General features: G+C 44.3%; 1 pseudogene; it reads right to left on the minus strand.

Moving 5' to 3' along the window:
• Positions 1 to 30,089: 30,089 nt before the first annotated feature.
• On the minus strand, positions 30,090 to 30,206 carry LOC136646413 (5S ribosomal RNA; annotated as a pseudogene).
• Positions 30,207 to 72,089: the final 41,883 nt, after the last annotated feature.

Genomic DNA, 72,089 nt, shown 5'->3' on the forward strand with positions numbered 1-72,089 from the left:
TGGTGATGAAACGGGAAAGTGATCTTGGGGTTGTGCTGGATAGCTCGATGAAAACACCAGCTGTGCTGCAGCTGTGACAATGGGAAATTCTGTGCTGGGGTCATTTAGAAAGAGTAAAGAATAAGACTGTTGCTATTCTATGTCCCTATACAAAACCCTGGTGTGGCCACATTTGGAACACTGTACTGTTCTGGTTTCCACCCCTCATGAAGGATATAGTAGTGTTCGAAAAGGTGCCAAAGACAACAACCAAAATGATCGGAAGCCTGGAACACCTTCCTTGGGTGAAAAGGCTGCAATATTTGGGGTGTGTTAGCTTTGGCGGAATAGGAAATCAAGGGGGGGGGGAGGAAATTAATGGATGATTATGTAAAATTATGCATGATGTGGATAAGAATAAGTTTTTCTTCCTCTTTTATAATACCAGAAACATGAAACTGATTGGTGGGAGATTTAGGATGGAGAGAAGAAGTACAACTTTGCAGTGCATATGTAGTCTATGGAATTCTTTGCCACATGATGTGGTGATAGCACAAAAGGTGATTGGACAAACTCATGGAGGACAGGTCTATCAATGGCTATGAGTCACAATGGCTGTTTGCTGCCTTCAGGTTCAGAAGCAGTATGCTTCTGAATATCAGTTCTAGAGGAGTAATATTGGGAGACGTTTTCTGTATCTCCTGCTTGTGTGCTTCCTGGGGGCAGCTGGTTGGTCACTGTGGAAAAGCATTGGGTCTGTCACTGAAAAGTAACAGTTGCACTGAGGTCACTAATGCTATGAAGCATATCACATCTGATGCAGGGCATATACTAGTAATGACAGCAGCAGGAAAACTTATTGGGGACACCCTGTATGTCTTCAAGACACACACCTGGATATGCCTTACTGATTGAAGAATCATGTTAGCAGACCACCAGTATGATTATCTGTTGTGAAGAGGCTTTGGTTCCCCTTGAAGAAAAATGTGCCATGATTTGATGTGCTGTTCAAATTCAGCCAGGGTGGAATTGCTTGTTATCGTTTCATATAAGGGAGCAGGGGGAAGAGAAATCTCAGCCACAGCATGGACCGTTTTGTCCATTTCTGATAATGGGGAAAATATAGGGAGGGTGAATATTGAGGTGAGCGATCTAGTCCATATCCACTGCCTTTAATGAAGAGTTGGGGTGATAAAGACTCAGGGTTTCTTTGTCCAGTCCCTCCTCAGAACCCATCACTTTCATCAAGACTTTGACAGCATCACACAACACCCCAGAATGATGTACCTGAATAACTATAACTAAAGCAAATACATATTTTCCTCTCCAACTTCCTTCCTTTCTGCTATTGTTCCCCCAGCATCTAGTGCCATGCAAGTTGATGGAGCTATATAAATAACAGCATTAGCAAATGCATGTTTACTTGGAAGTAAGCTTCACTATTGTCAATTGATAATAGTGGCTTACCCCCTATCAAGAACTTCTAAGGATTTGCAGCCTTAAGTGATACTAAATCTAGTGCTGTTGAAATGAGTGTCTGGAAAGGAGTAGCTTCTTACCTCTTGGAAGGGAAGAGGGACACAGCGTCTTCTCATCTTAGATGAGGAACCAACTATGTGTTTGTACTGGCTTGTTAATCACTGGATCATCCTAACTTCATTGGGTTCTAAGAATACCAAGTTTTATAAGTGCCTGTGTGTGCAAGAATAAAATGTGAATTATGACTGAGTGATACTTCTTATTATTCACACTGCCTAGGACCAAGAGAGAACATTGTGAGCAGCTCACTATATGGGAAAGGTGTGGAACTGAGGTACATGGCTGATATTTGTTGAACTGAAGGATATAGTTCAATATCAAGGCAAGAAGAAAGTCTCCAGAAGCTGTTCAGTTCAGGAATGTTTTGAGGCTATTCAGCTCAGGAATGTTGGGTGGGACTCCTCCAACCAATAAGTGCAAAGTCTATTCCAGGGGCGTCCAAAGTTTTTGGCAGGAGGACCACATCATCTCTCTGATACTGTGGCCCTCCCACCAAAAACTTTACATAAATTTACATGAAGTTTACAGAAATGAATATATTAAAGAAGAACTTATATGAATGAATGAAGGTCTTACAATAGCTCAAGGCCTATAAAAGGCCTTGCACTTCATTGCCGCTGCTACACCACAGACGTGAAACAGCAAGCAGTGGAGGGAGCCTTCATCCCACAGCTCACGCGAGAGGTCAAACAGTCACCCTCACACTAAGAGCAGTTGCGTTGGGCCAGTTTGGGCTCCAACAAATCTCCAGAGGGCCAGAGGCTCATTGGAGACTGGCGGCTCCCTGAGGGCCGCATTGAGAGGCCTCAAGGGCTGCATGTGGCCCCAGGGCTGGGGTTTGGGCACCCCTGGTCTATTCCAAAGACTGATTTATTTGAAATGGGTGATGCAACTCTGGGCTATCTTGGTTCCTTTGGGGTTGGGCAATGATAAACCAGAATCCGCAGCTTGGAGACATGGTGGTATAGCCCAAAGATCAGAGTAGCATGATAAGACTCATAGCAATTCATGTTTGTTGTCAAAATTTCAGTTACCCAAATAAGACAAGACTTTGGAATATGTATGTGAGCAAAGTCTGCTCTTGCATATGTTCTGTTGGCCCTCACTGCTTTGTTGTGACTTCATGTGATCCACGGAGGAGTCTTGACATAGGACATCCTTTTCAGGGCTTAGTCTTGCTATGGCAACCTGGTTGTTTCTCTGCCCTAGTTTGAACAGAATACCCATGACTTGGTGAACGCAACTGAATATGTGAGTCTCTTCCCCTGGAGAACACTGAGGTAGCCTGAAGGCTCTGTGTTTTGTCTTGACCTGTGAGGACCATTTCAAGCACTGAGTGATGAATGCATAATGTGGAACTCAATTGCTCCTTATTAATGCGTACTGCATAAGTACTAGATAGCTGAGGAGTCTGAATCATTTTCATTACTAGGGCTTGTAAAGAATACATATCTCCCACATAAGTAAAATACAGTTCTGCTGCTACTAACATGGGTAAAGATTTTTTGTTCCCCTCCTTCACTTCACTACCAGGGATGGGCAGCTTGTGAGTAGAACAACAGTGAGTACAGACACTGATTGTTAAAATGATGCTTTTAATCCTAAGGGCAAATGTGAAGATGACAGTGGCTGTTAGTGGGCTTTGTGTACTGTCCATTTGGGAGAAAAATAACTAGCAGCACACAGATGTGAAAATTCTGGTGCATATTAAACAGAAGAAGAAAAATAGTGCTTGCATGTGCTCCACATGCACCGAAACCTGGATTAGCAAGAATAGTTGAGACATCTGTGGATGCCTAAGAGCACAGAGGTAAAGCAGGGCATTCTGTAGAAATAAAGGGACAGTTTTCACATATCTCTCCAGGTCATAAAAAATCCAAGAGGCACACTATCCAATTTCTTGTGCAGCCCCCAATAAACATGTAAGACTGACATGGGTTAAGCTGGGCCACTTTAGTAAAACAAAATGAATAAACACCTGCAGCAGGTAACTTACCCACCCTAGTGTGTGGACATCTAACTTGGGGGAGATGGTGGAGCGTCCATATATTTTCCAAGGGATGCGCTTGACCACCCTGGCTCAAAGCTGAAATCGCCACTCAAACAGATCAAGCGTCTCACCACCAACCCATAAGGATCAAGGTAGCTGGCCTGCTCAGATTCTACCTAAGCTGGACAGCATCTGAAGTTGCCCAGGGCATTCCAAGCCAGATGATTCACCAGCCAGCCTCCTTGATCTGGCAAACATCTGAGGAGCAGTACTGTTCCACCCAATTAACTCACCTCAGTATACATACCAGGAACCCTACTCCTACCTTCCCAGCCTACACAACACCTGTCTAAGTTGACCAGAAATAAAGTGAAAGCAATGCAAAAAAATGTTGACCGACCCAGCCAAAAGTTAGCGTGGGGTAGATTGGAAAAAAGGCCAGTCAATCTAGCAGTGCCAAATTCCTGTCCGACTGCAATCTCAGACTGCACACAGGGCGAGGGCAGTGCCCTGGAGCTGAACAGAGGGAAGAGATCACGGCAACTGCCAGTTGGCCTTCACTTGCTTTCAAACAAGCACCAATAGGGTGCTTGCATTCTCCTGCCCCAGCCCCATGCTATGGATGGGGCTGAACAAGACAGTTGCAAGTGCTATAGTGTTGTGACTGGGCTTCTGTACTTTCTGTTCACATTGCCCAGCAGTCAAAACTCCCTCCTGACATAGGAGGAACATAGGTGCATGTGCATATATATTTGTGTTAACATTGATCAGTGCAAGATCTCCAGCAGATGGACTCTTCGCTCACAACAGGAGAGGAAACTGAACACTTTCCACATGCACTGCCTCCGACGCATTCTCAGCATCCACCTGGCAGGACAAAGTTCCAAACAACACAGTCCTAGAACGTGCTGGAATCCCTAGCATGTATGCACTGCTGAAACAGACGCCTGCATTAGCTCGGTCATGTCGTGAGAATGGATGATGGCCGGATCCCAAAGGATCTCCTCTATGGAGAACTCGTGCAAGGAAAGCGCCCTACTGGTAGACCACAGCTGCGATACAAGGACATCTGCAAGAGGGATCTGAAGGCCTTAGGAGTGGACCTCAACGAGTGGGAAACCCTGGCCTCTGAGCAGCCCACTTGGAGGCAGGCTGTGCAGCATGGCCTTTCCCAGTCTGAAGAGAACTTGGCCAACAGTCTGAGGCAAAGAGACAAAGAAGGAAGGCCCATAGCCAGGGAGACCAGGGACAGACTGCACTTGCTCCCAGTGTGGAAGGGATTGTCACTCCTGAATCGGCCTTTTCAGCCATACTAGACACTGTTCCAGAACCACCTTTCAGAGTGCGATAGCATAGTCTTTCGAGATTGAAGGTTGCCAACAGTGATTGGTGCATGTCTGGGAGGGGAAATGAGTTGTAGCTTGCATCTAGAAGCAACGCCTAAGGAGGGAAGAAAAGATAAAAATCCATGGAAGAAAACAAATATGATAAAATAAATCTGATATATGAACATTTTGAGCTTATGTGTTCTTCCGCAGGCAACTTGAGAAGCAAAGAGCACAGTTTCGCAGCTATCCACAATCAGAAGTGCTTTAGTAGTAAACATAGACTTTAAAATCAACATTACTATTTACTTCAATTTTTACCACAAATATCCACATCTTAGAAAAGAAAATACTTGCAACCAATGTACAGCTTTGAAATAATCAGTAATATAACTGATTCCAATACTACAAAAGCCAGTAATGGCAGGAAACCTATTGCACCCCCCCATCTGTGTGTGTATAAAAATTCTAGAAAACTTCTATTCTAGCCTCTAATAATATTTTAAAATATAATTCTTAGGCAGCTCAGAATTGACTTCATTCAAAGAGACAGCAAATGGTTTTCTAACACTGATCACTTAAATGTAGCTAGATTTTTCCCCCCTGAAAAGTGTGCACATAGTGTGCATGTCCTGGAGAGGATTTGCTATGGAAATCTATGTATGTTTGCAAAATCCAATTATCTATTCATGACCTCTGTGAATGTAAATGGATTCAGATGTGCATGAAGATATACTTGCTCATGTGTGCAAATACACTGTGTTCGATTACTTTCACATGTGCCTTCGGTGCCAAAAATGCATCTGTAGAACCTGAACCGGTCGATCATCTTGCATGTGGTTGGGAATAAAAGTACCCCACTATGGAGGGAGGATGATGAATTGAAGGGAGAAGGGAGAACATGGTCACGTTGGAACACATGCGAAAATTTGGCTCCGTTTGCGAGTATGCATAGAAGACTTGCTAAGAAACCTTGTTTGTGCATGTTGTACCTAAATGTACAGAGTGTACTTGAGACATTTTGGCACTTCCAAACGAAGAACGTTCAGTGGTGCACAACATTAATGCCTGATGCACTCAGCACCATATCGGAGAGTGAAGACAAAATGAGAAGGCAAGGAAGGAACAAGGGGTGCCCAAGGGTCTAATAAGGACTAAAGCACACATTGTGCTGAAGGCATACTGTGGGCAGCTTTTTTAAAATGGCATGCAAGGGGAGCTAAAAACAGAGTGGAACCATGGCAGGGGGATTTAAGACCTTGCCTCACCATAATTCTGTTCTTGATCACATGATATTTTAAAGGGGAGAGGGAGAACTGAAAATCAATGGGAGCCTTTTTCCTATTTTAAAATAGGATAGGGGTATGATCAGGAGCAGAATGACAGCAGGAGCAAGTCCTAAAGCACGCGCCCCAGCACCACTATTCTTTTTGTGCCATCTTCCCACGTAAACTATTATTATTTTATTTTTTATTTATTTTATTTTATTCAAAACAAAGCAAACCCATTGCATCTCTTTGTGTTTTCTGTCTAGTTTGACCCTAAAAATAGCCATGGTGGTAGAAGAAAAAGGCCTCTGTTTTTCCAGGTATCCTTGCCTGCCAGATTAAATATGTGGGATGGTGCCATTGTATCTGTGTGCAAATAATGCCAAAACAAATGAATCTGAGGGCAGTTTGCACATTACCCAGCAAAAAACTTGTGGCTGCCCCCACTTAACTGGGAGCCACAGCCAAATCTGTCTCTCTGGTAAGTGTTCCGCATGATGCGTAAAGTACACTGTGGTCCACATACTGTATGTTTAGGTGTATGCTTATGGTCTGTGGGTGTTTTTAAAAGTGCATATCTAAAGAACATTCTGTGTGAAGAGACCCTGATTACATTTCGCATGCAAACTAGATGTAGCAAAGCCCAGGCCATCTTTTATTTCTCTTTACAAAATAGCCCCTCTCAAACTTCTTGAGTTCTCAAAATTGGCCATCAGGGCTTCATGCCATACCCAGATGTCACATATGCTCGAGTCTGTAAAGCTGCGGTTTTGAAACTCTCCAGGAGATTGAAACCCGCAGCAAGTCTTTGCAGGGGTGGGGGGGGGAGGCAGCAGGGGCAGGGGGAAGGCAGCAACGCAATCCCCAGGATCATGTCGCTCAGGGGGCTGCAGGGACTGGGGTGCACCCTCCAGTCCCTGCAGGGAGAGTGGAGCTATCTGCTCTGCCTCCGCAAAAGCAGAAGCAGAGCACAATCGCCCCACTCTCCCTTTCCCTGACCTGGGGTGCCTTGCAGGCGCTTGCGCAGGGCTCCCCACACACAGGGATGGCTGCTGCAGGGACTGGGGGTGCACCCCAGTCCCTGCAGCACCGTCAGAAGGGAAAGTGGAGCGATCATGCTCTGCTTCTGGTTCGACCGCTCCGCTTCCACTTTTCCTGACCTGGGGAGCCCTGCTGAAGGTTGCACAGGGCTCCCTGCACCCCCGGGAGGCTGCAGGAGGCTTGGGCAAGTGCACCCAAGGATCGCGCCGCTGCCTTTCCCTTGTCTCCTGGCTGAGGCCAGAACCGACAGGCTGAGGCATCGCGACGCCCCAGTTTGAATACCACTGCTGTAAGGCCTTAGAACTTATCTGAGGGCCCAAACCTCTCCAACTTTCCAGTGATGATGTAGCTGCAATGCATCCCCGAGGTAAGGTAACAAACATTCCTTTCCTCAGCAGTCTCTAAAGTTGAGACCGCTGTGCACCCACAGTCTTCCCCAGAGTGGATGACGCTTACTGTTCTGCAGGGGAACCTCAACAGTGCCTCCATTCCTCCCCCCCTCCCATTCCTTCTTGTGTTCAGTTGCTTCTGCCTGGAAATCTGGTTGCAAAGCCTGCTAGGGTGTGAGAAGTCAGCAGCAGCTGAACGAGAGGAGGAATGGGGGCAAATGGAGGTGCTTTGAGGCTCCCCCCCAGAATGGTAAGCGCCAATCATGCAGGGCTTTGGAAGGGTGCTGGATCTGGCCCAAGGGTCAGAGCCTGGAGAACCCTGCCTTACCTTGAGGAGGCCTCTGTGACAGCCCCCCCCCCACCACCACAGGGCATGCCCCATTGGCATGGCCACATCAGAACTGGAAAGTTTGATAGGTTTGGGTCCTGCAGCTTGTATTTAAGTTGTTGGCAGTGCGATCATCCTATGGTTTTGTGTTCTTCATGGGTTTGCTCCCTGCTTGTGACCCTGACTCAGACAGATACTTCAGCATCAATAGGACCCCTGCAATTGCTAGGAGTACAACCAAAAGGCAATGCAGTCCTTTGTCTTGCTCAGATATATAGTCATTGGGCTTTGTTGCTAGACTACATGTACCCAAAGGGGTCATGCACTTAATGGAATTTCCATTGATATCACAGTGATTCTCCTTTATATGTAACAGCAAATTTGAGAATCTTTTGCATAACTAATATCTACTAGTTGTTGTTTTTTTCCCCTTTGACTCAGTAATGGTATTGCAGAATCAGAGGCTGGAGTGTCTAATGCTAGGCCAATAGATAGCAATATGGTACCCTGGCAGCAATTGACTTTCAAGTAGAAGCCTTTTTAAACTTGTTTAACTATTTGCCTTCACTGTAGGATGCACAATGACTCTTTCAGACACTGTATTTGGTGTGCGGAGGCTGGGCACACGCAATCCTGCAGTTTCCATTGTTCGTGCATTCAGATAATGTCTGACGAGGGATAGCATAAGGGAGCTTGCTTCATATGTTTATAATGTTAAAAAAGATGTTCACAAATGGACTAAAGGAGGCTTCATTATAAATGCGCTTTGGAGCCACTATGTAAATACAGAAGCAGAAAGTACATTTTTCTTAAACACAGAAAAATAGGTTACTGCTTCTCATTTTTGAAAAATGGCTTCTTTTCCTTTTGACTGAATGTTCTTTTTGCTCTCCTAAAAATGATTCCTTATGCCAGTGGTTCTCAAACTTCTCCGGCTCATGCCTCCCCTGATCCTTGTAGCCATTGGCCACAGCTCCCCATTACAACACTTCACCTCAGTTACCCCCAAAATGGGGATGAAGGTGTTATAATTATACACTATAAACAAAAAAAAAAAAGCTGCCAGCACTCTGAGGCTGCAATCCTAACCCCACTTTCCTGGGAGTAAGTCCCATTGAACACAATAGGACTTACTTCTGAGTAGACCTGGCTAGGATTGTGCCTTTTGTCTTGCAATAGCAGCCAACAGAGTACCCTACCCCTTAAAGGAGGCAGGAGGAAAAAGGGAATGGCTAAAAAGGAATGGGGATTTTTATTTTTAATCAATTTTTGGAGACAAAGCCATCAAGTGTGTGTGTTGTTTTTTTTTTCTTTTTTGAAGGGGGGGAAGAGAAAGGTGGAGATCCTGGGTTAAGCTGACACAGAACCCAAGCCTATGTAGGTCTACTCAGAAGTAAGCCCCATTTGAGTCAATGGGGCTTACTCCCAGGAAAGTGTGGAAAGGATTGCAGCCACATACAGCAAGATTACAACTCACTCCAAAGTAGATGGGGGCTGCTCACACACACACACACACACAACCAGCATGCATATGCCACCCCTGTTCCCCCAGGTAAGACGGAGGGGTGCAGACTGGGGCATTTGCGCCCTCCCCCCACTAGGAGCAGAGGAAAATGCTGCACTGCCTCTACTTACTCTTCCCTCCCAGTTTGAAGCCAGCCAGGAGCGCCCCTGTGCTGATGAGATGCAGCACCTCCCCAATCTTCTCTCCTCCAGCCTTGACTAATCCCAGGATGCCCAGGGCGAGGGGCAGACTGGGAAATGTAGTCCTTGGGGCGAGGTTGCACATGGAGAGATCTCCATGATGAGATGCAGCACCTCTGCCTGCCCAGCCAGCCTCCTCTCCCACCTCCCCCCACCATGTTTCACATTGCCGCACCCACCTCATTCTCAGCCTCGGAAAAGCAGCAAGTCAGGAGGCTGCAGCTGAGCTGAGCAGAGCTCAGCAGCAGAGCAGCTGCCTGACATCTCTCTCCCTGAGATGCCTGAGGACGCCCCTGGAGGCCAGCCATGCCTCACTAGGGAGGAGGGATACACAGATTGAATACCTCAGCCTTATGTTAAGTGAGATTTCAAGTAGTATAAAACCTATTCAAATGGCATATCCATGGCTAGTGTATGTGCATGGAAAGTGGGATTTTGGTGCTAAGCCCCACCCAGCCTACAAAGCTGAAATTGAACATCTGCATGACTTCTACACATGGACCATTTGCTCCATGTTGTTAGAAATCCTGGAGAAGCACAATTTTTTGTTCAAAAATAGCCCTGCATATTTACTATATAGCTAGACATTAAAATAAATGCATGTAGGCCTCTCTTCTCTCATACATATTTGTCCATCACAATTATGTTGTGTGAATAGGGTTTTGTGTGAATCAGATTTGGATCAAACTGACACATTGAAGAAGGGCTAGCCCTTATTTAATTTTCAGAACCTTGGCTTTATTTCTCACATGGGCCACAGGGATGATGAATCGGTGCGAGTTTCACATTTGTGAACAGCCTGGGAAATGCTTGAGTGTATTTGTGCATTTGTGTACATGCTCTGGCACTCTGGAAGTGGGAATTACCCTCTAGCTGGAGAACAAGCTGCTGTTGTTTACGACGTTTGGTTGAGGGCATTTCAATTCCGGAAAGATGTAAACAAAATTAGAGAGAATTCAGAGAAGAGCAACAAAAGCAATTTAGGGGCATGAGGGACTAATTTATGAGGAAGGCTTAGAAACAAGCTTGGATACATACAGCTTGGGTAAGTGTCTGAAGACAAAATGTAATGATGATCTGTGTGAATTTGAATGTTGTGTTTGTACTGAGAAGAAATGTTCATTTACGGTGGCCTCTGAGAACAACCCGAAGCAATCGGGTGAATTTTTTAAAAGAAAGGAGCACACTGGCTAAATGGAATTAACTGCTGCTAAAATAGAGGCTATGCTCAGACAGAATGCTAAACCATGGTTAGCATTATCTGCATTTTGACTCAAGGGGAAGAACCTGCAGCTTCCATTTATGGTTTAAAACAAACTGCAATTGGCCATGTACCGTCCTTACTTCTGAATGGGAGGCAGAGAAGCAAGAGGGCTAAGGACTGAATGCCTTTTCATCTTGCAGGCACTAAAATGAGCTTCTGACTACTGCTTCTAGTGATAGGTGAGCCACTCCCAGCTTTCACTGGATTGTTTTGGAAATAAGTGAGATATCTATCTTGCAAAAATCAGACAGCAATGTGGTTTATTCACTCCCAGCTTTCAATGGATTGTTTTGGAAATAAGTGAGATATCTATCTTGCAAAAATCAGACAGCAATGTGGTTTATTCAATGTGGTTTATAAATTATAAGTTAAATCTGAATTCTCCCCCATAAACCTTCCCCCACCCTTTCAGCAAAACCCAGACAACTATCCTCACTTACCTGGGAGTAAGCCCCTTTGACAACAATGGGACTTACTTTGGAGTATACAGGTATAGGACTAGAAGTTATCCAGCTAGGGGCACAAGCCTAACCAACTTTCCAACACTGGCATACCTGTGCCAGTGGGGCATGTGCTGCATCCTGCAGTTGGGGAGCAGTCTTGGAGGCCTCCTCAAGGTAAGGTATGTTTGTTCCCTTAGCTCGAAGTTGCATTGCCCTTATCTCAGTGCTGGAAAGTTGGTTAGGACTGTGGCCTTAGTCAACAACAGTGTCTCTCCTACCTCCCAAAGAGGCAAGGAGAGTGTCTGAAGTCCAGAGAAGCTACTTATGCCTAGAATTGGACTCCAAGAAAGAAAAATGCATATCTCCTTGGAAGTCAGTCCCACAATGTTCAGTGGCGGTTGCAGTCAGGAGAGTGTACATAAGATTGCAGCCGAAACACTTTTGGACTTTCTCTCAGAGGGCCTGTTGAAAGATTAAAGATAGAACAATTGGAAAGCACGGCAGGTGTTCTGGGAACTACACTTTGCATTTATGTATGGGAAGAATCCTTGACTAAAGCGTGGTTTTGTGTTTAAAAGACTTGCCATGCATTCTAGGAACAATACTGAATACTAACAGATTCATTTAGTAATTGTAGCTGTTACCAGGCAGCAAACGGATCAATTACAGTGCTTCCTAATTATTGTACTACAGGATTTAACTAATCCCATTCTTAACCATTCCAATCATTCCTGCCTTGTGCTCTGATGCTACACCAGGGCAAGGAGCTGCATCTTCCTACTCATTAGTGGCATGTCACAGCATTGCAAAACCTCAAACTAATGACAGAGCTCAATATGTCCCCTTCAGGATACAATATAAGGATTAAGAGTAAGCATTTGTCCTTGGAGGTGGCATAGAAGATCTTAGAAGGACCCCAGAGGGCAGAAAATCAAATGACTAATGAGAGCAGTGTTTACAAAACACTGTTTAGGATGCAACATTGTGATTGCTACAGACCTGGTTCACAGATTTCATGCATTTTTGGGGAGCAAAAAGTCTCCTCTGGGCCAATAGGCATCAGGCAGTAGAGTTAGACTGCAGCACATTCAATAGCTTTCAGAACTCAGCAGTATATTGGACCACTTTTAACTTCCAGCAAGGCATGGCTCAGAAGTCACCCATCACACGTCTGTATTGATTGCTACCTCCTGTTTCCATCCATATACAAGATGAGCATTGTAGATTAGTCCATGATTCACTCATAATATGCATTTAAGGGTGCAATCCTGAAGTGCTATTAGGCTGACTCAAGTCCCTTGCTCCAGTCTGGGAGTGTCACAAAAATGCCATCAAGCCCTTTTGTGCCACTCCAGGGGAGATAGGCCCATGCATAGACATGTTCCGGTCTCCTCACGCCAACGCAAGCCCCAGGCCTGGTAAGTATGCGTCGGCTGAGCTCGGCTGGCACAGGGGTCTGGGGGACATGGGGAGGGTGGGAAGGAAGTGGGAGGGAGGCGTTTTGGGGGGAGGGCAAGCGGTGGGCATTCCAGGGGTGGACGGGGGGGACAGAAGGTGGGGCCAGAATCTGGCAGTTATGCCGGATCCTGATCCTGTTCCCGGACGACACAGGGCAGTCCCGGGCTGCTTGGATTTGTGCCATCTTGTTAGGTGGCACAGGTCCAAATAGACGCATTGAGGCTGCTGCAGCTCTCTCTGGGGTAAGGGGAAAAGTTTCCCCTTGCCACAGTCCAAACCTCAGACAGCCCCAAACTTGTGCTGGATGCAGCACCAGCCCGTGGCTTGCCTGTTCCACTGCAAGTTAGGATGGGCTGGAAAGGATGCAAACCAATGAACTCTTTTATTACAGCTCAGTCTCTATGACTGCAACTGCAACAGTTGCTAAGGGGTGTCAGGGTTAACAAAGCAAATGGAATAAGTCTTAAAATACCCATTTGTAGCTTGATCAATTGATCAGCCAGTTGCTTGGTACAGGGGGAGAACACATCCAACTGGTCGTCTCCAAGGAAAAAAGCAGATGTGAATCCTTCTCACTAAGAGATGAAGAACTAGGAGAAGAAAGGGAGAACAAGAGATAGCATGGAAGGAAGGGAAAGGAGGTAGGTTTAAGGAATCCTATTGTTCCTACTTGAAGTGGAAGAGGACACTCACATCTAAGACTGGGGTTGTACAATGGCTCTGAATGAGTAGGTAGAGCACAGGACAGAACTAAGATTGGCATTTCAGGCTTCCATGCCACAGTGTATGAAACAGATGGACCCTGTGGTTTCTTAGGCATGAAGCTGAACCTTGGAATTATGTACCCTTTTTCTGGGTGGTACTAAAGAGTTTCATGGCTTTCAACAACATTCAGAGAAACACTTTGGATGCATTCGTCCTTACTTATACACACACATACCACTGCAGCAAGGCGCACAGTCCTCTGGACAAAAACTGCCAATGCCACAACTGCAGGGTAGCCTTATGCTAATTTCTCAGAGAAGCTTCAGAAGCGTGGAGGAAGCCTGGTCAAGACAAGCTCTTGTTCCAAGCAGAGCAGATGTACAGTTACAGTGCGCTTCTAGACCTGCAGATGGTGGTTATGGCCTAAAGCCTGTGCGATCTGCTATACCAGCTGCATCATTTCCTGGAGAACACAGAAATTGCCTGACTGGGTCAGAACATTCTTGCCATCCACTTAGATCAGATCATTGTCCTGTGCCTAATAGTGTTGAGAGAGGTTCTCATGCAAGAATGGCTGGCAATACTGAGCCTCTGTCCTGTGACTGAGCCTAGGGCTACCTAATCCTTAGATATTCCATTTAGCCTGCAGAACGCTGGTCCTGCTGATGCATGACACGAGAGCACAGGCAGGGTCTCAGAACCTAGCTTTTCTAGATGAAAAGTAGAGAGCAGGCAGCATCTTTTAACTTGCAAATCTGAGCACATTTGGCTTGGAGATTATCTGGGGCAATAAATATGCAATGCCAGTTTTACAGCTGCTTTTCTGGTAGAACTTCACTTTAAATTAACTATGCTATATATGGCCAGACTCGGCACTTGCATTCACTGTATAAAATTTTGATCATTCACATTTTAAAAATGTATCGGAATATCTCATTTATACTCTCTCGCTGAAAATTTCATGAGTTGCACATTCCCCAGTGTCAGATGTTCAATAAACCTAAATAATGCAGCTATTTACATTTGGAGGCCTTTCTTAGCCATTGTAAGGACTAAACAAATAATATGTGTTTGTTTTTAATCAAAAGCAAAGATCTGGTGAAAAATGAGATTAACTTCAGGATAGGAAGGATGCTCCTGGAGAGGGTTAAGACACCAGTAGTGGTGCCTTATGCAATGCGAGGACCTTGTTTTGTTGGGTGTCTTCTAAGGTTATCACTGTACTGTAACCCCAAACTAGTGGGGGTCAGAATTCAACAAAACAGTGTGGACTGGGTTTCATTTGAACTACCATTAAACAGGGCCCATTTCTGGCATGGAAGAAGTAGTATTAAAGTTGTTGTTTTTTTAAGCACCTTCAGAGTGTTTTTCTTCTACCACAGAATTCTCCATGCTCTATCCCTTTAAACTTTAGATGCTGCATGAGGAAGGAGCGAGGGGAGGCATAGCAAAGGACTCCACCTTTGTGAGGCCTTTAAGTTTAAAGCAGCCATTTTCAACCACTGCCATGACACACTGGTGTGCCACAAATGGTCTGCTGGTATGCTGTGGGAGTTTGGGGGAGGGTCATTTATTAACCGGACCATTGGGGCATGGGAGCCCCCCCACCAACAGCATGGTGTTTCTTGTCAAAAAACTGATGGTGTGCCTTGACAATTTTAGTACCTTGTCGGTGTGAGATGAAAAAGGTTGAAAATCACTGGTTTAAAGCAGGGGTCTCCAAACTTTTGGGCCAGAGGGCCGCATGAAATATCTGGTGCAGTGCTGAGGGCCGGAAAAAATTTAAATATAAAATTTAAATAAATAAATTAGAGATGGGACTTAGATGAATGAATGAATGAATGGGCTCATTCACTCAGCCTCTCCGGCCCTCAGAACACCCTCCAGACGCAATCAGAGCACAGTTCTGGTCATGTTCAGTCGAGTGGGCCAGAGGCTTTCAGGGGACAAGAGGCTGGCTGTGGGCCGGATAGAGGCTTGCTACGGGCTGCATGGGTTTGGAGACCCCGGGTTTAAAGTGATACATTCCCTAAATGTTAAACACTGTGCGAAGATGGAATGTAGGTAGGTAAGTTAATGATCTGGTTCTCATTGATACTGAAATCATTATCTGATTTTTAGCAAGCTGAGAATGAATGGATCAATTCAGCTCACATCTGCAATGGGCTGGAGGAAGGTGGTGGCAGACTTGGAATGAAGGGCACCCCGAATCCTCTGCCCCCTTTGCTCCCCCTGCCATTTGCCACTGATGCATTAGGTTCTTACATAGCTGAACCAGCAATGGCCCTTGGCACTTGGAAGGGAACATCTGTTGAATGGTATGGAAGAAGCAAGCACAAGAATTGAGTCTTATAAGAAGCTTTGGCAGGAATTCATGCAAAGCGACAGGCTGCTTGGGCTGCTAAAAAGTAAATGGTTTTTTTAGCTATGCACAGCTGTGATAATAAAAATCAACTTTATTTTTTCCTTGTCATCCAGTGCCCCAGCTTAACAATTACAAAATATTGCCTTTGATTGAGTCGTCTGAAGGGAGACCTGGGCTCCCGTTCCTTGTCTTTGTTAGTTTCAGGCTCTAAGGCAACACGTCGCTGCTTTCAGTGCCAAGGCAGGACTATGGTGAAGTGTGAAGTACATTCCTGAAATCCCAGCTTGTCAATTCAAATGGCATTCGCCTCCTGGAAATGTCTGAGAGTTCTAATTGTTGGAGAGGAGGAGGAAGCTGGGCTTAGAAAGACCGCCTCTGGCTGTGAGCCCCCTTGGAGCCCAACACATCCAATCTACAAGAAATTCCCTCTCCCAGTTGTACCCAGAAGTGCCTGAGCATTAAGTTTTTATCTGTGCCTTTCTCTGTTTCTCCTTTTCAGTCCAATGCTGTCAAATACATTGACAAATTAAGATTTCAAATACCATGGCATAGAAAGGATGGGAGAAAGCAACAAAGTGCTCAGAGTACTTACCCCTGCTAATTGGGTAAGAGGCACTTTTTCAAGTGGGTGCTCCTTTTTTTAGCAGGGGGAGAGTAACTGGCCCACCTCACCCCAGCACTGTCTGTTCTAGTGGCTGTCTGCTGGTATTCCTTGGCATCTTTTTAGATTGTGAGCCCTTTTGGGACAGGGAGCCATTTAGTTATTTGATTTTTCTCTGTAAACCGCTTTGTGAACTTTTAGTTGAAAAGCGGTATATAAATACTGTTAATAATAATTAATAATAATAGTTGCTTTACCATAAAAGGAGCTTGTGTCTAATTACACAGATTCTATGAAAGATCATGATTATTAAAAGATATGTGAAAATTGAATCCTGCATTGGAAGCTATGGGTTCTAATTTTTTATTGGCTCTCGGTGTAGGCGTGGGTTAACATGGGATCAGCAGGCCACAATTACTGTAGAGTGAATGCTTTCAAGTTCAGCTTGGACAAAATGAAATTTTAACAAGCCTTACAAATAGGGCTGAGATGAAACTATGCAAAAAGTTGAAACTTGTCTTGAATCTTAATGTTGACTTTTAATGTAAGGTAATAAGTATTTCATGGCATGAAATATTCTTACACCCTTTTATCTTCATCACAATCAGTTCAACATTGTCCATAGTTTGAATGTTTTGGGGGAGAGAGAATTAAGACAGACAAATACAGAATTATTTGTAAGCAAATTCTAACTGAAAGAATTTCTTGAGATTCTCCTCCCCATTATATTTAATACATATTTTTATCTTATATTAGTTCCTTTTACTTTAGAGCAATGTTAAACTGTGGGTCAGGACCCACTAGGTGAGTTGCCAGCCAATTTCAGTTGGGTCCCCATTCATTTCAATATTTTATTTTTAATACATTAGACTTGATGCTACCATAGTACATGACTGCATTTGGGGAAATGTTACAGAGCTGTTCTTTTAACAGGCTACTATGTATATGCTTTTAACAATGGTAGTAAATGGAACTTACTCCTGGATAAGTGTGGGTAGAATTGTAGTCTAGGATTGTGAAAATGTTCCTGCCTGATGATGTCACTTCCAGTCATGACACCCCTTCCGGTGGGTCCTGACAGATTCTCATTCTAAAAAGTGGGTCCTGGTGCTAAAAGTTTGAAAACCATTGGTTTAGAGTGTAGTATCGATAAGATTGCCAACAGGTATCTTTTTGGAAGTGAGTGAGATAGGCAGCGTGTATACTTCGTTCTGCTTAGTACCACAAAGGAATCGTGCTGGAATTTCCTTCATTAGAAATTAACATTGCCAAAATTCAAATCTTGTCTTCCACATTGTCACCATTCCTTGTTCCCAATTTGGGAAGCCTCAATATTTGCTGCAAAAATCCCATTTTCCAAGCAAAATGGAACATGGTTTTTTTTTAATTGAATTTTGTGCAAGTTGAAATGTTAATTGATTGTATTTCAGCCAGCATGCCTTATAATTATCTGAGCTGCAGATCTGTGTTGACCCTTCCATTTTGTCCCTGAACTAAAAATGAATCATTTGTGACTGGTTTTCCTCATAATGGACAGATATGTCATTGTAGCACATATGTGTTCATTTTTTTCCTCTGAAAAATATGCCCCACCATGCACAAATATTTAGACCGGTGCCATCCTTGGTCCAGATACCTCTAAGCTTCAAAGCCTTTGCTGAACAGAAGAATCTGCCTTCCACTGAATCAGAACATTGGGCCATCGAGGTCAGTATTGTTTACACACAGAGTGGCAGCAGTTCCCCCCAGAGAAGGTCTTTCCCTTATTTGCAAATGTTTGGGATGAGTTCTGAGGCCTTTTGTATGCAAAGCATATGCCCTACTACTGGGTTACAGCATCTTACTTGTAACATATGACCAATGGTGGGAAGCAATATTTGCAGTAAAAATAAATGCTATTAACAGTATCACTAGTAGATACTCAGGGTATCGTGGTATTCATGCATCTGGGAGCTGGCTCCATTGACACCCAGAGAGATTGTTTCTGAATCAAAACACATAGAATTGGGCTACATGAAACCCAAAGGACGCAGGACCTTATGGTTTGAGTGGGAGAAAATGAAACCTTGGCTGCTGAGCAATTGTTCTGTTTCAGTCTGTTCAGGCACAAAGGTAGGAATGCAGGAGAGAATAGAATGGAGAAGCTGTTAATTAAAAGAAACCAATGTCCTAAACTAAATTTTAATTGAATATTCAATGTCTCCACCTTGGATATTACAATGCTGAGACATTAAACTTGTACACATTATTCTGTAAGCATACGTGCCGGGCAGTAAAAGTGTCAGCTGTTATAATGGCTTGGCATTAAAATCTCTTTTTCAGCATGTCATTAAGATTGTGGTGCTGTCGCTCAGGCAGCACTGTTAGATGGGGAAATGTTGGACCCCTTCAAATGACTGGCTACAGGAGGAGAAGGGCTTTTCATTGAGTTGGTCCATTCCTCTTAATCTTATTCTGGCAACATTTTTCTCCCAGGCCCATGATACAGCATCAGTCTTTTGCTCTCCAGTATGCTGTCCAGATATAAAGAAGGATAACACAGTGGTTGGCAACCTTCAGTCTTGAAAGACTATGGTATAAGCCTACAGCACCTGGTATTCCCAAGCGGTCTCCCATCCAAGTACTAACCAGGCCTGACCCTGCTTAGCTTCCAAGATCAGACGAGATCAGGCACCCCCTTTACCATTAACAGTTGTGTGGAACAGGAAATTTGAAGGGGAGCAAAACCATCATGATACCTTAATGCAGTGGTTCTCACACATTTAGCATCGCTGCTCTAAACCTATCTGAGAATGCAGAAGTGGTGTGGACTCTCTGTTCCAGTGGTTCTCACACATATAGCACTGGGACCCACTTTTTAGAATAAGAATCTGTCAGGACCCACCGGAAGTGATGTCATGACCGGAAGGGGCATCATCAATCAGGAAAATTTTTAACCTAGGCTGCAGTCCTACCCACACTTACCCAGGAGTAAGTCCTATTGACTATCATAGTTAAAAGAATATATATATAGTAGCTTGTTAAAACTACAGGTCTGTAACATTTCCCCAAATGCAGTCATACCATGGAAGTATCATCAAATATGTTAAAAATAAAATATTGAAATGAATGGGACCCACCTGAAATTGACTCACGACCCACCTGGTGGGTCCCAACCCAGAGTCTGAGAAACACTACCTTAATGAGTGTCCACTGCAGAGAGCTGGATGAAAAGAGCAGCCCTGTTATGTCACAGGCCATCTGTAGGACTTCAGATGCGTGGCTGCTTCTCTCACCCATGGAAACTTGGGCTATCGTAAAACTCTTGCATATATGAATGTGTGCATCTTTACTCTAGGACAATTTGGTATGTTTTAATAAGCTGCAATATTGCAGCTGTGAATCAAGCCATTAAGTTTCAAAATGCCTCTTTTCTCAAACCATTCTATTGCCATTCTCTCATAGTGCCATTGTCATTTGTGAATCGATCTATTAAGTTTCAAAAAGAGGTTTCCTGAAACCAGTCCCCTGCCACCCTCCCACATTACCATTGCGGAACTGAGATAACAGCTTTGGAAGTCTGAAGTCCAAGGAAGCGCTTATGTTTCACTTCTGATAATAGGAAGGAGCTCTTCAACCACTTGGCTCAGAGCGGCAACTTGCTGGAAATATATTTCTCCGGCCCTGAACTCACCTTTGCTCTCTCAGTGGAGGTTGTATAATTTTATGAACTGGACTTAGGCTGGTTGCATAATTGGAGGCATGAATATATCCAATGATGTGTATGGATGATGGTCTAAAGAGGTGTTCATCTTTATGTCTTTTTTTTTTTTTCTTCTCCTCCTGCATTGTATCTCCTGTAGGACATCTCTTTGCAAGTGAAATGGAACTGCTACTTGTGGATAAGAATTTATGGCATGGCACCTTGAGACAAACATGACTTTTATTGACAAGTACCTTCCCTTGTTGCATCAGCCTGGCTCAAAAACATTCTACTTACTTAGACGTGTTAACATATTCAAGCATAAGTGAATGGCAAGGCTCTTCCTGTTATAAAGTCTGTCTGAGCTGTGGCGACGTGGGGAGAGCAGATTGGAAAAACATGAGATCCCATTTTTACACAGACGGCATCTTATGAAACCTTTTAGCACGAGCAGGAGGGTCCTCGTTTTAAATTAAATAAACCTTCAGATCCCTGCCGTTTAAATAGGCTGTTGATAAATAGATTCTGTTCTTAGTCATCTCTCATTCTCACATGCTTGAGAAAGTACCCTTTTGTGAAAATGATTCTACAGCTCTGTAGTTAGTACCTTTCTTTTGTCAGTTGCCGATTCCATGCCTGAATAATCAAAGCCATGATTTAGAGGAATTTTTTTTTGCTGAAACAATAGGCAGTGAAGGATATCTTGAAGCAGCAGATCTCATCCCACTCAGACCTGATTGACATTTTTAAATGTTTTAATTTTTAATTTTTTTTTTAGAAATTGAACTCAAACTAGGGGCCAGGATCCAAAGAACTGCCCATCTAGTCCACCTGTCTAAGGGATGTGTACTTCTAAACAGCAGTGTGTGTGTTTTGGCATGGGGGACCAGCTGTCCAAAGAACAGTAAAAGCAAAACAAACTGCTGGGGTGTTTTGCCAAATTTCTGTTCTAAACTTGGCCTAGAGCAGTAGTTCTCAAACGTTGAGAGAGTTTTAATTCCTCCCTGCACATGCCTCATCTCATCTGATCTTGGAAGCTAAGCAGGGTCAGGCCTGGTTAGTATCTGGATGGGAGACCGCCTGGGAATACCGGGTGCTGTAGGCTTATACCATAGTCTTTCGAGACTGAAGGTTGCCAACCAACCAATCCCTCAGTAAGTCTTTGTGGAGGAAGGGCAAGGGCAAGTATGTGATCCCCAGGATTGGATTGCTCAAGGAGGTGAAGGGGAGGTGCTTGCACTTACATTTAAGTAGTTAGGGCTGCTGGAGGCTGCAGGAGGTGCAGGAAGCCCTATGCAACCCTCCACAGGGCTCCCCGAATCTTGGAATGTTCAAATGGGGACATTGCAAAACACTTCCTGGAAACCGGAAGTGCTTTGCAGTGTTTCCATTTGAACATTTCAAGCCTCAGGGAACCCTGCACAGGGCTCCCCGCACCTCCTGCAGCCCTAACTACTTAAATGTAAGTGCAAGCACCCCCATTCACCTCCCCCTTAGGGACACAATCCTGGGATCACTTCCCTGCTTCTCCCCCACCCCTTAAAGGGGCAGGGGAAGCTTTCCATGAACTGGTGGGTGGTGACCACTGGCCTAGAGAACTTATGTCCCCTTCAAGCTAACTAGCCCTCCTGGCCCAAGCACAGCTAGCTCTAGCAGCATAGAAACCTATTGCTGAGCACCAGCACCAGCGCAAAAGTGACTACTAGGTGGCTTGACTGTAGGGCTGCAGGGTCCCTCCTCCCAGTTCTCCAAGCAGCGGTTCTTCTAGGTACAGCAGCACCACCTCAGCTTTCCACCACTCAGCCTTCTCCATCAGTGTGCCAGTTTGTTGTCTGGCCTCCGGCCCATCAGTCAGTGTGCCAGTTCATCAGTCAGTGTACAAGTTGGTTAATCCATTAGCCGGTTCATGAGTCAGTTTGTTAGTCAGCAAGCCGGTAAATCAGTTAGCCAGAAAATCAGTCCAATAAGCTAGCAAGTCTCGTCTCCTCTCCTCTCTCCCCAATTACAACCCACAAACTCTCCCTTCTCAGGAGCTGCTTATATCCTCTAATGACCTGGCTGCCTCTAGTGGCTGCAGCTGTGTGGCACACTCACTGCTAGTTAGTGCTCTGGGGTTAACCCTAGGGGCCACTGCTAGCCCCGCGCTATCACCTCGAGAATCTTCTGCAATTCCAATACATGGGGCATGCTCTAACCCAGGGCTTTCCAGACTGGGGTGTCGTGATGCTCCAGCCTGTGAGCCTTGGTCTGTTTCCCCTTAAGGAGTGGGGGCAGCCAGGAGGCAGGGAGGAAGCAGTGGATGATCCCTAGTGGGCCCTGGCCTGTTTCCCCATAAGCGGCTGGGGCAGGGAGGAGGCAGGGGGCTGCAGGCACTTGGCTGCACTTACCAGAGCGTCCTGCAGCCTCCCGGGGTTGCAGGGAGTCCTGTGCGGTTGTCTGCAGGGCTCCCCAATGCTTCACAAATGAAAGTGGAGCAATCGCACTCCACTTCCGGTTTAGCGAGCCTCCTGCAGCCTCCTGGGGGTGTGGGAAGCTCTGCAGTTTAGTGGAAGCGGAGCACAATCGCTCCACTTTCACTTGTGAAGCATCGGGGAGCCCTGCGGACAACCACACAGGGCTCCCTGCACCCCTGGGAAGCTGCAGGAGGCTTGGTAAGTGCACCCAAGCCCCTAAAGCCTCCCCGAGCTGCCTTCCCCCTGCCCCCACTGCCTCCTCCCAACCCCCACAAGAACTTACTGCAGCTTTCAAACTCCCTGGGAATTTGAAAACTGCAGCCCTAACCCTTCAGCATACTAATAGCACTTTGGGTCTGAGCCATTGTGTACATCTTCTGAGAAATATACAGTACATCTCATTTTATGGTAGTTGTATGACCCACAAGGGTAAGGGGTTATAGTAAAAGGTCTGTACCCCTCTAAGTCCCATCTTCTTTTATTTAACCGCCCCACCTCACCTGGAGTGGTCATGTTCCACCTGCAACTCCCACTAAGCCTCAGAGTCAGCTATGGGGAGGGAAGGGGGTTGGTCATCTGGTGCCATCAGTTCTCTACCATGTTGGGGTAGTCTTGCCTCCTTAAGAATCGCTGGGCCACCTTTCTGAGTCTTCTCCAGTCAGTTGCTCCCCAGCTGAGAACAAACTCAGACATTTAGCAGGTTTTGAGAAACATAATTTTGCATTTTTGCATGAAAGTGGAATCAAACTAAGTAAAGCACACATTTTATATGGACTCTTGTGTTCTGATTATTATTATTATTATTATTATTATTATTATTATTATTATTATTCCTAAGTGTAAAAAACTCAAAGATCCATAAATAGTTTGTAGAGGGACTTCAAAATCCTCAAGATCAGGGAGAACCAAATTGAGGATTCTTCAAGCCACATCCCCATGTGATTAACAGCTACCGTTTTTGCTGTAATCAAATCAGCAATTCTAGAAGTTAAATGTTTTCTGACAGAGATTTGGGGTTGAGTAAGCTTACTTGTTGAATTTCTGCTTGCAGCTGTTGAAGGAACAAAAGTCCTGTTTGGGGGGGGGGTGCTCTTTCTCTGACTCTTCCATTGTTCCTAATTTTTTACCTTTTTCATTTTCAAATGTATCTCTGACGTATAAAATCTAGAAAGTCAGTCCATTGGTAATTCAGCAAAAGCTGTACTTTTTAGAAGTATGAGTGAAAGTTGCACGAAGGAACAACTGCTGGACCTGTATCCGTTTTGTTTATAAAAAAATCCTACTGACTACAAAGAGAGTGCTTCAGGTGGCTTTGTAGCTCACTGGTTTCCAGATATAGCGCATGCCCGCTATATAGTGCATGCCCGCTATATAGCGCAATTTCCCGCTACCGTTTCCCAGTAGGTTTGGGAGGGACCCTTGGCAGAAATCTTGGAGTGCAGTTACCAGCAGTGTAGGAAGTGGTGGGCTGGACAAACCAATGGTTTGATTCCTATATCGGAATAGCAGCTTCCTGTATTTGAATAGAGAATCCACAGCACTTCCGCATTCTCAAATAGGTTTAGAGCAGCGGGGGTCAAACATACTGTGGAAGTTCTTTACCTGGTCCACATGACAGTTGGGCTCTCCCAGCACTGCCTTGCCAAGCGATTATATGAAGAAAGCCCTCACAAGAATTGCCCACAGGAAAAAGTGCCTTAGCCCTAACCCATGTGAGGGCTTTTTTTCTGGTTTTCCTGTCAAGCAATTCAGCTACTGCTGTGGCTGTGAGAGGGAAAGACAGAAGGATGCTTCAGAAGGCAAGGAACACTATGGGGCAGGGGTCACTAAACTTTTTGGCCAAAGGGCCGCATCAAATATCTGGCACGGTGTTGCGGGCCAGAAAAAAAAATTAAATATAAAATTTAAATAAATACATTGGAGATGCGACTTAGATGAATGACTGGAATGAATGAATGGGCTCAAATGTCCAGGATTTTTCCAAGCACCAACACAGCCCTGGAAATAAAGTGCACACACTTAAATGGACCCCCATTTCCCCACCCCACAAGCACAACTCTGGTTGTGTTTGGTCAACTGGGCCAGAGGTTCTCAGGGGATCAGAGGCTGGCTGTGGACCGGATAGAGGCTCTCCACGGGCCGCATCTGGCTCTTGGGCCGGGGTTTGGAGACCCCTGCTATGGGGCAAGTGGCAGACAAAGAGGGGTGTGAGAGAGAGATGCTGCCGATGCGCTGGGAGAGCCCAATTGTCGTGCAGGTTGCATTTTCAGCAGTGCCGCTTCTGCTGAGGCATCACTTCACAGACCACTCTGCCCCCACTGGTTTTTTGGCTGTACCTTTTGATAGAACAAAGATAGAACACATTCTGTATGAAATTACGCATTGATTGATATATAACATGCTGGTATTATTCCTCCAAACTGTGATTTTAGTGATTTTGGTCCCTAGTGGTGTCACATCCCCCCAGGGTATCAACTTACTAACACCTCGCTGCAGCAGTTCTCAAACTTTTAGCACTGGGACCCACTTTTTAGAATGACAATCTGTTCAAGTCCCACCAGAAGTGACGTCGTCGTGGAAGTGACATCATCAAGCACAATAAAATAAATAAGTATAAATAAGTAAAACAAATAATTAAATAAGCAGAAGCCAGCCCTGTTCCACCAAGTGAATTTCCTCTGTAGCCTGCCTGCAATAACACCCCCCCCCTCCAAAACCAGTAAGGTTTTCAGCCCTACCTAGTGCCCAGTTCAATTTAAGAACTTCTGTTTAAACCAGATCACTGTCAGGATCCACCTGGCTTTGCAAGTTTCAAAAAAGTCCACCTCATCAGCTGAAGCCTCTGTTTTGATCCTTTTTAGTGGGCGGTGGGGGGGGAAGCTGCCTTCTGGAACATTTGTTGAGCTCCAGTTCCATCAGATCAGGACCATTCTGGTGGCTGCACATTTGCCTTTGCCTGGCCTGACCACCAGCCAATTCAGCTCATTGACAAAAAGGCCAACCTCTAAAATTTGAAGATTAATATGGCGGTATGTGTGGACGCCTGGCCTTCTGCTGAGCCAGTGGGGTATAAAGGTAGGGTTTGTCACATGTTGAGGAGATTTAGATTAAAATCCTCACTGAGCCACAAAATACAGGGTCTGGAAACGAGATGCCCCAAGAACTGTCTTGTCCCATATGAGCCTGCCCAAGCCTCAACATGAGCACCAACAGCCCTGCTCTGTGTCTCATCATCATTTATTGCACCTGTATGCTGTACATCTGACAGGCCCTCTTCTGAAGTGGTGCCTAGATTATGGAATAAGGCAAGTATGTCCAGTTCACCTTTTTCAAGGGCTATTAAGACTATTCCATCGCCTTTTGATCTCTGACTGTCCTCTTGTCTTAAAAGGCCTTCTGAGGGCCAGGAAGGCCTCCCCAGCCATCAGAATATCTCTGGGGGAGGCAGCAGGTATAGGGTGTGTGTGCAAAACCTCTAGGCTGGGGCAGTACCTTCAGACAGGCCCTTCAGTTGTGTCCCTGGGCACCATAATAATAATACAGGTATTCATATACTGCCTTTCTAGTCATTGGATTGCTCCTTTGACTTTATTCAAGGCAGTTTACATGGGCAGGCTTTCTCTAAACCCCCGACGGGTTTGTTTGTTTATTTGTTTTTACAATAAACAAGGAAGTTCTGTCTTTCAAGAACACACTACATTCCAGGTGGATCTTTTTGTGTCTGGTCATCTCTTGGCTGTGTCGCCTCCCATGCTGACAAACAGCTATAGCCAGCTTCATCTCATCTCTCACTCAAGAGCTCAGCTAAGCTTGTCAGCTTTGCACATGGAAGCTTCCAGTGATCTCGAACTGGCGACCTTCAGATGTTGTCTTGGGGCCTAACAGCCACTCTACCCTCTAGACCAGGAGTGCCCAAACCCTGGCCTGGGGGCCACTTGCGGCCCTCAAGGACTCCCAATCCGGCCCATGGGGAACCCCCAGTGAGCTTCTGGCCCTCCGGAGACTTTCTGGAATCCGCGCTGGACCGACGCAACTGCTCTCAGTGTAAGAGCGACTTTTCTACTTCTTGCATGAGCTGTGGGATGAAGGCTCCCTCCACTGCTTGCTGTTTCATGTCTGTGATGCAGCAGTGGCAGTGAAGGAAAGGCCGGCCTTGCTTTGTGCAAGGCTTTTTATAGGCCTATATAAGTTCCATCTCTAATGTATTAATTTATGTAAATTTATTTGAATTTGAATGTAAATTAATTCTTTTTTTTTCCCGTCAGAGAGATGATGTGGCCCTCCTGCCCAAAAGTTTGGACATCCTGCTCTAGACCAGACCTTCTGCCCATAATGCCCAGGACCATTGCTAGTTGAGTGATAATGTGGTGTCACATGGAGTTCATTAGCCATTGTAAATATTATGCATTTTTTAAAACGTGTGGTACAAATAGATCTGAAATAAATAATGACTATGATCCAAATATTATCTGACTGAGATATGGATTATCTCTGATTTCAGCAGTTAGTCCCTTGGACGCTTTCTGCTAGCAAACAAAAGCCTTGTGATTTGCACATTCCCATTCTCTCTTCTTAGAGGACAGCACATTGGTTTGTTTTTGTTTTGAACTCTGAGTGTTTTTTGGCCATACTGTCCCTAGAACAGCATGGTGGCCACCTTTTAACAATTCAGCCTCTACCGGCAACGGCAGTCACACTGATATACTCCATTATGTCGCTGTGCAACATTTAAAGGCAGATGAAATAGCTGAGAATCAGGCAATGCAGCATGAGATACTTTGTAGATGCTGAGAACTATTTATTAACTGTTGGACAAACATCCTGCTGGGTTTTTTTTTCAGCAACACAATCCCCAAAACCTCATCTTATACCTTTGGAATGAATTGCAGTTCCATTCTGATGGCATAGCTGCAGGTGGAAATAACTTTTTCTATCATTTCCAAACATTTTACTAAAGAGACTGGTCCCAGACATTTTGATCACAATCCAAGAGAAATTTCTATTCACTTAAAGCTCCACAGAACTCAATGCAGCTTGCTAAAATAATCTTACTAAACCGGGTTCATATGTCCATATTTTGATTCTTACAAAGGGATTTTTTAATTAAGAATAAATCCGTTCATTAAGAGTAAAGCTGGGGTGGGGGGTGTAATTATATATATTGAGATATAATCCAGTTTTCCATTTAGAAGGAAAGCCTTTAAAGAATCACCTCCCATATACGGTGTACTTGTATTCAGTTTGCCTATTTATAAATGACTTTCTAATCCACCTGAACCATTCTTTTAATTTAATGTACTGTAACAGGAATTATTTCTTTGCTAAAATTAGTGTTGGGAGAGCTAGGACAGACAAAAGAAAATATTTCTTTACTCAGCATGTGGTTAGTCTGTAGAATACCTTGCCACAGGATGTGGTGATGTCATCTGGCCTAGATGCCATTAAAAGGGAATTGCCTTTAAAATTTCTGGAGGAAAAGTCCATCATGGGTTACAAGCCATGATGTGTATGTGCAACCTCCAGATTTTAGAAGTGGATTACCTCAGAATGCTAGATGCAATGAAGGGCACCAGGATGCAGGTCTTGTGTGCTCCCTGAGGCATTTGGTGGGCCACTGTGAGATACAGGAAGCTGGACTAGATGGGCCTATGGTCTGATCCAGCAGGATTGCTCTTATGATTTAAATGGCTGTGAACTGTTTTAGATATATATGAGGAGGAGTATCATCCCAGTTGGATATAATTATATAGATACATCTTTTGCTTGTTTGAAATTCTTGTGATCATCATGTAACCAAGACCAGAAATGGGAGTCCCAGTGACATCTACAGCTCCATGAACTCTGTTCCCCATAACCATTCATCTAACATAGGGGTGTCCAAACATTTTGGCAGGAGGGCCACATCATCACTCTGACACTGTGTCAGGGGCCAGGAAAAAAAAGAATTAATTTACAATTAAAATTTGAAAAAAATTTACATCAATTTAAAATTTATTAAAAGGGATTTTTAATTCAGCACAGGCCAGTTGGTCTGCCTGTTCTAGCACAAGTTAGGATTGCATCCTAAATGAGGTACAATTCAAGTCTTTTTGTGAGATAGTAAGGAGACAATCCATAAAGCTAATCTTGTAAAGTATAGCAAAGTTGTAAAAATGGAATGGTTCCATGAATATTCATTAAAATAAAGTGCAAAATTGGGAGAGTGGAGTAAGGACTTCAGAGGACTTTAGGGGAGGGTCAGTAGCTCATTGGGAGACAATGTGCTTTTCATGCAGAAGATTTCAGGTTCAGTCCCTTGTACTCCAGGTGAAGCTGGGAAAGACCCTTGACTGAAGCCCTGGTGAGCCTTTGCCAGTCACCAGATGGACCAGTGGTCTGAAGATGGGTGTTCAGAAGACTTTGGAAACAGCCATAGTGCATATCACTTGTTTTGAGTGGCACACTTTGCGGTTGGTCCCAAAGTCTGCCTTTGCCATCTCATTTTAGAGTGTGCAGTTGTTTATGTGAAATAGTCCCCAGATGAACTCTGAAATGTTACCATGTCATTGTGCTTGATCATAAATCCTTTCCTCCACATATCTGCTGTCAATGTTCAAACTTAATGGCTGATTGTGATGATTTCACCACATTTCACTGTTGTAAATGTACAATTTCTGCTTTTCAAAAGGAAGTTCTGTTGAGCAGAGACATCAGCCTAGATGAATTGGGGTGGCTAAATAGATCCTGGGAATTTGAGGAGTATATAAATTCTTTTTTTCTGGCTCATGAAGCCATGCCTGAGGCATCTTTGCTGGAAAAAACTTGGCTATTGGGAGATTGGTTTGCTGGCTGCAGAGTATAAATGTAATTTTCTCTTTTTGTGTATAACAAGTCCTATCAAGTGTGTGTGTGTGTGTGTGTGTGTGTGCAAGTGCATGTAGACCCCCCAATCTGCATACTCCCAATTTTGAAGACAGTGGTCAGAGATTTCTTGTGTTCCCATAATTGCCTCCATAGCTTCTCATAAAAGTGGTTGAGTGATAAAACTCTGCCAAGATGCCTCTTCTGAGGGTTCACATCACTTTGCACACATATACATGTCACTTGGTTGCCCATATAGTGATCATATGCAGCAGAATGAGATGGTAGAATGCTGAAATGGTAAGCCTGGGCCATATCAGCTCACACTACTGGTGAGGAAAGCAATTTTTCAGGATTCCTCTATGTTAAAAATTCTATCACCTTGTAGCCCAGCCTTATTTCTTAGCAAAAATGCATAGAATTGCACTGTTTTTCCCTTGCCACCTTCTCCTGCATGTGTAGACTATGCTCTGACTTTCAGCTGATGCCATTAGAAACTCATTGTGCTTGAGGTGATAGCGTTATGGATGTTCTGTCTGTGGTGTTTGATCACTTGTGGCTCCTTCACACATTACTTTGACGCTGCAGTCATCTAGTGATAAACATGAATGCTTGAAGTAACTTTTGTCAGAAGTCCACATGAGTCTATTAGAAAGTGACAAATACTCAGTACAAAGGTGGTTGGCAACCTTCAGTCTTGAAAGACTATGGTATAAGCCTACAGCACCCGGTATTCCCAGGCAGTCTCCCATCCAAGTACTAACCAGGCCTGACCCTGCTTAGCTTCCAAGATCAGACGAGATCAGGCATGTGCAGGGTAACAGTTGCTGTCTAAATTGTTCTTTGATACCTGATGAAGACCGTAGACTGTATATACTACAAAAAAGGCAAACAACAAACTCCACTTTGGGACTTATTTTTTTCCTCATTAAATTGTTTTTGTACTCACTTTTTAAGCGGCTGTCATCACTTGAATAAGTGAAATCTCCCTCCTGCCTAATTTTGCATTTCACACAGATTCTGATATTTCTCTTTTCTGCTCCATAAAGCTTTGGAGTTGCTGTAGACAAGTGGATTTCTAGATACCATAGGTAGGACGGCTCCTTGTACTCCAACCTTCTCATGGTCTCTCTCTTCCCAGGTGTGTGTACAGCATCCAGTATAGGTGGAGGAAAAGGGGAGGGATGAATGTTGAAATGGATATCCATAGGTGAGCTTCTGACTGTAGACATTTTTGTACCTCTGAAGCCAAAACTCACTTTTCTCCAACTCACTTTTCATTTTGAGAAAATTACCCACAGCAGTTGGGCAGGAGACTAGAAAACAAATCCATGCAGAAGGTGTTGCTTTAAGAAAAAAATCTATTTAAGCATGTTTTTGAATTTACAGGTAAGATACTTCAATACAAGTTATAGATTGAGGTGCTTGAAAATGGTGTTATTTACTCAGAAGTAAGCCCATTGTGTTCAGTATGACTTAGGTTGCAATCCTGTCTTACTCACTGGAAACAATCACCTCTACTTATACCTCAATGCACTGTCCAGAATGGGCAGGGAAGAGGGAACACAAATCCATGTAATAGTATATGTTAAAATGTGGATGGGACAGCTATCTTTCTTTTAAAGCTCTGTTTCAACTTGACTGAGAACTTGACCATGGGCTTTGTGATGGTGCTATCACAGGAGAAGGAGCAGCAGCCTCCCACTGTGAATTTGGATTGGAGGGAGAGGACCATTAAATGACCTATGGTGGCAAGGTTGAGGATGAGGTGTACCACCTCCAGGTGGGGATTGGTTGGCAACCTTCAGTCTCGAAAGACTATGGTATAAGCCTACAGCACCCGGTATTCCCAGGCGGTCTCCCATCCAGATACTAACCAGGCCTGACCCTGCTTAGCTTCTGAGATCAGACAAGACCAGGGGATTGGGCACTGTGGGCATCTTAACCAAGGAGGCTTGATATCTAGAGCTGGCACTAGGATCCTTCAAAACCAAGGAGTAAGGGAACTTGAAGCGAGGGGATATCTTTCATAAAGTTAATCATGGCTGTATGATTGTGTGACTCAAGCAGTTACGCATGTGATCGCTATGTTTTCTGTTATGCAGGCCTGCAATATGCAAGGCTCATATTGGTTCTTCCTCCTCCAAATGTCAGCGATACTAAAGGGTCTTTGGAGATGTCTTTCCATGTCTCATGTGCCCAGTGATCCTACTTTGAGTCTGTATACAACTGATCTAAACCCCCCCCCCCGCCCCATTAGCCTCAGTTGGACCAAGGCCTTCAGTAAAAATTGCAAGACTGGGAACAATAATATTAATATTTAACATGGGAATGTAAGGTTATTAAGAAATAAAAGATCAATCCAGGTCTCCGGCAGATTGCAATCTAACTAGACAAGGAAGCATGCTGGTTTTTTTCCTCCATGGTATGGAAAAGATGCTATGTGAATTTTTTTCTGTGGCATTTTTTTTTTCTCTTCTTGGTCAGGCTCTTAATAGAAATACATACAGCAACCCCCTTCCCCCAAATGCCTCCTCCCCCCTTTTCTAGGAAGAAAAACCATCCATTCTGCTTCCAAACATCTCTGTTTAATTAGATTTGACTTGGGAAGCTTTTACAGGTAATTGCTGTTTGTGGGGAGTCGCATGGGTCAGATGCAGCTCTCGCTCCTTTTCGGGCTCGCATTTAAATAATGGTATTAATGGCTGGAAATCTATACTTGAGGCTCACTCTTTACAAGAAACTAGCCCACCCCAGTGAAGAAGAAGGCTATGTTGCTTTTCTCAACCATTCTTTCTTTATCTGATTTCATTTTCCTTTCCTTTTATAGTGGCACTTTCTCCTGATTGGTTGTTTAGAAATGGCAATTGGAGGGAATGGAAGACCAGCTAGAATCTTTGCTCTATGGAATATTGTTGCAATATGTCAGGAGTGCTTTAACCCAAGCTTTTTCCAGCCATGTAATTTTGTAAACCAGGTGCAGACATAGCATGTGTTCTTATAAATCGTAGGCTTTTTTTTTTTTTTTTTTAAGAGTCACTAGCCCTCAATGCTTTGGAAGGATGAGTGGAAATATGCAGACACACGACTGCAGAGATCTTTAATATTTGAAAGTGTCACCTTTCAGAGTGCGATACCATAGTCTTTCGAGACTGAAGGTTGCCAAACTGAACCTGGTTGTTCATGATGACTTTATCTCTCCGTTATGGTCCCCTTTCAGGGATGGCCCACTAATGAGCCCTGGTAACACTGGTAAGTAGTGATGCCAGTATGGCCATGGCAGTGGTGACCACTGGCTGTCCACTGCTGCCACTTCCAGCTCCTCTCATTTCCACTCATATCCCGGCACAGCAACCAACCATGGATTGGAAGGTGTTGAGTAGTCACTCTAAACACTCATGTCTCCACTGTCCTTCCAGTCCTCATTTTCTGCCCGTTCAAAAGGCAGAAAAGAGAGCAAGAAGGGAGGATATGCTGTACTATGGTGAGGGGTCTGCTGCCACCAATGGTGAAAAAAGGAGATTGAAGAAGGCAGTGGAGTCTACCAAGGGGTGAGGGCAGTGGGAAAAACTAAAAAAGGGAGGAGAACAAGGAGGGCCTCTTCCGCTCTGGAATCAAAGGAAAGGGGAGGCACTTCCTCTGGGTTGGGCACTGAGGGAACAAGGAAGGAAAAATTTGGGGTTGTGATTGCAGCTCGCCCCTGCACACAGGTGCCACAGGGGCTTGGGCTGTTAAGAACATAAGAACAGCCCTGCTGGATCAGGCCATAGGCCCATCTAGTCCAGCTTCCTGTATCTCACAGTAGCCCACCAAATGGCCCAAAGAGCACACCAGATAACAAGAGACCTGCATCCTGCTGCCCTCCCTTGCACCTGGCATTCTGACATAGCCCATGTTAACTCTGTTTGAGCTCCCACAACTCCTAATTTTCTATCCAGCTGATCCTATAACCTCACCATTCCTTGCATCATCATGAAATTCTGCAAACAAACTGCATATGGAGATTTTGGAATAAAGCAATGAGGTTAAAAACATTTTGTTTTCAGTGGGGCTGAAAACTCTTGAAAACAAATGAAAACTCTAATTCCTGGAGTAGCCCCACTGAACAGAGTGGTACTGCTTATGAGTAACATGTCTAGGGCTTAGCTGTAGTCTCGTTTCTCTTGTGTGTAGAAACAAAGTTGTTTGAGCTACAGAATGTGGGTTTAAATATTATCCTTGGTGCATTTTGTTCTTTTGCCTCTGGGCTATTAAACAGCATAGCATAACTATGAATCTGTGCCATCATAGCTCTTATGATAAGAATATGTGCAGAATATAATATTCACCTGATAGTCTTAATGGGCTTTTTATCCAAGTGCATGTTTTAAATATGTTTTATACATTCACTTTACTTTGCATGTTTTAAAAGAGCTATTAATAGTTCAGGAAATACGTTCAGCAAAAGGGGGGGGGGAAAGACACAGAAGTGCACCTGAGCATTTAGGTGTTATATGCCTTATTAGCATATGTGGCCTTGCACAGAATTAGGAGTTAGTTGGTGAAGATATTGGGGAATTATTTCTGTATCCCTGTCCTTGCAGTGCCTGTTCACAAACCTCTGAGTCCTGAGGAACAATCTTCACTGACACTATAGTGTGTTGCTTCTGGCACTGGGTATGTCCAACAGCTTCATGGTAATGAAGCGGTACTGGTAGACATCAGTGTTGCACTTTTTTGCCTAAATAGCATGGTTCTTTAGTGTGGTAGCACTCATATTTCCTATTCACTTCACATATTATCTCACCTTCAATATAACTACAACTGCCTGATCGGGGGGGGGGGGGGGAAAGCAAGAAGCAGTCACTATCTCCATTGTGCCCCTTTTTGTGAACCCACCAGGGGCATGTGGCCAGCCATTGTTGGACATGTGCCTTCAGTCTGATTCAGAAAATGCAATTCTTTATTCCTATGTCAACAGCCAGCAATAGACCCGGGTGACGTGAAACCCAGCATCGATCCGCAACCAAGAAATCAGTGACTGTTGTATTATATAATTATTGATGTAGCTGGAAATGGCCACAGGCAAAGCACAACTTACTGTTTGTTATGCTGTATTGTCTTTCTGGTGTGCATCAGGCCTCTGTGTTTCCCTCTCATGTTCCCATTCCATGTTTATTTATATGGTGTGCCTTTAGCTTTCATATTTCTCCTGTGAATCCAAGTTGGGGAAAACAGCACTAGTTTCATTCAGGGGGGGGGGGGGGGTCATAAAGAAAATAAATTTCTGCAGATACCAGTGACAACCCAAGCTGAATACAAAAGAAAGCAAGGAGAAGGTGAGCAAGGGAAAAGGGGTTGAACGACATCAGATTCTTTTTATCTCACCAGGACTGGGGAGACTGCCAGTCATTTAATAGACATGTACACCTTAAAAAAACATAAGAACACAGAGTTCTTTTTTATGTTATTTGGACAACACAGCACCCACCTGTGACTGCCTCCTTACTTATGTCCTGTTGTGATCATCAGAATCAGCAGTTGAGCAGACACTTTGCAGAATCCTTCAAATGACAGTTTCAAACAGTGAGAGCAAATGGTTTTCATGGTGGCTGGTCCCCTGCCGTGGAACTTTCTTCCTCTGGAGCAACCCAGGCTTTAAGATCTTGTAGAAATCACGTCAGAAGTCTACATTCTGTTTGCTTGGAAAGCAAATCAGAGAGACCAGGAAGAGGAATGGTTGTTCTATGGAAGTAAGAAACCTAGAGACGTTGCAAACATTCTGTTCTGCTGAAATGCTAGCAAGCAGAATTGAAAGGAGAACAAAGGTGGCCACAAAGGTTTGAACCTTTGTGAGTGAATTGGCTAGTGAAATCAGTTTTTTTGCTGTTTGATGCTTTGCAAACCATTGTGAACTTTGTTGATGCTTCCAAAGTTTCAGCTGCTGCAGCTGTTGCTACCAACCCTGCCTCACCCACCAGGTTTCAGGAGTTAATGCAGTGTAATTTAAACTGTGAGGTGCAGCTCTTCATCTATTTCTCTAGATGAACAAATGTATTAGATCAAGATTGTAGTGCATCATGGGGTTTGTACTTTGCAAGTTAGCCTCTAAGAGCCCAATCTTGAGCTCTCCAGCACTGGCAGTACACTTATACTGCTGGCGCTGGGTGTTGCAAACGTGCCATAAAGCACATTTACGGCATCCTCTGTGTAGGGACCACAAGCGCCAGTCAGCACTGAGCTTAGCACCAGACAGACACTTCCCTGCTTTGCCAGATCCTATACTCCATGTTGTGCTGAAAAGCCTGATATGGACCTGACATGGACCTTCTCCAATCTGCACCAGCAAAATATCTGGTGCAGCCTGGAGGAAACCTATTGCAGGGCCTGTGCCCTTACCTGGGGGAAGGGGACAAATGTCTGTGCCCCTGAGGAGACTCAGTGGCTGCTACAGCACCCATAGGATGCAGCCATGGCCATTTCGGCACCAGTGCTGCTTTGGACAGCTTAAGATTGGACTGTAAGTTCTCAAGCATGCATATTTCACTTGAAGATGCATTGCATCATGGAATTTGCAACCAAGCTGTTTCAATTTCCCTTCACATTCATGCTGGCAAGACTGCAACTGGAGAGTAGTTTGTGCAAAAGGGGGGGGGGGACACCAAATCCAGAACAAAGCAGAATGGAAGCAAAATGATAGGCTCCAGCAAACATTCGCATTTCAAATGGGTTTTGGTACAAAAGGTGATATTACGGTATTATATGAGATTAGACTAATTGGTTTCATGCAAAAAGTATTTGTAGATCATTCTGGGGGAATACAGATATCATGAGAATACTGAATGAGAAGATTAGGTAAATAATACTGTGAGAATACAGAATGAGCAATATAGTGATGTGAACTTTCCAGAAACAATGTGCAGCTGGGTTGATTTGAGCTCTGTAGATTTTAGTAAGGCTGGAAAAATTCTGGTGTACCAAGTGGAACATCCACATTCCATTCAAACCTGGTTCTAAAAACTGGATGTTGTAAATGAATGCTTTGTATTGCTATTGCTCAGTGCTAGTGCATGTGTTTTACCTATGTATGTCCAGTTAAAGGATTTTGGATAGCCCAAAAGGCTTTTTGCTCTTTCCCCTTGTTTGCAGGGTAACCAAAGTAGGGATCATGCTAGATCAATAGTTTCAGACTTTACTTGCATTCAGTTTTTCAAATAGAACTCAGTAGCTAGGCTAGAAAATGCCTCTGTTGATACCTTAGTTACCATATAAAGTAGACTGCACTGGCCTAGGCAAACAAATGGCTTGACTTGGTGTAAAGGAACTTCATACAATTACCCTATCGGATGAAAACCACTAGAACAGGTGAAATTGTGCTGCAAGTAAAAATAAATCATTTTGTATGAAAACTATTTTGTTTGGTTTTGTATAGTCTTCTTGCAACAGGACTAACTTTGGTTGAATTTTCAGACTCTCAACAGGGAACTAGGGTGAGGTGACTTGGGTCTGTTAAACAATATGTGTTCATTACGCCAAGAAAATTAAGGAAGCCTTTATTCTGAACCTACAATCTTCTGCAAGGGCATTATTTTACCTGAGAGAGATTCTGTATAAATGCTGCTTAGTAACTACTATGGTGACATGGTCAATAAGATGCAGGCATTCAGTTAAAGAATGGGTTATGTGCATGGACTGCAGTTAGTGCTTAGACTGACTTATCTGAAAAGTCAATCATAAGTCCCTATATCCGACATCAGAAGAGAGACTTCAAAATACTGTTGGTCAAGCTTTCAATAAATGAGCAGAATGATATGGATCCCTGGGAAGCAATTTCAAAAAGGACATGAGTTTTGAGTGATTGTTGATGGCCTTAAGACAAAGTGCAGTCTTCCGTTCATCTGGACTGTATCCAGCCTGTGCTCTCAATCAGTCTTCTCCATAAAAACGTAAATTCATTAGTGAAAAGTTAAAGTAAAATAATATAATTTGTGAGATTAAATAACTGCACAGATTCTGGTAACCTGCAGGGAACAATAACGCACTGGATAAAAGAAGACAAGCTGATTGAATGATGCTAACATCATAGTAGTAAGAAAGTCTATTTGTCCTTCTCTGTTGCAAATGCTGGTATTTATGTAAACAGTTTGAATTCATGAGCTGACTGTAGGCAAGAAGAATTGGAGATGTTGAATGTCCCCTGCTGCCTGGAGTCTTCTCACATCTCATATACCCTCAGCAGACTGTGAATCTTTCTTAGCTCTAAAGTTGGTATAATCTTCCTGGATATGGTTTGAAAGGGAGGTGGAGCTTGTTAACCTCCTCTTTCTTTTTTCTGAAATAGTCCAGAAGACATATGGGCCGGGTTGTGTTTCAGCTGGAATCTGGGCAGAACCATGGCTTCTAGTTTGGTGGAAACATTTCAAGATACGACTTGGAACCCATTCCATTTCTGGAAGGTTTCGGATCTAATACATGCCTGGTGAGCAAACTGCCTGGTACATATCTACGCCATGCTGTAATCTGGTTAGCAGTACACCAAGGTGGAAACAATGTTTCTGCACCCTCAGTGCGCTTGGGGTCTTTGAGCAGAAGGCGTGGTTCAGCACCATCCCTCAGATTGTTCTAGGCTTTGCTTTGTTTCAGCTCCAAGAGCTTTGTCACCCAGTATGGGCAGTGAAATCACTACCATTGTAGCATACTGGAGGCCCCTGGGGGATATGCAAAGAAGTTTGGCACAGCTACTGAAGAAGTACCACTTTCCTGTATCTGCACTGTCTCTTCAAACCCAACCCAGTGTTGAAGATGATTCCATACTTCAATCATCTACAAGGTACGACAGCGGGCAGTTAGTGCTTCTTATTGGGCCTGTTTGTGCATAATTTAGCATCTCCTCTATTGTGTTAACTGTTGTGATATGGTAAACTATTTTTTTTAACTTGGTTGCCATTTGGCAAAGCAGACAGAGTTTCTGTTGACTAGGAAGGAGCCAACTACACCAACTAGATAGTGTAGCACTGCTGGAGGATAATGATTGTTGGTCACTGCTTTTTGTGGTATCTGCTTTTGTTGATTCAAATTTCTTAATCGTGATCTTTTGCTCTCTGATGTGAAGGTGCTGTAGCATGTCTTGTGCCACTTCAGTGTTGCTTCAGTTATCATTTCTATCTGATCTGGGACTTTGACATTTTATCTTATCTGTTTAGCAACATCTAAGCGATAAATCTTTCCCTCCATTGATGCAATATGCAGATTTGGTGCTGCATTTTTGGCAAAATAGGCAGCTTGTCTGCTGCCAAAATTTTCCTTTTCTCTTAATGCTGGTTCAGTCTCCACATCCATTGCATTATAAATCGTATCATCTGTATATAGAAACTGCATCATGCTACTCATTCTAGCCTGTCACTGGGACCTGTGATCTTAACATGGCTTGTTAATGGGCTGGCTCTAGTATGATGGCTCTGGAATGGTTAAATGGCATCTCCCAGTTAATATTCTTGAAACGGTGATGTGCAGTGTTCAAAAAGGAATTTCAGTTCAAATTTTCCTTTTCCTTTGCATAACTTCAGGGGAGAGGATGTTGTCACTTAAGTCTTTATAGCAATTTACACATCAAAGATGGAGTTCCACTGCTGGCTAATCTTTTTGTAGCCCACCCCGTTGCCTTTATCTTATAGTACGGTTATATACAAATTGTTTCATTTTCTGTAGCAGTGTAGCTGAAACTGTGCCATGTGCAGACCACTGACCTTGACAATGACCTTAAAAGTAATTTTTGAGAACGGCACCCTCCCACATCTTTGTTACCCTATGTACAATACATTCAGCATGGGTGCCTGCTTTTCACATGCCAGCACCATTAGCTCATTTTCTAAAACACTTTTTGGAACTTGGCTGGTCTACTATATGAAATAGCTTCCCTGCACGGGTTTTTGGAGAAGTGCTTCTCAGGTTGATAGGGAAACTATACAATTCTTTTCTAATCCATTAATCAAAAGTGACTGCAGTTTCCATTGCAAGGAGGCAGGTGAAACAGTGATAAATATTGAGCAGAAAAAAAGTTAATTCATATCCAAGCTCCTAAAGCATTTTAATAAATAAGAAGCAAAGCACATGCACAATCCCTTGCCAGCATTTAGATGTAGCTCATGTGGCACTGCCAAGGCTTTTCAGGTTCTGACTATGAGATGTAGTATATTACAATCCATTGGGGTAGATTTATTTATTCATTTCATGCATTGTATTCTTCCTTTGGGTACATCAGGGCTGTTAATGTGAAACTCTGGGCCATTTCCCATTCAGATATGAACCACCTTGAGACTTGCTAAGCTAGATAACATCCAGAGCCTATGCTGACCTAGCACCAGCACTGGGACTGCAGTGCTGGGCGTTGCAAATGCCATAAGACACACTTGCACCACCCAGGGAATAAACAGTGCTGGCAGGGAGAACTGTGCCATCCCATTGATGGGACAGTTGGAGCCCCAGTTGCCAGTGGCCAGGTAAGCACTGAGCAGTGCAGGGGCATGGGGAGGGTGGCAGGAGGGCATGGGAGAGGTGTTCTTGGGCAGGGGAAAGGTGGGGGAGGGTGGAAAGGGGGTGGGACCAATGGAGGCTTCCTCTGCCAAATCCTATCCCCCTCCCAGGCTCAGAAGCCCGGCACAGAGCTTCTTGAGTCTCTGCCAACCAAATAGCTGATGCAGCTCTGAGAACCCTCTTCTTCTCTGATGAGACCTCCACCTGCTCAACTCTAGCATAGGATACAGCAGTAGCCATTTGTCCCCACTTCTCCTGTGCTGGATAGGATTGGGCCCTAAGTTCCATATGTCATCATATCATGATCTCGGCTATATGCTGGATGACATGGAGTGTAGAGCAGGGCTGTGGAGTTGGTACACAAAGCCTCCAGCTCTGACTTCACCCAACATTGCTTCTAACTCTATGACCTGAACAGGGCTGTGGAGTCAGAGGTTGCGTGTATCAATTCCACAGTCCTAGTATAGCATGTAGTTTGGACATATTTTTTCCCCATTTGTAGATATCAGGAAGGAAGGCCAAAATGAGCAGAAGGAAATTCCAACTTCTCCTTCTGTAAGGGCCAGGCAGAAGTTTGGGCCAGGCAGACTTTGTGTAGGGGAAAGCAGAAAAATTATATGGGGGCCCCCAAACTTGTGGATCCTGTATCTGTGGATTCAGTTATCCGTGGATTGGGTCTGGGCCCCCACCAGCATGTGCACCTGTGCACATGCCCCCTCCAGAGGGGAGTCTGAGCTCAGCTGAGGGCATTTGTCCCAAGGCTGGGGACATCTGTTATTAATGCTTTATAAGCATTTATAGGCCTGAACAAGCATGGAGGCTTTCCCGGGCCTTCCAATGCCTTATAAGGCATTAATAATGTTGCTTCCGGTTTCTCTGTGAAACTGGAATGTGCATTATTTGAGTGATACAGCTAAGTCTGAGCCCAGCAGAGGCCGAGGATGGATGTCTTTGGCCTCTGCTGAGCTCAGACTCCCCACTGAAGGTGAAGGGAACAGAGCTCCCCTTGCTTCTGAAGAGGCGACCCCTGGACTACAGGGATGGGTGTTCACCTGTATCTGCAGTTCCAGGTATCTGTGGGGAGTTCTGGAACTGAAGCCCCTTCCAGATAAGGGTGTATGCCTGTACTGTCTCAACTGTTATGGTGGTCCAATAACAGGAGCGGTGGAGCTACGTGTGCTCACAACAGGCTGTAAGATTCCTAATGGTGTCCAACTTGAGAGCCACCCTAGCTGAAAGGTTACCTGTATGTGAGGCACTAGGATAAATTAATACAGATGCTGTAAAAGCCACTCCAAGGCCCTTTTGTATTAAATTGATTTCTGCGGAATGTCTCTCCTGAAAGGTCTTTTACATGTCCTTCCCTCCCCATGTCTTAAATTCCTATCCATTTCTAGCATTGCCAGCTGTCTAAAAGCATACCATTTGCCTGATTGGATAATTGAACCCACTGCTGCCTCTCTGTCCATAACAGTCAATACCTTCAGGGGAGGAAAAAAAACTTGTCATGATCCACCTGCCCTGTTAGGGGTAAAGTTGGGATGAATAATTCCAAATCCGCTTAGCTCTCTAAAGAACAAAACTGGAGAGCATTTATTATTTTTCTAGCTTGTCGAACTGTCAGAAGACGGCAGAATTTGGGTATTCCAGCCAGCTCTCGCTGTGACTTCTTGCATGACCTTGGGCTCTTCCATCTCCATCAGTTAAATTGGGGATGGTAATACTTGGGCATCTTTTGGAGAATGATTTGACACCTCTGGGTGGAAGGTGCTCTAAGAGTGCAACACATTATTATTATTAGGATGATCTATGAATGTTATTAATGGGCATGACATTTCCATTCCCCCTTTTAAAAATCAGCTCACGGTATTTGACTCCCTGCAGCCACATGAACTTCTCAGACTGGCAGCAGACATGAGTGCTTTCTTGCATTGGCTTGAAATTACAACACCCCTTTTGCTGTAATGTCTTCAATACAGGGCTGCAAGGATATTATTTTGCCAGATTCCTTGAAGTTATAGCCATTGGCAAAGGAGGGTCCAAGCAAGCTGCTTTATTGGAAGAGATAAGAACCAGTCCGAAAGTTGAGTTGATATTGCTGTTTAACTCTTGGTGTTTCTTATACATCACTTTGAATACCCAAGAGTCAATACGATGCTGTGGCTAGAATGTTAGGCCTGAATGTGGGGATCCCAAATTCCCCACTCAGCTATCTAACCTTGGTGACCTCACAGCTGCTCTCAACTTAACCTACCCTACTGTGTTTTTTTAGGCTAAAACAATGTTTGAGCTCCCTAGAGCAGTGGTTCTCCAGCTTTAGCACCGGGACCCACTTTTTAGAATGAGATTCTGTCAGGACCCGCCAGAAGTGATGTCATGACGAGAAGTGATATCATCACACAAGAAGTTTTTGACAATTCTGGGCTGGAATCCTACCCACACTTAACCAGGAGCAAGTCCCATTTACTATCATTGTTAAAAGAATATACATAGTAGCTTGATAAAAGTACAGGTCTGTAACATTTCCTCAGTGCAGTCACATGCCGTGGTAGCATCTAGTCTATTATATTTAAAATAAAATATTGAAACAAATGGGGACCCACCTGAAATTGCTCGCAACCCACCTAGTGGATCCTGACCCACAGTTTGAGAAACACTGCCCTAGAGAGAGGCTGGGGTACATCTATTTTGCAGGACAAAACGTAGGATGCTGCTCAAGGATACTTCACATTGAGCAGCAGCAGTTGGATGCAAATTATCTTCTATGAACAAAACAGCCTTTGATTCTGTACACTGAAAATGATTGATTTTAGAGCATAAGAACATAAGAAGAGCCCCACTGGATCAGGCCATGTTGGCCATCTAGAATGTTGGCCATCTAGGCTGAGTTTTGTTTTGCTTTGTGTCCCAGCATCCATTGTAATTATATAAAATTAGGGGAGGAAGGAAGTTTCACCATTTTGGGCTCAGTGAAAAACCTTATATCCAAGTCTTAAGAAGGTTGGGATAAAGGAAATCTAGCTGGCATTGAAGCAAATCAGGCTAGGTTACTGTAAAAGGGCTGGAAGATCCCTGAGTGGGGAGGGAGGCTGCCATTTATATTTTATTCCTAGTGTGCCAAAGAGGCAATCCTACATGCAATAATTAACTTTGGCTAGAGTCTAGATGCATCTCACCTGCCCTCCTTTGATTTAATCGCTCTATACACCTACAGGCCTTGGCTATTAAAAACATATTTGCTGAGTTGTCAGAATTCGTGTAATGGATACATAAAAGAATTGTTTATTTGTGGCTGTTAAACCATGGTGACTTACCTTGCATTTTTACAATCACCATTTATTGGTCATGCATTGGCCATCCTGTCCCATTAAAAATAGATGTGTTAACTGTGTTCTGGACATTTAATTTTTAAAATTGTCCTTGCCACAAGGGAGCATGGCTCTCAAAAAGTCACTGCTGAGGTGGATACCTGCTGGTGCAAAGAAGGGCAGCAAAGGGACTCAGCAGCTGTGTCTTCTTTGAGGCTTCTGAAAGGTGGATTTAGAATCCTGAGGTTTGGTGAGAATTTGTATTATTTGGCAGGATCCTTAGCCGTCATGCAGACTCTTCTGCAAAGAGCTCAGACCTTTTTCAGGTTGGGGGGGGGAAGTAGCTTGACTTATTTCTGAGACAATGTAACATTGAGAGGGGGAAGGTCATCCATCCTGAGTGCTGCACAGTATTTTTGGTACTGATCATTTCTACTAACCTGAGTTGGAAACGTACTTCAGGAATAAAACATCAAAATTGTCAGGGTCAACAACAGATTGTTCAGGATATGCCATGAAGACCTCAAGCAGTCTTCATCCAAGTTCCATACAAGTATATTCAGTTTTTTTTCTCCGAATGAAGGTCACAGTTTCTTTCATGTCAAAGATGGAGAAAGTGAGGATGAGAGATGGCATCCCAACTCACACACAAGACTATGAGCATGCCACATTATGAGAAGCCTTCCAAATGACTGTAGTAGCTAGAACCTGAATGGGTTAATGAACAAGTGCACTGGCATTGATGGTGCTCAGTAAGATCTCAAAGGGACTGTTTTGAAGGTGGTTGTTGCAGCTATCAGAACGGTTGCAGCTATCAGAACACCTAGGCTTTTTTTTCCAAATGGCGCATCATTCATGGGCTCCTGGGTATCCAGCTCAGTAAGCCGCCTATGACTCAAATGAGTCCTGGGCTTCCCACATCCACCTTTGTACTTTAATATACTTTTAAAATTTATCCTGCTTTTCCTATTTACACCTATTTACTCTTTACAATCCAAACAAAAATACAACAAAATAATATCAAAAATATTCTCAAATAGAACTGGAAAAAGGTAAAATTCCAACCCAACCAAATCAAGCAGATAAATACAAAAATAAACTATCCAATAAAGAGAATGAGAACATGCAGCAAATCAATATATCTTGTTGCAATTTGAAAAATGTCTCCTAAACCCTATGAAACACTAGCAGGGTCATCAACTAGTAGTCAGTCTTCAAGTCCACAAGGATTCTTATTCTAAATTCATGATTAGGTTACTTGCAAAAAACAAGCAATAAAATGCATCATTATACCAGACCTTTTAGTACAACAGGAAATGTGGCACTAGAGCACTACAAGGCATTTAATAAATGTTGAGTAAATTCCCCCAAGTTGATGTACATACCTAGATAGGAAGAAAACAGCCAGGTGGGGTGAGTGTTTGTGTGTGTGAGAGAGAGGGCTTAAAACACAATGTTTAGGAAAACTTTTCTGTTGGCTTGCTTCAATGTGCAACAGCATTAGGAAGATCCAGAGAATTCAAACTGGGGAAAAACATAAAGGATTTATAACTGGCTCAAGTTCATCTGTTCTGAGATGCAACATTATCTCCATATACATACTTGCCTCGATTCTGTACATGGTTGAGATTGCATCTGTCCATCTCTAGCCTCCCAGTCGCCATGACCTTCTCCCCTGCGACTTTCACCTGCTGTACGCCACTGAAGCCATGCTTACTAGCGCTTCCAATGATTTATTACAGGTTATAGCCAAGCTCTTCATGTCTGACTGTCCTCATTCCCCTTGGCCAGCCTGGCATGTTGATGTGCTCAGTCACTCTATCACTTCCTCTTGTCTTGCATTTTCTGACTAACTAGAAAATTGCAGAGAAGTGCCATAAATGAATTCAGGAAGGACTGGTCTATCTTCTTTTTGCACTGCCATTGTAACCTGTATAGGAGAATCCATGCATTACTTGTGCAGTAACATGGCACTGATGCGGGAGTCATAATTTCCATCTTAGAATACTATACTAAAAATGCAGGAAATAGATGATGATTTACTAGAAAGTGTATTTAGGCAGCTTTTCTTAATGACTTTAGTTCACATATTTCTCTAGCTCGGCTTTCTCCATCTCTTTTGTTACCTCTTCCTTGTCCATCATGCTTTCTTTTTGTTCTGCAACCAGGTGCTTCTAGAAGGTAGGGGACAGGATCTAGAAGAGCATCTTTATGTTCCAGGTTCCTACCGGAATGTTGGGGATCAAACTCGGTTTATTTCAAGTCCTTCCATTTTTGAGCTTATGGAAGTTTCCCCGTTACTAACTGGAACAAAACTTTGCCTGACTGCCTGGAGAGCTGTTGCCAGTCAGTGGGCAATCCTGGGTTAAATGGACCAATAGCATGACTTGATGTAAGGCAGAATTACATAGTCTGCAAAACGAGCTGTTTGCAGTGGACTGTGGAATTTTTGTTTTGAGAGAACTGATCATGTAAGCAAGGATCCAATATGGGCTTTTTTGTGTGTCCTGGCAAAAGATAAAACTGCTTATGAGATGGAAAGGGGTATAAATGTACGAGTTTGCTCATTTATGAGATACCAGTGGCTGGCTGCCAGCCCATTCCTGATAGTTAAACACCAGCTCTGACCCTAGGCCTGAGATAAAAGCAGCAAATGAGATATGCAGTTTGTTTCCAACCAAAATGATGAGAGGGGGTGTCGCTGTAGTGGGGGAGGGATGTTGTGTATCTTCAGCTGCCTGGCCTTTCTGGAGCTTAGAAAGCCGTCTCGCAGTTCCCGTCTGTTTCTGAAACAAATAAATACATATTTACCAAGATATTAAAGATTTATTGAAAACACTGTATATTTAAGCCAACTTGCAGGAGGAAAAGAAGAGATGACTGAATATTTATTATTTAAACGTTGGGCAAGCTCTACATATTTATTCCTCCATAATCCTCTCCGTGTTTTATAAATATTGCAAAAGATCCGTCAATAATATAACATGTTTTCACTAATCCAGCGGAATAATTAGGCAGCATTTAGGGTAATATTGTTCTGAGCAAATACTGCACAAATGCGCTGAAAGGCGTGACTGGAACACAGCAAGCTCTCTAGCTTAGGGCTTACTTTAGTGCCTATCAGCATCTATTAGTATCTATTAGTGCTGCCAAGCAAGCTGGATCTTGTTGTAGTGCGTGCTTGATTTATAGCAACAAGTTAATTCAGGGAAAAGATAACCATCACGATTACAGGACGATTACAGGACGATTACTGCAGGTTACTTAAGCCAGTGGTCTTGACAACTGACACGTCAGGATGGCCTCCGCTCTATCTGGGGTTATCATCAGTGTAGGTTAGAAGAGGTAATCTGAACTTCACAGTATGAGTTTGCAACTTCTTTCTCTCCGGAAAAGTTTTGCATTTCTTGTGTCAAACCCGTCTCCTTATCAGAAGCTGAGAGTACTATAATTTGATCCACTATTTGGTCAGGGTTCTCTCCAATCGGATGTAGTGAGAGAGAACCTTTGCATATGGGGATGCATTTGCAGATTGAAATGGCATATTGTCCAGCACTGAGGCTGAGTCGCAAGGATAAAACAAAAGATGTATCGTCAATAAAACCTGACTTCTTACAAGACTGCCTGCAAATGAGATCAAAAAGCAGTCGCCCCCCCCCATAATGTTCTCCCCCCTGCACTCCACCGCTTCCAGGTTGTAAAGGCAAATGAGCTATGAAACCAAAGGCTGTTTCACACATGTGACATCAAGTGAGTAACTCATTATACCACTTGATGACTTTCAGCTGAATGTATGAACTTCATTTTTGTTGCTGCAAACTGCCTGTTATGAAGCCCAAAACCTCTCTCAGGAAAAAGGGTGCTCATGGACATCCCATTTTATACATATCCATTGACCTTCCTGCAACGTCTCATCTGGAGGGTTCTGTTAGTAGCCAAGGGATTAGCTGAGTGTCTATGCATGCATGTATATAAATTTTAAGGTAGGACTTGCTTCCCAATCCTTCCAATGTCTTAAGAAGAATGAAAATTGTATGATAAAAGTCAGATGCACACCTAGAATTTCTTCAGCTATATGTGGTGTTCTTCCAGCATTACATTTTCTACTTGGAAGTAAGACCCATTGTGTTAAATGAGGCTTCCTCCCAGAAAAGTGTGCATAGGATTGCGGCCATTGTATGAGTCCCTGGAATCTAGCTCTTTCTTTCAGAGGAGTGAGGGCAAAATGGGCTTTATTCCTCCAAAGTTTGTGTGTTTACTTACTACCACTTCAGTCTATGTCTACATGGACTACTGCAGCAGCCTGCTGGAGGGCAATTACATGCCACAGCTATTGACCCAGATTGACTTTTGGCACAATACTGAAAATCTAGCTTTTGGAAGCTGATCTAGTCTGAATTTGGTCTGTCTGGACCCTCTTGCCGCAGGCAGAAGTAATTGGACATTGGCACAGGCTAAGCATTTTCTCATGGATGCCACAAATGGAGGTGATGTGAGATCAGGCCCATTATTATCGATCATCACCCAGTAATAAAGGCGAGAGCGGGTAAGAACAGCGTGAGTCTGGGAAACCCCTGAGTGGGGAAGGTTTTGATAAGTATAGAAGGGATACATCTGTGTGTTCAGTGCACTGGTTTTTTTTTTTTTTTACGGTATGCTGCTAGGCTAGATTAATAAAAACTTACAGATAAAAATCAGAGTTTATTAAAGTGAGCTTGCACAGCTTCAGCACCCAGCCACTCTTTGAAAACATGAGCTGGAGGCTTGCCAATCTCTCTTGCTTGTTTGATGGTAAGTGTTGCTTATCTTACTTAAAGATGGACCATCTGAGAGACAGAGAAATAAATCTGCAGCTGCCAGCTTTGGGCCCAAACCTCTCATCTTTTTGACCTTTGTGTCAATTTCTTTGCCTTCCCCACACCCATTACAAAAGCAAAATGTTATGTCGATGTGGCATGTTGAGAGATTCTGGAACTAGTAACGGACTGTGTGTGTGTGTCCCTTCCATCTATTCCATAGTTGTTCATAAGTTTGCATTGCTGCTCCTGCAGTGGATCTGAAACTAGTGTTCCCTTTTGTCTGCTTTTGTCTGTCTAAGCTGGCTTCCTTGTTGCCAAAACTCAGAGCTAATTCAAAGGGGGCACAGATAGGAGTCACATATATTTTCTTTAGCAGGGAGCTGCAGGCAGAATTTCTGAGCTGCCATGATATAGCCTTTGAAAAGTTAGTCTTTACCAATGGAGAGTTGGAAGGCAGAGCAGCCATTGCTACAAACAGGAAAATCATCTGTTCCCTGCTTGTGCTCTCTCTTTCTCTCTGTATATACACAGATTTGTTTTCTCCACATTTGTTTCTCTTGCTTGCTCACTGACTTTCACATCCCTCTATGTATGTGTGTTCTCTCTCTCTCTCCTCTCACTCTTCTCTGCCTTCTCTTACCCATTTCCCTCTCCATATACAAATCCACCATCTTCTCTCTGCCTGAATGCAGACTGTGTGCCTACAAGCTCCTTTTTCTCCCACACACTGCTGGCACTGGGGCACATGCTAATTCACAGACATGTGCCTAAATGCTTGAAGGGGTTTGCTTCAGCTGTACTCGCATGCTGTAGAGTTGCCAAGAGTTGACAGTCAAGGGTGTTCTTTTGTCTTTTTAATAATCGCACAATGGGGAGAAGTTTAGTTAAGGTGCCTTCTTCTCCCATTGCTGCAGCACAGGGGAAGCAGAACACCATTTGTCAAGTATTTCTCTGCCGAAAGGCAGCTGTTAAAGTCATGGATGTTCTTTTTGGGCCAGGAACTGGCAACTGTGTGTTTGCTTCACACTGTTATGTAGTCAAACCTATACCTGTGCGGAGAAAAGCTAGTGTGAGCAAGCCTCTGAAGGTGGAGGCAAGCACACCCATTTCCATGATTGTGCCTACTACTATTAAGGATGTGGAAATGGCTTCAGCTGTCCCTGCAGAAGTGGCCAGTTCACATAAAATTTTCTATAAGGTCACATAGGAAAGTGCATGGAGGAAAAGAAAAAAATAAGAATGAGAAATAAGTCTCATTTGCATGAGAGAGATCAACAGATGTCTGTCCATAAAGTTAGCGAGATGCTCATGAATTCTCAGGAAGAGTTCATAAAATGGATGTGAATTTTTGATTTTAGGGGGCTGTCCATATAAAGTATATTTTGAATGTGCGTCTACTGCAAGTGACGCAAATACACTCACACACCCCTGAATTTAGACTAATTGCATGTAAGACCTTCTGGTTATGCTTTCCAACAGATGAAATACAATAATACAATTCCAGGGGGGAAATAACTTGGGCTAATTAATGAGTGCATTGAATGGAATTGCAAGCGTCATCTAAGTCCGTTATGGTGAAACCGGTGCTTAGTGGTTTGGATACTTTTGAAAATGGGATTGTGATGAGTCAGTCAGCTTCAGGGGAAAGGTGGTATTAATGCTATTCTGAAATGGAGGTCTTCATTGCACAGGAGCTGTGATTCTGGGAGCACCTAGAAGAAAGTTGCAATGTCTCAGGCATGCCAGCTCTTCTTTGACAGGTGACTGGTCAACCTGCTTGCCTTCCAGTGATATGTGTCTGTTTGCTCTCGTTGCAAATGGATGTAGTTACATGGGATGAGAGACTCATTTAACTGGTGGGTGAGAAACTGAAAAACATTCAGCCTGTGGCCTCACAGTTTACCTGGGTCCATGACATCTCTGCACTCCCCAGGCTGGGGTTCAGGGGTCTCAGTTGTCAGATCTTTCTAAAAGCAATGGTTAAGCTCATAAAAGGATGCACTTCCATTTGCATGCTTTCCCCCCTTTTTCTCTCTTCATACTAATGACTGCCAAACCCAGGACAGAGTACAGTGAAGATTAGGCTCCAATTCAGAGTCAGTTTACACATTATAGTTCAGGTACATGCAAGTGCAGCTGCATTTCACTCAAGCAGCAAAAAGTAGAAGGACCTGGTTTTGTATCTGCTGATAAAATTGACAAAGGTATACTGATCTACTCCCTGATCCTCAGCACATGAATATAAGCCTGTCCTTATTGACTTTTAAAGAGTTGCACCATAAGGTGTTCTTGTTCTAGCCGGTTCTCAGATCCTAGAAGACTTAAATTATGTTGCTGCTAGGTGTTTTTATTGACAAGGTACCTCTGTTTAACCATGGTGCCAGGGGAAGAATGTGTTCTGCTATCCTGCTGTCTTTGCTGCCTGCCCCCATGCCATAGGCCACTGTGCTAAGACCAAAAGCCTTCCCCGGCACTGTGATTCTGCACAGAAGCAGTAGCCCACCCAGAGTGACTAGAAATAAATCAACTTTGAGCCTAATAATTCAAAACATTGGATTTCTCTGTCCCTAATCAGATTGTATTAATTGTACATTACCCAATAAACAGCCCAGTTCTATGGCTTCTCTCCCACTGATGCAGCAATGCCAAAATGGCTACTACTGCATCCTGCAGTAGGGTGGGTTGGGGGGCAGTTGCAGAGGTCTCTCTGGATAAAGGAACATTTTTTCCTTACCCAGAGGGTAAGCCTCTACAGTGTGGAAGGGTCTACTTGGGCTAGCACATCTCATGTCTGGGAAGGATGCTAGAATTCAGTGACTGCCACTGCTGCCAAACCTGTCCCCTTTCTGGAGCCAATCCATCCCCTGCCACTGCTGCCCTGTTCTACCCATCCCTCACCCCCATTCTGTCTCCCCCCACCAATGCACCTTTCTCAGCAGGTCCTGATGGTGATCCGTGTGGTGGGGATGTAACCTCTTCATCATCTGATGGGGACATGTCACGTGTAGCTTGGCAGAGCATATCTCCACATTCTGTTGGAAGTGCTTGTCTTGACACTCTTAACACTGGTGGAGTGTGCCTTCTGCCAGTGATAAAGCCCAATAGAATTGGGCTAATAGAAAAACAAACACTTGCTACCTTTTCTGGGAGCAGTGAAGAGATTACATCTTTCTTTCAGTCTACTTCGCTGGCATGGGAGAGAGTCTCATAGGAACAGAATTGTGGGTTTTGCTTCTCAAGCAATTGCCTCTGAAGTGGTTTTTGTTGTCCCCCCGGGGCTATAGATTGGGTTAACCATTGCCCATTTCTACAGAAGAAAAAGAAGAATCTGTCTGCACTAGACTTCTTCCCATGGTAGGTTTACAACATTAAATGAGATACAACTACTCATTAAAACAGCTGAATGCGGTTGCACATTTAAGCATTAGAAGCAGCAGTGGAATGAGTAAGCAGTAAAAACTGAAAATACTAAAGCCTACATTTTATGAGAAATTGATAGGAATTAAACAGCCTTCAGCTGGTGTCTAAAAGATAGCAATGTTGAGGCCAGACAAATATGTCCACAGACTGTCTTGGGCTGCAATCCTATCCAACTTTCCAGCACCAATGCAACCACAATGCAGTCCTGAAGTGAGGGAACAAATATTTCCTTACCTTAAGGAGGCCTCTGTGAGTGCTCCTCTACCTCAAGATGCAGTGCACGGCTGCACCAGTGCTGGTATGTTGGATAGGATGGAACCTTCAATCAGCTTATGTAATCCTAAGAAGCAAGCAGTCCTTCTTTTATCCTTGCTCAGGCCACTTAGGGATCTATATGTTAAAATTAAAAAAAACCAAAACCCTTTAGATAATACCTAGAAAGTAAATGTAAGTCAAGAAAGATCCTTCAAAATAAGATACAAGTCATGCCTCATTATATCAGTGGATACCAAATAAGTGGAAAAATATTTAAGCCATTTCTGCCCAACGCTGTATATATACAACAGGGATCAAATGTGTACACTTGTGGGCTAGGTAGAAATGGGTTAAAGACCCACTTCTTGGTCCCCCATTGTCACCCCAGAATCCATTGTACAGATGCTATACTGCTTTCAGTCACTAAATGGGGTGAATAATGGGATCTAATGAAATGAAATGAGAATCATTTAACAGTGCAAAGGTAGGAAATGGGATTTTGGTGCTCTTTTTCCTTGTTACAAGGCATTTAAAGGTGAACCCCGGTATCAGTGGTGATGCCAAATTAGTGGATACCATGGACCCACCTGTATGTTTATAATGGGGGGGGGGGAATTCCCAGTTAAAGACATGATCACTGCATTCTGAACTTGTTCAGGCAGCCTTGCATATTTTGCATTGCAGTGAGTGAGTTGGCAACCTTCAGTCTCGGAAGACTATGGTATCATGCTCTGGGTGGTGGTTCCAGCACAGCGGCTAGTGTGGCTGAAAAGGCCAATCTGGGAGTGACAATCCCTTCCACACCGGGAGCAAGTGCAGTCTGTCCCTGGTCTGTCTCCCTGGCTGTGGGTCTTCCTTCTTTGCCTCTTTGCCTCAGCCTGTTGGCCAAGTGTCTCTTCAAACTGGGAAAGGCCATGCTGCACAGCCTGCCTCCAAGCGGGCCGCTCAGAGGCCAGGGTTTCCCACCTGTTGAGGTCCACTCCTAAGTCCTTCAGATCCCTCTTGCAGATGTCCTTGTATCGCAGCTGTGGTCTACCTGTAGGGCACTTTCCATAGAGGAGATCCTTTGGGATCCGGCCATCATCCATTCTCACGACATGACCGAGCCAACACAGGCGTTTCTGTGTTTCAGCAGTGCATACATGCTAGGGATTCTAGCTCGTTCCAGGACTGTGTAGTTTGGAACTTTGTCCTGCCAGGTAATACCAAGGATGCGTCGGAGGCAGCGCATGTGGAAAGCATTCAGTTTCCTCTCCTGTTGTGAGCGAAGAGTCCATGACTCCCTGCAGTACAGAAGTATACTCAGGACGCAAGCTCTGTAGACCTGGATCTTGGTATGTTCTGTCAGCTTCTTGTTGGACCAGACTCTCTTTTTGAGTTTGGAAAACGTGGTAGCTGCTTTACCGATGCGTTTGTTTAGCTCGGTATCGAGAGAAAGAATGTCGGAGATCGTTGAGCCAAGGTACACAAAGTCATGGACAACCTCCAGTTCATGTGCAGAGATTGTAATGCAGGGAGGTGAGTCTACATCCTGAACCATGACCTGTGTTTTCTTAAGGCTGATCATCAGTCCAAATTACTGCATTGCAGTAATAATAATAATAATAATAATACAATAATACAGGTTTTCCAAACCGCCTTTCTTGGTCCTCAGATTTCTCCTTAGACTTTATTCAAGGTGGTTTACATAGGCAGGCAATTTAAATCCCCTTAGGGAATTTTACAATTTGAAAGAAGGTTTCTATCTTTCAAGAAACCACAACATTCAGGTGTTTCTTTCTTGATCTGGCTGCACATTCTGGCCTCCATCCTCCCACACTCAGAGCAGATGGAATAGCTCGGCTCAGCTTGTCAGCTGCTTCAAGGTCGCGCGGTGCCGGTGGCCTCGAACTGGCGACCTTCGGATGTTATCTTCAGGCAAATGGAGGCTCAACCCTCTAGATCAGACCTCCTTCCCTCCTGCAGTAGTCTAAGCCTAGATGTCATCAAGGCATAGTTCAGCTTTGGTCTCTATCACACCATTCAGTGTCAAACTCTTTGCATAACCAAACAGAATCCAAAGCTACAGAAGTCAGTTGGGTGGTAGATTTACTGTCATTTGCACCACCATTTCGCTTTCCCAATGTGCATTCGCTTTCCCAATGAAGCATGCCTTTGCCTTCCACTGCAAGTGGCAGTACGTCCTTAGGCATCATCACAACTTCTCCACATTACGGAGACTCGTTTCTTCTTCCTTTGAGAGGTAAAACTAGATTCCTTGAAGCCAATCCTTTTCCCTGGTGAAAAAACAAAGAAAGGAGTTTGGAGGGCTGGGGATTCTGTGAGCAGATAGACCACAAATCCTTCTGTTATAGATAAGAGTCTCTGGAAGTATATACATATTTCAACAAATAGAAGTGATCCTACATGACTGGTTTGCTTGAAAGTGAGTCCTGTTGTGTCCAAAATACAGGAAATCCTTGAACTAATATGCTAAGGGCTTAGGGGGGAATGGGGCATGCTTAGCTGTCTTATTAAATTCATTCAGCTTTTCTGTATGGCTGCACACCATTCTAGTTAAATGTTCTGCACAGTATCTTCAAGGTGGAACAGCATCACATATAATACCCATGATGGATTCACTGAGGGATTCTTTTTCTTAACAGATTAATAGTACAACGAAGATTAAGGGACAGGGAAAGATTTGGAGGGACAGGACATTCCCAATGGTTGGCAACCTTCAGTCTCAGACTATGGTATAAGCCTACAGCACCCGGTATTATATGTCAACTCATTTGTGACCTGAGTGGGGAGGCCAAGGTCAGCTCAGATGAATTAAATCCACAAATCAACATTCTAGGTGCAGGCATTGATATTATGTGCAGTTATTATGTGCATTGATATTATGTGCAATATTATCAATATTATTGATATTAGGTGCAGACATTGATATTATGTCATTGGGCACCATCCTCTCAATCTTGAATAGCGGTCAAGTATCATGTGCATTCTCACCAATGTTTTCCGGCAGTGCAATCCTATTCATGTCTTCTCAGAAGTAAGTCCCATTCAGTTCCATGGATCTTTCTCCCAGGTAAATGTGTATAGGAGTGCAGTATAGAAAACTTATCTTGCCTGTTTTGGAATCCAACTTGATTTCTTTTCAGTATGGCATAGCTAATGATGGAAAGCTGTAAGAAACTACCAAAGTAAAAGCAAGTTTTAGACTTCACTTTATTTCTTCATTTGATGGCCTTGTTTAGTTTTTGTTGGCTCCTTTCAACAATAGCTTCATTCTGTGCCCAGATTTGAGTGGTTGTTTCCTTTCAATACTGATTCACTTTTGAAAAGTTTCCATTGGTTTTAATGGGCAAATCTGAATTCATGGTAACTCTTTTATTTCTTTTGAGGATTAAATGCAATGTGCAGGGATAGAAGCCCTTCACGTGGAAATGAAGCTGGCAAAATTTCATCCAAAATAGATGTTGTGGCTTTCTGTCTTAAGTACCACTGAATTTTGATAATTAAAAAACAAACAAAAAAAAGAGTTCTGGTGTGTTTTGTGGCCACTTTGCATGAAACTCACAGAGAACGTAGTGCTTCCATTAGGTAAAATTCCTGCAAAGGTTAGATGAAGGGGTTTGGAAGTTAACCTCCAAAAGCAGTATTAAACGTGTGACGTGATTCTTATTTTGTTTTCTGTTAACTTAGGTCCCCATCTTATTCAGTGCACGCTGGCTCACTGCCGGTGCACACTGTCGCAAACATGCCATAAGGCACATTTGCGGGTCCTGTCGTTGGTGGAGCACCAGTGCTAGCCGCTTGTGCGAGTGGAGCACTGGAGCTCCACTGCTCGGTGGTAGTGTGGACCGCTGAGCAGCAGAGAGGTAGGTGGGGGCATGGGGGGAGTCAGGGGGGAGGTGTCCCAGAGTGAGGGGAGGCAGAGAGAGGTTAGGGAGAGGGCTGGGAGGAGGCGTGCCAGGGGGAGGAAGCAGGGCGGGAGGGAGGCGGGAAAGCTCTACCAGATCCTGAGCCTCCATGTCAGGCTGTCTGCCCAACATGGAGGCTCTGAATTCCACACCAACCCTCGGGTCATTGTAGAATGATGGGGGCTACTCATTTTGCTACTCATTGTGGGGGCTACTCATTTTACTTGGGGGAGCGGGACAAAAGTCCCCTTCTCCCAAGGAGGTGGCGGCAGCTGCCTGGGGTGTGCTGGATGCAGCGGCAGCCATTTTTGGCGCTGCTGCAGCTCCGCTCACCAGGCAGCTCAGGATTGGGCTGCCCATTACCAAGTGACAGGAAATGTAGAGCTGAACCTAGTACTGTTTACTGCAAAAAAAGTTTGCCGACAGGTCCATCTTTCCTCATAAATAGACAGGAGATGTGGTTAGATGGAATCTATTTGGAGTGCTCCAACAATGGAGGAAAATTATTTCATGGCTACATTTGCAGAAGCATTCATCATAGAGTCCTAGGCAATCCCATATTCCCAGCTGATGACTTTGTGATCTTCAGGAAGGAACAATTGAAAGGGCTTTCTGAGTATCATCTCAGACTCTTCCAGCTCCACCCTAATCCCTGGCACTGTTACATCATATGTGGAACACAGGAATAACAGTCTTCTGCTAAGTGTTTCTGATACATTTTGTCCCCATTCATAAACCAGCTGAACAATCCCCCCCGACTTCTTATATTTTTAGAGAGTTCCTCCTAAAATTTGATGACAAAACAGAGAAATAGAAAGTGTGAGAACTTGTGGTTATGCCGTAGGATACTACCTTAGCCACTACTGTGCGAACCATTATTTCATCCATGACAACTGAAGATGATTGATAGAAGCACAGCCCAATCCAATTGAGGATTGGCTATCATGCAGAGCCCAGTTCTGCTGTCCTAAAATGGCTGCCGATGGAGCGCTCCATTGGTGGCCATTTGCATGGACTGCTGCAGCGGTACGGCACATCTGCTGCCAGACCCCACCATACCCATTGGAACAAGCAAATAAATGATGGGGATGGGCAGGGAAGGGGCAAAACTGGGTGAGGGGGCAGCAGGGGATTCAGAGGCAATGACACGCATTGGATTCCTGTCCCTTTCTCTTTTGAGGCTGCCTGCCCCTTTCTTCTGCTCAGATTGTAGCTGTTAATGAGCTGGTGCAGATCTGAGGAGGCCCATTGCAGAGTGGGAAGCTTACTGGGGGTGTGTGTGAGTAGAAATAATTTTCCTTTCCTCTCTTAAGCTTCCTGATCTGCCCCTCCCCCTACTGGATACAGGGTGCCCCTCTTTCGCATGGCTGCATTGGTGTGTGTGTGTGGGGGGGGGAAGGGAAGGATAGGATTGGGCTCTCAGTCTATTAGTTATTAACTAATGACCTACACAAAGATTTCACCTAGTATCTCAGTAGTGGTCAGGAACAGGGGCAATCTCATCAGCATTGCATGGGTACAAATTTGGATAACATAAACAATTCCTCATTTCTCTGGGTCCAAACCAAACTCTAAGAGAGACCATCTTCCCATCAGGAAAAAACTCCATCCAGAAAACACTGATCTAGCAGACAAAGGGATATAAAATGGAAAGTGATTTTCCACATTTTGTTGTAGGCTAGTAGGTCTCCTATCCTCTCCTTGTGGGTTGGTTACTACTATTGGGGTCATAGCATGGGGTGGGCATTAGAATGGGGGGGGAATTTTACTTAACAGTGATGATGGTATGGTCACTGTCCAATAGCAATTAAGGAATCACATTTCAGAAAGCATTTCAAATTGCCACTTTGAATGTCCTTTGGGGAGATAGTGGGGTAGAAATACAGTGGGCTCACTAGCTGGAAAACAGAAACATATTCTCAGAACAAAGCTTTGCAGTTTGAATGCTGGAAATGTGCAATACCTCCAAAACAGAAGCACTCTTTGAAGAACAATATCTAATCCCATATCAAAAATGAGCAACAACTGTGCGTTTGTTGCACTATAAACTGATCATCTGCCAAGGCCCCACAGAAACAGCACAAGGACTCCCTTGTGTGCCCTTGTAAAGGAGGATATGTCCTCCTATCTGTAAAAAGTCTCAAAGAATGGTTATCTACGTACCATAGTCATTTCCAAACATACAAACTGAAGGTTTAGCTGAGAAGTTGTAGGACTCTGCGGAGAGAGAAGGGATCTGTTCCAGTAAACTTGGGTTGATGAGTATTGTGCTAGAATGATATTATCAGGGCTTGTAAAACATCAGGGCAGCTCTACAGCATAACTGCATCACTTTGTTAAGTTACTGCTATAAATCACAGCATGATAGCCAACAGTTTTTTGTATGGTGGTTAGTCTTAGTATAGTTGAGACATGATCTGCCTCATATGTTCCTGCTTAGGTCACCCTTCTGGAATACCAGTATGCTTATGCATCTCTCTTTGAAGTTATGCAAAATATATATTTCTTCTCACAATATGAATATCTCCATTTGGCTCTAATTCACAAGAGATAGGATGGTGTAGTGGTTGGGCAGTTGGACCTGGAAGAGTCAGGCTCAAATCCGCCTGGGTGATCTTGGGCCAGTCACTGTCTCTCAGCCTCACCTACCTAAGTGGTTGTTCTGAGAACAAAAGGAGGGGAGGAAGGGACGATGTACATCACCCTGAGCGCTTTGGAAAAAGGGTGGTATAAAATTGTGAAAATAAACTGTGGTTAGAAGACCAGGCCCTTAATGTAGTTCTTCTGTTGGCAGTACCAGTGGCAAGTGTCCTGCACCCCCATCAGGTAGTTTGCTTCCCCTGATGCTTCTTCCCATTGCTAGATCTCTGTGATGACTTAAAGGAAATGTACTTTTTTACAAGCTCAGAGTGAGGCAGATATATAGCAGTTCCCCATAAGCTCTCACTTCTGTTCAGGATGGAAACATTAATGTGAAATAAACCATTGTTTTTCTCTTTGAAATGTAATACGTGAACAAAGCTCTTGCCCTCAAAAATGCATTTTGTCCCTTCTGCCTGCCTCATATATATTCTGGTGCCACCACTCTTTCAACCAAACCCCACCTATTAACCTTGCCTTCCATGTCCTTCAGTCTTTGTCCCTTCCACTGACTTCAAAGGCAGGGAGGGACTCCTGATTTAGATTGCATGCACGATTTTCTAGAACACTTAATGAAGCTGTCTCTCCTTCCAGCCAGGCCAGAAGATCATGTGACTGATGAAGTTGAAGTGAAACTTAGAAAGCACCTGATGCTAAACCAAAAAGAAAGGGTTAGACAGAACACAGTGAAGACTAAGACTCCGATGTGTCACCCCTCTATAGGCAAACAAGCATAAGGTTAAAAGTACAAACATCTCCTCATGTGCAGGGAAGCTATGCTGAAAAAAGAATGGTGTGCAGCACCTGATATTTCATTCCTTATCAGAGAGAGAAAAGGATTTTCATTTATTCCTGCTGTAATTGGAGGAAAAATAAAAACACAAAGCAAAATACATGCAGGGACCTAAACAAAGATAAACCGCAGGCACCGGCAATTTGAAAATGGCCATAATTAAAATTTGAACTAACAAAATGTGGTCCATGAAATGTTTGTGCCTGGGCAGTATGTGAACAAGCATCCTTTTTAAGTGTGATAGCTGCACCCGGCAGTGCCTAGCGAACATGCCCTCTCCTTTATTTATTGTAAACATAATTTTTCAAAGAGCTGTTAGTGCAGACTTCTGTACCATATACAAAGACCCTACTTGCATGATATTAACAGTTTCTATAAATTGTGCATGCCCCACTTAGTGCACTAAGCAGCAAGGGTTGCCATTCCTGCCAGCTGAAAAGATACTGTAGCCTTCAGAAAATCAGAAACCGAGTATAGAAATATCCGGGGCAAAGTCTTCATAATACTGGATCCTTCATGCAACAGACAGTGACTCCAACCCAGTGAAAGAGGATGGGAATGTAGGTCTAGAAAAGCCCATTTGCATCTCTCTGATAACTTGCGTTTTCAGTGCTAGCAGCTAAAGAGAGGCATCATAGCAGCCTGAGGTCTGAAAAACAGTGAAAGCAGGAGCTACGGTATAAAATTAATTCCAAGAGCCTCAGTGGTAGTAGGATGGGAGACAAGTTGATGCGTCCTTGGCAAGGATTAGTGCTGCACAACATGGCTGCAAAGAGTCCATTGGACATTGCAGTGCCTGAATGGAATTGACGTGTCCTTGCATGGGACGTTAGGAGGTCAAATCTCCACCGACTTGAAAATGGAGAGGATACTCCTGTAGATGAGAGCTTGTCTTTTGATGATTTTGTGCTGGTGGCATTGTAGCATATGTACCCATCTGGTCTCTCATCTGCCTATCATGAGCACCTTTTCTCAAATGGATGCCAAATCACAAAATTAAGTAGCAGGGCCATATCTTATGGCAGATGGGAGTTACGGGGAGTCTTCAGTGCTTGTCACACTCCAGTGCTTGCACTGATATAGCCATGCAGAGTCAGACAGGCATCTTTCCATTGGCCCACTAACCCACATCTGAGATCTGCCACAGTACAGAGAATAAGATCTTTCCCTTCCTCAGGCAAGGGAGCTGATCCATACTGTAAACGGGCCTCAGATGTGGAAACATGGCCATTGTCCTGCCTGCAGTATGATAAAGACTGTGGTGAGCTGCACTGAAGATGGGCATACTCTTCAGTGGTGTCACTGCAGGGGGTGCGGCCCACACCGGGTGACACACACAGGGGGTGTGACACACACTTGGGGGGGTGATGCGCTAAAATCGCGGTGGTTAGGAGTAATCCCATCATGTTATATACCGTTGGATGCGGAATTTCAAGCAGAATGCAATGCAAAAAACCAGAGTGAAATACCTCCTTTCTATCAAAAGTTATTGCCAAAAAACCGGAGAACAAAAAATGCATGGAGCCCTATGGAAAGTGAAAGTGAGCCGTATCGTGCGTTTACTCGTGAGTAGGTGAGCTTGCCTTAGTCCATCGGAAAGGGCAGGCTGAGAGGAATCCAATGACACCAGAATGTTCCTGATACAATGAACGCAGTCCCCAAAAACACCTGAGATGGAAGTCCCCCCCTCCAAACAGACAAATGTATTGAGCCCTATGGAAAGCAAAACTAAGCCTCATGGTTGTGTTTACTTGAGAGTAAGCAAACGTGCCTTGGCTGGTGTAGAAGATCAGGTGAAGGAGAGTGCAAAGCTACCAGAATGGTCCTGATCTTTTGCACCTGGAGCTAAACAAGTGCTCTAGAAGGCAGCCCCCCCCCCCCCACTAAAAAGATCAAAACAGAGGCTTCAGCTGATAAGGTGAACCTTTTTGAGACTTGCAAAGCCTGACAGTGATCTGGTTTAAACAGAAGTTCTTAATTTGAACTGGGCACTGGGTAAGGCTGAAAACCTTACTGGTTTTGGAGGGGGGGGGGTGTTATTGCAGGCAGGCTACAGAGGAAATTCACTTGGTGAAACAGGGCTGGCTTCTGCTTATTTAATTATTTGTTTTTCTTTAATTATTCATGCTTGATGTTATAATTATAATTGCTTGATGTCACTTCCACCATGACATCACTTCTGGTGGGTCTTGGACAGATTGTCATTCTAAAAAGTGGGTCCCAGTGCTAAAAGTTTGAGAACTGCTGCAGTTAGGTGTTAGTAAGTTGACACCTGGTGTGTGTGTGTGTGTGTGTGTGTGTGTGACACACCACTAGTAACCAAAATCACTACAATCACAGTTTGGAGCAGTAATACCAGCATTTTATATATCAATCAATGCATAATTTCATGCACAATGTGTTTTATCTTTGTTCTGTCAAAAGGTACAGCCAAAAAACCAGTGGGGGCAGAGCGATGGTACATCACCACGCCCACCACCTGAGGTGTTGCCCCACCACCTGCTTGTTGGGGTGACACGCTGGCATCCTGTAGCGGGTGACACGAACCCTAGTGACGCCACTGATACTCTTTACACCAAGGTGCTTTCAGATAATTGCACAAGGCCCCCATTTTGATTGGGGCCATATTTTATGGCAGGATAAAGGTTAATTTAATCCTGAAGGAAGGTTTATATTAGAGTAGCCCAAGTTCCTAACACTGCGAAATTTTTATAAGGTGGTGAGGCATTAGAGCTATTGGATACCTATTACATTTGCTAATCCTGCATAGGGAAAATATACGTCGCAATTTGGAGACATTCCATTTCAAACAAGCGAAGTGGGGCCAGGCTGGCTGTAGGTTGCAATTCTAGTAAGTGAAGGGCTGGGAGGCACAGATGTGTGTGTCTTCCCCCAAAACTGTGTGTGTGCAGAGGCAGCAGTGGGTAGATTGAGACTGGGTGGTGGCATGTTCCTTGAGGCACCAGGTGGTCTTGGGCCCGCTCTGGTAGGAGCTGCATTTGAAAAATTACATAAGGTTCAGTTGAATGGTTGCTCTGATAATTGCATCTTTTGCTAATCTATGGACTTGGTTGGTGGGGTGTTTTTCCTACACAACAAACCTTTTTTTTTTACTTTCCACTGTTCGTGTGTGTGTGTGCAGTTTCTGCCAGCGTGCCTCAGAAGCCCAAGGTGGTTTCATGCCAGTTTAAGTGCTCTTGATTTATTGTCTGAATACAGGTTTTCCAGGGCTTGCACTGTTCGCTTTCCCTCAGCCGTTCACCTCCAAAGGGTGAGATCAGCAGCTCGTGGAAATTTCTTTTGTGGTCCCGGAACCCTTTTGTCCCTTGTGCCAATGCAGGGCAAGGGTGAGTTCCATCCTGAGGCACAAAGGATTTGCTTCGGAGAGCTGAAATGCAGGAAAGGAAAGAATCCTTGAAACGGAGGAAGGGTGGGTGGACTGTCGACCATGTGTGATGGAGCAATTACCACTGGGATGCTGTTGACAATTTGTAGCTATTTTTCAAGCTTTACATTTTAAAAAAATGTATTTATTTTTTTAAAGCCTGTGGCTCAATTAGAGTGCTCAAGGCTGTGCACAATGTATTAAAACTATTACCCAAAAATACATCACAGTCTTAAAAGCCAAACATTAAAATAGACATAATGCAAGACAGTAATGAACAGTAAAAAAAAAAAAAAATCACAGCAGCAGCAGTAGCAACACATTTAGTTTTCATTGGCAATGGGAAATGCCCTCAAAAAAAGCACTGGCTTGACCAGTCTTCTAAAAGCAATATGGGAACAAAGTTGATGGGGCCCATGGGGAAAGGAGGGAACTTCAAGAAATAATGTCTTTCTGGTGCCCACCAGGCTAATTTCTGATGAAGGGGATATAGAAGCAGGACCCTACCAGATTCCCTGACCACATGGGAGGAGAGGTGCTCATATTGGAGAAAGGGTATCTTGATCCCCAGTTACTGGGTTATAAATGTCCCCCCCCCCCTTATTGGTGACTGATTTCTGCCTGGCTCACAATATTTGGATGCACTTACCACATTGAACTATTGAAGCCTATTTGTAACAGGCTCTGACTGTTACCTCACAGAAAATAAGTGGAGCATGTCTTTGGATGCTGCAAGGCTTGCATTAAATTCTGGCAAAAAGACACCAATGTGTGAATAGCTTTCTTTTAAAACAGCATGGCGCCCCAGATTGAGTCACAATTCTTATGGCCCTTAACTCCTTAAATTGTGTTTGATCAGAAGAAAGATGGGCTACCATATCTAACCGGGGGGGGGGGGGGTTGTATGTTTCTTTGGCTCCAGCAAAATAATTTCCTTTTTTTTAAATTTCAGCTCCATAGAGGTTCATTTTATGATTACGGTGCTGATGATTCAGTAGCTAGCTCCAAATTTCAAAAATATGAGTGAAATGCATGTTTCTTATAACATTTGATAATCCCATTTTGTGGTGGTTTTTAAATAGGGGCATTAGCCTGTTATGTGGGTATGCAATGATCTGTGAAGAAGGGTATCCCTATAAAATAAGTGATAACTCATACCCGAAGGGACATTTGACAATTATGTCTCACAAAAATCTTCACCCATGCCCTAACCCACTGATTTATCAAGTGGCTCCTGTCCATGTGCACTGCAGTCCATGTGCACTACAGCCAAGTAGTCAGGACATAAAATAATGCTTCCAGGAAAATAATTTAAATATTGAATAGAAGCTGTTCCCTGCCTGGAGCCATAGACATTTATTATCTCACCCACAGATACTGCAGCCTGAGATGTGAAAGACCATACTCCTGTAAAGGTGGGCACCTTGCCTGTAGAAGGAAACAGGCTACCCAAATCTGTACGCCTTCTTTGCACTCCCTAACCCTACCATCACAGAAGCAAGTCATCAGTCTTGCCAGGCAAACCACATGGTTAGAAATTTAAAAAGGCAGGGCATGTAAAACAGCTTTATACAGAATCAGATGTTAGTTTGTGTGAATTAATATGCTATATAAGGACTAACAGTGGCTCCCCAGGCTTTTGGATTTGAACAGGTTCTTCCCTAGCCCCACCTGAAGATACCAAGGATTCAACCTGGGGCCTTTTGTATGCAAGTCATGTGCTGTTCCACTGAGCTGCAGCCCTTTCCCCTGTTTTTAGTTTTGGCTTGAACAGCTGCCCTGATCTGATAATCACACACCACCTTGCTCTCTACTCCCTTTACACAGGCTCATTTCAGTCTTTGAGACCTCTTCTTGCTGCCCTTGAAATGAACCATCTGCTTCTTTCCCTACTGATATTTATTGCACTGGTGGTCAGTGCTGGATTCCCAAGAAGAGAAAGTAGTGAGGCAGCTAATATTCCTGCTCTCATACTTGCTATGTGGGGTGGAGGGATTGCAATGTGGTGAGGCTCTACTCACATACATATGCATTTTTGCAAATTTTCATTTTTTCCCCCAAAGAACTTGCAGCACAAGCCTATGCAGAAAGAAGCCTACTCAGAAATAAGTCCCAATGTGTTCAGTTGAGCTTACTCCCAGGAATACGTGTGTAGGATTGCAGCCTTTAATCTGGATTTTCTTCACTTTTGCAACTCACAATCAGCTTTGCAACTGTTATTTTTCCTCCCACCTGTTTCTGCCAAATGATGAGCTGTCTCAAGTATGATTCTGTTCAGGTACTTCTGCTCTATTAGCTGTGACAGTTAAGCACAGAAAAGGAGAACTCACAAGGTGTGCTGCTGTAGAGATTCTTGGCTATTCTATTGCAAAGGTGCTCCCCCCTTCCCCCTCCCTATGTACAATCCATGCATATAAGATCTACAATATGTGTGGTGCAGGCAGCAGGTGGACTGGAATCCACTAGAGGGCAGTGATAGCCATAGCACCTGCCCATGAATGTAATATATAGGGCAGAATTTCTAAAAGTGCCTCGTTTTGTCACCTGAGCAGGCTGGCAAGTGGCTGTGCCTTTCATGATCACTAGCTCAGTTCAGTTCAGAACTGATCACTAGCTCTAAAGGAACAACAAGTGTTAACTCCAAAGGACGAAGGTGACTTCAGGTCGATATATGCCGAAATCAGAAAAGGAATTGCACCTCACCATTTCAGAAGCTCAGTTTTTGTGATTTCTTCATGGGTGAAGATTATTCCACCAGAAATATGAGCATTACCAATTTGCTGGTTAGTTTGTCCTCCAAAAATATCAAAATCTTTGAAAAAACAATTCTTTTCTTTTTCCCTGACAATTTCCTGCAACTCTTGTCCTACATTGTCCTCAGAAGGCTTTATTCTTTTCCTCTCTCCCCATGCTCTGAACAGGGTCACACTTCACCTTCTTCAAGATGCGTGCCCACAGACATACCAACATCATGCGCCTTGGCTTTTCCTGGCACCAAGAAAAATAAGGTCATCATTTTCCTATTCTCCTCCTTTTCTCTGAAAACAAGCAGGAAAGTGTTTGTTTTTTTCCAACATCACACTAACATATTGGGAGCCACTTCCCGGGGGTTCTTGCATGGCATTGCTATAACATTTAAAAGCGTGTGACTGTCATGTAGGTCTTTCCCACAGAATTGATACCTTCCCAGAAGGGTGCTAATTCTATGGGAAAGAGCCCCATTCATGTGTTTGGAGGCTTTTAAATGTTACAGCAATGCTGTGGGATAAGCCCATGGAAAAACGACTCCCATGGTGCTAGCATAACATTTAAAGGGCATCTCAGATGCTGTATGTTCTGGCTGGCCCCACTCCAGACGAATTATGGACTTTGACTTAATTAGGAAACCTTTCCATATAAGGCTGGAGTTTGGCTAACTTACATGAAGTTCATTGTGAAGGTGACTTGTTTACTGCTATAAACGCAAAGGAACAGAAAGGCCTTCAGGTTTATTTCAAGCTAGTTGTGTCTTATCTAGCTAGAAAATAATTAGGTCATGCAAACTGGGGCCCAGCGTTGCCTGTTATATGTGTACTACTGAAGACCAGTTAACAAAAGAAATTCTACTATTTTGTGAGGGGAGAGGAAGGGAGGGCCTGCCTGGCCTTTCTGAGGGGGACCCCCTTGTGGAGGCCTCAGACTAGTTCACCAGAAAAAAGGAGAGGTTGTGTCACCCAGCTCCCCCTCTTTGGGGCAGCAGCATTTGCCAGAGTCAGGAGCAGGGGCTGCTGTCAGCAGATCCTCCTGCCTGCTCTAACTCCCAACTGCCTTGTCATCCCTGGCATCCAGGTTTATGTAGGACAGACCCCTCCCCTTTGGCCCCTCCCCTTCCCTCACAGGGATGGTACAAAAAGGGTGTGTCTCTGGGACCACCCTCCCCTGGGATTACTGAAATTCCTCCCCTTCCTCTCTCTGTTTCCCTCCCACCTCCTCTCACCTGGAGCTGCCAGGATTGTTCCTGAGATGGCTGGGAAGGCTGCTGCCTCTGCTCTGGTCTCTGACTTTAGGGGGTGGGCTGGCCCTGCCCACCTGGGTCCTGTAGCTCTGCAGACAACGTCAGGAGGTCCAGCTGTGGGCTCCCGATGTCATAAACAGGTGCCCTGCCCGGCAAGACAGGTTCCGGCTGGCTGGGCGAGGGAGTGCTCCCCTTCTCCCCTGAGGCAAGGGAGGGGTGACTGCCCAGCAGCCAAATGTCCTGTGTCCTGTCTCCCTCCTCCCTCCTCCAAGGCAGAGGGAGAAGCAGGGGGTTCGGCGCACAGTGTTCCTCTGCCGCGCTTTGCCGCCTACAGGAGTGCATAGGCAGAGTATGGGGAGATGGCCCCATGTTCCACCATCTTCCTCCCTGATCCTCTGGCCCAGAAGTCTTCTCCCTGGGTAAGTTGGGGACCTGTGGGAGGAGGGGAACCCCGACATATTACTAGTAGCAGAAGCTCATAGAAAAGAAAAAAATCAGGAGGAAGAGTATCACAGGTTACAAGCCACAATGACTGTATGCCACCTCCTGGTTTTCGAGGTAGCCTGAATGCCAGAATCAAGGGAGTTGCAACAAGATATAGGTCTTAGGTTGTTCCTGGGGCATCTGGTGGGCATTGTAGGATGCAGGGGGCTGGACTGAATGGGCCCTTGGCCTGTTCCAGTGAGGCTCTTCTTAATATTGATGGCCAATGGTGATAGGCACACTCTCCTGTTACTATCATGATGAAAGTTGAAGGACTGTTACTGTAGGTGACAGCCAAAAAGAAGTAATGCTTCCAGATGTTGATTCCAAGATCATGCCTATCCGTATAGCAGTGAGAGAGGATGCAGCTGCTGTGATCCACCCTGCTGCTGCACTGGCATGTGTTGCCCAACTACCCACTTCTGCTTGCTATAGTAGGCACTTTTGCCTTATACCTGCATTGTAGAGGAGAGGTGCCTAAATGAGGAGGATGAGCAGTGACAGCCAGGCCAGGCCCAAGACTTCCTGGTGCCTGAAATGGCACGCCCAACATGCCTCATTAACATGGTCACGTGTCAGACTCTTCCACCCCCTTGGATTGGAAGAAAAGAGACAGAGCAAAAGGAGAAGTGTGGAGGGAGTGGCCTGGAGAGCATCCACGCTTCCTCTTTCATTCCATCTGCCTCTTCCTTTTCAGATTCAGGGAGTAGGGGCAAAGTGAAGTGGGCAGATGGAGATGGGTGCCCCAACCAGTCAATTTGATGTTTGAGGTGACCTCCTCAATTGATCTCATGATGGACTGGCCCTGGTGACTGCATCTTTCTTGCTGCTGTTTCTAAAAGAGCCACCTTAATCTCTGGGTTGGCAACTGGTCACTCTACACATAAACTTGGTGCAGACTGCCAATATCATAAACACTATTAAGAGATTAGGATTGGGTTGTGGTATCATGAATCCTGCCTTCTCTCCTCTTTGAAGCAAAATCCTTCCTCTCTTCCTCTTTTATTTTGCATCTAACCCCTGGCACACCCTTTCATTAAGCTTTTGCCCCAATATTTTAGTCTCTAGACAACATTGTATTGAAACATAAATAAGTGTATATGAAATAATTATGTATTCTTCCTTTGTAATGTTTCTTCCCTTTATCTGTTGTCTCCTTGTGTCTGTTTTAAATCAAGAACCTTTGGGACAGATCTGTGTGTGTCTGTCTGTGTGTGTGTTTTCCCATAGTACCTAAATACCATTCAAATAAGATAGTGCTATGTAAATAAATAATCTGCACCATTAACCATGGTCAGCTAGGTCCCTCTTGAACCAGGATTTGCAACCCCCTTATGCATATTTAAGAAGGGAACCCTGGTTATCAGTAGCCATGGTATTATGTAGCTATAGTTGTAGTGTAGAGTTAAATTAAGGTTACAGTTCCCTGCTCACCTACTTGAGAACAAGCCCCACTGAACACATTTTGTTGGTTGTAACTAAAACATGGTTAAAACTAACAAGGGGAAAGAGAAGGGAATTTGTTCCAGAGAGACAAAAAAGAGAGCCTTCAGCCTGCTCCCAAAACAGATCACCAGTGTTTTTCTGTACCTGGCCATAGAATTTTATACCAGCAGGGTCTTCCCTGACCCTCTCCATTATCTTCAATGCTAAACACATGTTCAAAGATGCCTGTGGCTAGATCTAATTGTGACATTAAAGAGAATGAGGAGACCTTCTGATGTGGTCCTGCTTGCATGAGTAGCAGAGTCTCCAAATGCACGCCAGGCCTCTTGGATGAGGAGTTTCAAAGTTGTATAAACAGAACCCGTATTGTTACTGCAATGTTGTTATTAATTGCTTATAGAGCACCTTCATCATGTTTTGTAAGTTATTCATCTATCTTCACAGCAACCTTGTCATTGGTGACATTTTACAGTCAAGGAACTGAGGCAGAAAAAAAGCTACTTCATTAGGAAGACCATCCATTAAGTTTATGGCTACACTGACATTTGAAGTCACGTATCTCAGGTTGAAAAACCAACACACCATGGGACCACACAGTATTTCTCTGGCACAACAAAACATCACTCAGGCTATCTCATCATCCATTCATGCTACCGTTTTTCTTTGCTTGCTTGTTTGTTATTGGGTTCCAGGGGGTAAAGATGTCTAATTTTTTTCTGCAGTAGAGGTGGCCTGAGGGACAAAGCATTGCATAGGAAAGACAGCTCTCTGTAGAGACAGTATTGATTAACAGAGCAAAGGGGAGGGTAGTTATTCACAGACAAAGAAGTGACAATGGCCATTGAGAAATTCACAGAATACAGTCAAAGGCTGCACTCAAAGAGGCAAATTCATTCTTCAGTGTGTCTCCACTCAAGGCAATGGAGGCATACAAGAGAAGAATATAATTTCAGAGTATATTCTAGAAATAGCTGCAGGGAGTCAAAATCTGTTTTCCCTTTGCATTTTGTACTCAGTAGCAAAATACAAAATACACACGTTTTATTTCAATTGGGATCCATTTCACACATGGCCTTCTCTCTCTAAGGATGTCCATGGATGCCCTTGGCATATGTTCATGTGTGGAGCTGGGCAGCCCAATTCTATCTAACATCCTAAGGGGTGGTTTTGGTTTAAGGAGATTTCCTCCTGGTAAAGGAACATTTGTTCTCTTGGGTAAGGCCTCGCCGCTTTCTGCGTCTAATCAGATCTGCGCCAGGTTCTTTGCTGGTGCAAGTTCCAATGGACCCAGGAAGGCAGATCGAGGCTGGGAAGGGGAAAAGATATTGGCAACACTACTAACGCCAATACCCTGTCCTTCCCAGCCTTGATCTGGCCCCTCCCTGCCCTATCTCCTCCCCATTTTGCCCACCCGCACTACCCTCTGACTTACCCTGCTGGGTTTGGGGGCAGACCTCCCATGCTGCTGCCATTTGCACAACACTTTTAAATTAGCCAGTGTAGGCACTTCATGCACCACCAGAAATCACTTGACAAAAGCAGAATTGTGTTCCACTGTCCTAAATGATTCAGTATGCTGGGCCAATCTTGGACAATAGTGGGCTGTAAGTCATTGTATGAGGATGAGCGGTTGGCAGATCAGGACATAATATGGTTTATTTCAGGGGTGCTCAATAGGTGGATCGTGATCTACTGGTGGATCGCGAGGCAAAATGAGTAGATCGCGGAGTGCCGACCCCCCCTTCAGGTGTCTCTGGGAGGAAACGCCGGGAGTAAGGCCCATTGTACTCAATGGGGCTTACTCCCAGGTAAGTGTGGCTAGGATTGCAGCCTCACAGCCTAATCCTAGGTATGTCTACTCAGGAGTAAGTCCTGTTATACTCAGTGGGGCTCAAGGTACACCAACATACATTGTACACATAAATGTTATATGTTCTGATGGTGCGAACATTGTAAAAAAAACTCTGGTAGATCTCCGGGCCTTGCTGGGTTTCAAAGTAGCTCTTGAGCCAAAAAAGTGTGAGCATCCCTGGTTTATTTTATCTGTTGAGGAGACTGAAATAATGGAGAAAGTAGCAGTTTTCTAAAACTGATTGAAAGGAGACACAGTTCAAGACAATCTGAACTTGCACCCTAGTTGCAGTTAATATCCTTTATGCTGTATTGTACTCTCTTCTTGTTTTATTATGTCAATAAAATTGTCTGTCTGTCTACCTGGAGCATAAGGTCCTGAAGGTCACAGCTTGGCAATGAGGATGCACCTGCAAATACTTGTGCATGTTCTTCATGTATCATGGTGTACACCAGCATAGAGTTGAGTTGTGTGTTGGCAACCTTCAGTTATGAGAGACTATGGTATCGCGCTCTGAAAGGTGGTTTTGGAACATCGTCTAGTGTGGCTGAAAAGGCCAATTCGGGAGTGACAATCCCTTCCACAGTGGGAGCAAGTGCAGTCTGTCCCTAGTCTGTCTCACTGGCTATGAGCCTTCCTTCTTTGCCTCTTAGCCTCAGACTGTTGGCCAAGTGTCTCTTCAAACTGGGAAAGGCAATGCTGCACAGCCTGCCTCCAAGCGGGCCGCTCAGAGGCCAGGGTTTCCCACTTGTTGAGGTCCACTCCTAAGGCCTTCAGATCCCTCTTGCAGATGTCCTTGTATCGCAGCTGTGGTCTACCTGTAGGGCGCTTTCCTTGCACGAGTTCTCCATAGAGGAGATCCTTTGGGATCCGGCCATCATCCATTCTCACGACATGACCGAGCCAACGCAGGCATCTCTGTGTTTCAGCAGTGCATACATGCTAGGGATTCCAGCACGTTCCAGGACTGTGTTGTTTGGAACTTTGTCCTGCCAGGTGATGCCGAGGATGCGTCGGAGGCAGCGCATGTGGAAAGCGTTCAGTTTCCTCTCCTGTTGTGAGCGAAGAGTCCATGACTCGCTGCAGTACAGAAGTGTACTCAGGACGCAAGCTCTGTAGACCTGGATCTTGGTATGTTCTGGCAGCTTCTTGTTGGACCATACTCTCTTTGTGAGTCTGGAAAACGTGGTAGCTGCTTTACCGATGCGTTTGTTTAGTTCGGTATCGAGAGAAAGAGTGTCAGAGATCGTTGAGCCAAGGTTCACAAAGTCATGGACAACCTCCAGTTCATGCGCAGAGATTGTAATGCAGGGAGGTGAGTCCACATCCTGAACCGTGACCTGTATTTTCTTCAGGCTGATCGTCAGTCCAAAATCTTGGCAGGCCTTGCTAAAACGATCCATGAGCTGCTGGAGATCTTTGGCAGAGTGGGTAGTGACAGCTGCATCGTCGGCAAAGAGGACACCAGCATATGTAGATTTTATTTCTTGCATCAGGGAGTACGTCTAGGGCCGACCCAAAACTTTCTAACCGCTGAGGCTACATGCCAGATGCTGCCCCCCTTGCTTGTTGATATGCCCATTTCTGCTCCCCCCACTCTCCAAAGTTGTCATTCAGCTCTCTGCACCATATTTCCTCTTCCTCTCTGTCCCCTTTTTCTTTTCCAGTCTAAAGAGTGGGAGGAGGAGGAGGAGCAATGGAGGCAAACAGGCTAATAAAGATGGCTGTACCCACCTCCTGTTTGAGGTGACCAGTTCTGGTGACTGGACCGCCCTGAGTAGGTCACTTGTGGAATGGCCCTGATAATAGGAGACACATGGTTACCCTGCCATGTTTCTTTGAGAATTACAAGTGGAGGCCTATTGGGGCTTGACTGAATGTCTGTCAACATCTCACTGATTAGACAAAGACACGCGCCCT

This window comes from Tiliqua scincoides, chromosome 3 (assembly GCF_035046505.1).
Source record: "Tiliqua scincoides isolate rTilSci1 chromosome 3, rTilSci1.hap2, whole genome shotgun sequence".
Classification (NCBI taxonomy): Eukaryota; Metazoa; Chordata; class Lepidosauria; order Squamata; family Scincidae; genus Tiliqua; species Tiliqua scincoides.